This window comes from Ceratotherium simum, chromosome 31, assembly GCF_057802395.1.
Source record: "Ceratotherium simum simum isolate JZ-2026a chromosome 31, ASM5780239v1, whole genome shotgun sequence".
NCBI lineage: Eukaryota > Metazoa > Chordata > Mammalia > Perissodactyla > Rhinocerotidae > Ceratotherium > Ceratotherium simum.
The window spans coordinates 23,887,976-23,960,064 of record NC_141930.1 but is presented as its reverse complement, the minus strand read 5'-3'; positions in this window follow the sequence as shown (position 1 = coordinate 23,960,064).

Below are 72,089 nucleotides of genomic sequence, written 5' to 3'. Positions count from 1 at the left end.
TCCACAAGTAGAGAAAATGGCACAAAAAACACGACTGGTTGAATTGTAAGAAGCTCTATCTCAAAAAGAAAAGCCATGTGAATTGTGATTGGAGTGGACAATTACTAAGCCGTTACTTCAGTTTGCCATAAGGAAAGCAGAAAAGTGTGAATTAGGATTGGGCTAAGAAAGACAGAATTCTGTGCCTGTCTCTGTCTTTCATTTTGTTTGAATAACGTCTATTTGTCCTCACAGCCTCAGGGAGGAAAGGGCACCTGTTTCTTGGAAAAGGGAGCAGTCATGGCGAATGTCAATGTTTGTCCTGGAGATGGTGGTGATGCTGCTCAGGGTGGTGGTTGGGTAGTGGTAGAAAGGTTTGAAAACCCAAAGACCATCTCCCTGCCCTTGTAGAACAGACTCGAGACCAGCGGAGTGAGGGAGATAGAAGGGGGGCCCTGCAAACCAATTCAAACCACGCTCTGTGGTCCTGACAATAGTCTTGTGAGATTTCCCTGCTATCAGATGCAGTGGCTGAATTTGAAAATATCTCAAGTTCCTCCTAGGCTTATGTTTCTTGTTTAGTGAGGGTAAATTATTGTTCTGGAACACGCTTTTTTTCCCAAATGAAACAAAATGTTATTCCTTAAAAGAAACTGCCAAGTTTTTCTTTTGGTATTTGGACTCCACGCTTCCTTGCTGCGAACAGTAGGGGTCAGACAGGGAATAGATGTATTCTTCCAGTGAAGCTCAAACTTCAGTTGCTATTTCCTTACCTTGTGTAAAGATTCTAAAATAAGCCATAGTATATATACTGTGGATATTTAGATATGAGTTTTCTTAAACGAAGTCTTTTGAATTCCTATTTTTTACTGTTTTAACATGCATTCACAATTTATTAGAAATGAAAAGTCTTTCTCAAAAGGTTAAAAATTAAAGTGGCAAAAAATAGACTTTTAATACTTATGCCAAAGGTTTCCCTGATAACATCAGACAATACAAGTAATAATTTGAAGAAAATTTAAATATAAATGTTAGAATCAAATGAATAATAATTAACAATCCACATGTTCTTTACCTAAATATGCAATGTACCTTTTCTTAGGCTAACTGCCCAATTCCCTTCCCTTCTCCTTTTCATATGTTCTTTTTTTTGTTTAAAGATTTTATTTATTTATTTACTTTCCCCCCAAAGCTCCAGTAGATAGTTGTATGTCATAGCTCACATCCTTCTAGTTGCTGCATGCAGGACGCGGCCTCAGCATGGCTGGAGAAGCGGTGTGTTGGTGCGCGCCCAGGATCCGAACCCGGACCGCCAGCAGCGGAGTGCGCACACCTAACTCATATGTTCTTAATGACAAAAATCACAAGTATAGCAAGAATGGCAACTATAATTACCCACACTCTCAGAAAACTCTTGAAAACCAAATAAAAATAAATGAGGTAAAATTAAGAAAATTCTTACCAAACTTATTTCTTAACTGATTTTAAGATCTAGGTTGTGGTGCACTTATGTGAGTATTTTTAATTTACTGAACTTGAGTAATAAGTGAAGCTTGCTTATTTATTCTAGTGTAGTGTACACACAACCACACACACACACGTGTGTGTGAATGGAATAAATACACTGGAATAAATAAACACTGCATTAAGTTCTTAACTGTTCCATTACCAGGCAAGATGAATTAATCCATTGCTAGTTAAACTAGCTAATCCAAAGTAGCAGCAGGGGAAGCATATTGAAAGAGAGTAAAAACACATAGGAGAACAGTTTTTTAAAAACGAAACTAAGGTTGAGTTTATTCCAAAGAGCAAATGGAGAGGTTCCACATCCCACATGGGTCAAATTCAGGTGGAAAAAGTTTCTCTGCAGCTAAAATATACCTTTTGCCTTATATGAAAAGATCTTCTACATTGAACAAAAAAGTTTTAAAGCATCTTTTTCGCTTTAAAAAACACATATTTTTCTCCACTCAATTTAATTAGATTATAAATTTCTAGAGAGCAGTCACTAAGTCATTTTCTATTTTGCCAACATATTGCACACATAAGGATCCTTAAGAAGTCTGCACTCCTCTAAAAATGAGAATATTCTTCAGTTTTCATTTGTGTTGATTGACCAATATAATCAACCAACTCTAGATTAGAGGCTCTTTACCTGAAGAATCATTTGATAAAGAAGTGTCAAGTCACTGTGCAGAGGGAGGATCTTCCTAATGAGCTGCTTGGTGTCAAGACAGTCTGAGCCAAAGAGTGATCTTCCCTGTCTGTCATTTCGAGCTTGCACTGACCCAGCGCTCAGTACCTGCAGCCTGGCTCTCCTATCACTGAGAGCCCCGGGCTCTGGCTGCCAGACAGTTCAGATCAATTGACCTTTAATGGTTTTATTGTTTACACTGCCCTTTCAATTATCCATCGTGTTTTTTTTTTTAACTCTAGTTTAGGGATCTTGACAAACCTACACAGCTAGGATGCCTCTTCTTCTACGGAACATGATGACTCCTCTCAGAGCTGAGAGGTAGGGATGAAAGTCCTAAGGTGGAGGCTAAGAACAGGGCAGACATTCCCTCCCTCTGTCTGCTGCCACTGATAGAGAAGAAAAAACTTTTATATATTTTTGCTTTTGGGTAGATCTCTGTCTTTTTTTTTTTTTTTTTGTGAGGAAGATCAGCCCTAAGCTAACATCCATGCCAATCCTCCTCTTTTTGCTGAGGAAGACTGGCCCTGGGCTAACATCTGTGCCCATCTTCCTCCACTTTATGTGGGACGCCACCACAGCATAGCCTGACAAACAGTGCATCTGTGGGCGCCTGGGATCCGAACCTGGGCCACCAGCAGCGGAGCGCGCGCACTTAACCGCTACGCCACAGGCCGGCTCAGATCTCTGTCTTTTTTATCCTAATAGCAAGGTCATAAGTCTAAATTGAAAAAAAAAAAAAAAAAATATATATATATATATATATATATATATACACACCACAGGCAAGAACACATTCTTGAGCACATTCTCCACACTTGTTACCCCTCTCCCCTCAAATATGATAGCAGGGCGAGACACTTTTGTTTTACTCTTGTTCCTGAGCAATCCCTCCACCCAAATCTCTGAGCCTCAGGGGAATCATGTTCTTCTCTCTAAATCTCTTGATGGTGCCTGTGGTTATTGTGATACAGCAAAGAACAAAGATCATAGGGAAGCAGAAATCAGACCAAAGTGCTATTTAAAAATTTTCTTCATTATATCTTGCATAACAAATCTTTAGCAACTCTGAAAAGTATCAAGTTGGATTATTGACCTCGATGCGGTTTTTTTAAAAAAATATTTTAATGAGAATTATTATTTATTTTATTTTTTTCTTTTTGTTTTGTGAGGAAGATCAGCCCTGAGCTAACATCTATTGCCAATCCTCCTCCTTTTTTTTTCCCCCCTTTTTCTCCCCAAAGCCCCAGTAGATAGTTGTATGTCATAGTTGCACATCCTTCTAGTTGCTGTATGTGGGACGCCGCCTCAGCGTGGCCTAACAAGCGATGCATCGGTCCGCGCCCGGGATCCGAACACGGGCCCCCAGTAGCAGAGCGTGCGCTCTTAACCGCTAAGCCACGGGGCCGGCCCCCAATGCTGTTTTTAATATAAGCAAATATATAACAAGGGGGATAGTAAGTGTTGTAAATCTTGGTCTGGTCTCATTCCTTTTCTTAACCCTCAGCTTCCCACAAAGAAGGATGGACTCCTGTTGAGACAGAACCGATTTCTTTCTTCCTCCCTCTCTCCCTCCCTCCTTCCTTCCTCCTTTCTTTCCTTCCTTCCTTCTTTCCTTCCTTCCTTCCTTCCTTCCTCCCCCCCTCACTCCCTCTTTCTTTCTTTCTCTCTTTCTTTCTATCTCTCTTTCTTTCTCTCTCTCTTTATTTCTTCCTTTTCTTTTGGTTTGATGTTCCTGCAAAGTAAACTAAATAGCATTCAGGGCATAAGTCTTAGTGTCCCAGTATATGAATGTCTAAGACATTATATCTTCTATTCATTTCATGCCAAGGGCATCTCTCAAGGGAAATATTTTTCAATCTGTCAGTTTTCCCAAATTGTCCTTCCCACTAACTGAGCACATTTTCCATTCTGCCTCCCAGCTTAATTCCCCCACTCCAATTTCTCTTCTCCTGAGTTCTTGGAGACCCTTAGGTTACTTCAATGCTTGCTTTCACTACCCTCTCCCCCAAATGTGGGGGCTGCATATAATAAATTACTCCCCAGGCAGGGAGTAATTAACACCTACTCTAGAAGGCTCACGATGATTCTTTGACCCCAGCCAGTCCCACCATTGTAGCATCTCTTAAATAACAATCACATATCCATACCTTCCAGGGATTTCTAAAGCAAGTAATGACGCTGCTAAGATCCAGCAGGCTCCCAGAGTATCTCTCTCAGGCTAAATTGTAGCTGCAAAGATCCTGATATTCTTGGATCCAACACTTGTTTCCTCCAAAATGCCTAGATTTTAGAAAGTAAATCCCCCTTGTTCTAAAGCTTTAGGTTTCTTTCCTCTCTACTACAACGGAGAAATGTGGTAGAGATAAGGGGACTTGGCTATTGTAGTGGGTTGAACAGTGGTCTCCAAAGAGATATGCCTAAGCCCCAGTACCTATGAATGTGACCTAATTTGGAATTAGGAACTTTTCAGATGTAATTAAGTTAAGAATCTCATGATCAGATCATCCTGGATTTAGGGTGGGCGCTACCCTAAATCCAATGACAGATGTCCTTATAAGAAGAGAAGAAGACAGAGAGGCATACATGGGAGAAAGCCATGTGAAGACAGGGGCAGAGACTGGAGTGATGAGTTTATAAGCCAGGTTATGCCAAGGATTGCCAGCAACCACCAGAAGCTAGGAGAGAGGTATGGAATAGATTCTCCCTTAGAACCTCCAAAAGGAACTAACCCTGCCCACACTTGATTTTGGACTTCTGGCCTCCAGAACTATGAGGGAATAAGTTTTTGTTGTTTTAAGTCACTCAGTCTGTGGCCCTAGGAAACTATTATAGCCATCTTAGTGTCAATAAATGGGGAGGCTTTCTCTCTATTGTACCATCTACGTCCCTGACAACAGGTCTAATTGTTTCTGGAGACCAGAGTATCAAGATTGTCATGCCTTTACCAATGCCAATGCACGCCCAGTCTGCATGGGGAAGATTGTTTTTCTCAAGGATCACTCCTCTTGGGATAGTGCTCTGACTTAAGTGGCACACGCTTGACCAAATTCATCAATTAAGTTTAGACACGGCAGAGTTTACATACTGATCTGTACTGCACTGTTGTTTGTGCTCACATTTCATGGGCATAAATAGATTTTAGCTCTTTGAACAATCATGTCATATATTTTGTACTCCCCTGCCTCCTTCATCACACCTGGTATCATATCTTGCAGAAAGCAGGTGCAAGATGTCACGTGACCAGCCTCTTCAGTATTCAACAGTAGTACTGCTAGGAGGAGAATGCTTTCAATGGGTTCAAAGAAGCAGGAATGGGCAAGTAAGCGAGGGGGCCAAATTCACATCACATATTAAGTCTCCTAGTCATCCCGTTAGAAAGCTGGTGTGGAAGACAAAAGCGAAACCCAGTGATGAGCATTATCAGCCCCTGCTTTGCTTCCCTTGGCCCTGCCATCCCCGGTTCCTCAGAGCTGTCTTCAGTTATGGTCCAGGCCTGGCTCTATTTCTCAGTCTATATTGAGCCTATACTGAAACCCATCCCTTTTAGCCCTTGTTTGTCCTTGTGCCACCCTCCTTCCTTCTTCAAATTCTTCACCCCTAAATTAAGTTGAGATCTAAAACCTGGATGAGAAGTAGTCTTTTCCAGAACATGGGCTTTTCCTCTTCTGCACGAGCCACATAATGGTGAGAACTGGCTTTCACTCCCTTGGGCCCAGTCTCAGCACCCCTGCCTTCCCAATGATCCTTGTTTAAAGTTGTGGCTTCTGCCAAGGCTCCGGGCCCAGCTCTGGTTAAGAGGTTCATCTTGAGCTCCCACATATGCACTTACAGCTTTGCTCCTTGCCCATCTGATTTCAGTGGTCCTCACTTCCTCCTGCCCCTGCTCTCCAACCAGCCTTGTATAGCCAGAGTCCAGGAGCAACAACATCTGCTCACCCGGGTCTCTGTCTGCTGGTGGCTACTTGGTTGGAAACACTAATACTGACAGACTCCAAAAATGAAGCTGGGAATCTTGGGGCCCTTTGGACATCTAGGAACTTGATCTTGTCTGCTCTGGGGCCAGCTTCTAGGGCCAAATCGGATCTTCTCAGACTATCTCCAACCCTAGTAAAAGGATGTCTATGGAGACTATCCATTCTATTGTGGAAATGGCTCAATGCAGTTAGCCTGCTACCAGGTTAACTGAATGATTACTTCAAGAAATGGTCCCATATTGAGGACTCAGTGTTGGTCTTTGTTGTTGGCAGAGTGGACACGCAGCAGTGGGTGTAGTCAGGTCTGCCTTGATTTGTGGAAGTCTATGTTGCTGAGTCCCTACATAACCTCTCTCTGTCACCATAACCACTTTGTTCATGAGCCCATCAGGCAGTGACAGAGTGGCTGGGGAAAGGGACTGACTAGTATCCATAGAATGGGTCGCCCTATTCACTTGATTATTAAAATCGTCCTCTGCTGAGGTCACCCTTTGGTGAGCATTCACTAGGGATACAAATATCTTCACATTTGGTGTCCTCTACAGAGGTCCATCCACACACCTCTTCCCCAGACCCCTTTTCACCAATTTTTCAATCATGTTCCTTCCCATGTCCCTCATCTTCCAGACAGACTATTAGCTACAGCCCATGAATTGATATAGACTCATACCTCTGGCCATTTTTCCTTCTAAGCAAAATGAACAACCAGGTGCACTGCTCAAAGTTCTGTCCATTGGGAAGATTTCGCTTCTCCAATGTCCTTCAGGGGTGTCCCAGAAAGGAGCTTTAGTGCTGCAGCTGTCCACATTCACATGGTGCTTGAATATTGCACAGAACCATCTGTAAAACAGGCCCAAGTTTTATCTTCCTCAGTCAACTGCTTGTAGGTAACTCCCCATGAGGCCATAGAAGTAGGCTGTAAAGAGAAGGCAATGTAGCAGGAGTAGGGGTCATGGGCATTTGGTTCACTTCCTCATGCAACTTACTCGTGCCTTTATGGAGTGATTGAGCCCAATCTCATATATACCACTTCCTTTTTATAATGGAGTGCTACTGTGCATGCCCTACTTTATGGCTTGTGGAACAGACAACATCCAGTGTATGTTGGATGGAAAAGGAAAAGCTCTGGTCGTGTGGTAACTTGGTGGCTCATGGCTAAGTATTCAGTTTTTATTAAGGCCCAGGAGCAAGTCAAAAGCTATTTCTCAAAAGGAGAGTTAATCCACAGGGAATTATAGTGCTTTGCTCCAAAATATAAGGAGTCTGCTGAGATTCACCTACAGGTGCCTGCCAAAGGCTCCAAACAGTATCTCTATCTGCCACTGCCACTTGAAGCACCATTAGATCTCCTGGATCATATCGCCCACATGGCATCTTGCATGTCAGCCTGGACTTTTTGCAGAGCCTTCTCTTTTTCTAGACCTGATTCAAAACTAGCAGTTTTCCAGCCCAGTCAATCGGCAAATGGGCTGGAGTACCACACCCAAATAAGGAAGATCACACTTAAACAAGGAATATATTCCCTCCCAATCCAAAGAGGCCGGCTAGGCATTGTGTCCCTTTTTTGATTATAGGAGGGGCAAGATGCAACAACTTATCCTTTACCTTAAAAGGGTATCTTGACAAGCCTTATACCATTGGACTCCTAGAAATTTCACTGAGGTAGAAGGCCTTGGTGTTTTTGTAGGACTTATTTTTCCACTCTCTGACATGCAAATATCTTTCAAATATGTCTACAGTAGTTGTTACTCCCTGCTCCCCAGGTCCAATCACCATAATGTCATCAATGTAATGGACCAGTGTGATGTCTTGTGGAAGGGAGAGGTAATCAAGTTCCCTGTGGACTGAATTATAACTGGACCAATTTATGTGGACTAAACATATGGCTAGAGAGCTGATATACCCCTGGGATAGGACAGTGAAAGTGTATTAATGGCCTTGCCAGATATAATAAAACTGCTTCTGGTGGTCATTACTATTAGATATCAAGAAAAAAGCACTTGTTATATTAATAGCTGTATACCAGGTACCAGGTACCAGGATGTGTTAATTGCTCAACAATGAAACCACATCTGAAATAGCAACTGGGTTTGGAGTCACCACCTGGTTAAGCTTAGGGTAATCTATAACCATTCTCCAAGATCCATTTGTTTCCTAAACAGGCCAAATAGGTGAATTGAATGGGGATGTGTTAGGAATTATCACCCCGCATCTTTCTAATGTGTAATTTCTTCAAGAATGCAATATTGCTTTTGTTTTACTATTTTCCTAGGTAGAGGCAGTTCTGTTAGCTTTCTCTTGGCCTTTTCTTACCGTGATAGTCTTTACTCCACAGGTCAGAGAACTAACGTGGAGATTCTGCCAGTTGCTGAGTACGTCTATTCCAACACGCATTCCAGAACTGGAGAAATAACCACAACATGGGTTCAGAGACCCAGTGGACCACTGTGAGATGGACCTGAACTAAAACTCCACTGATGATCTGACCTCCGTAAGTTCTTACACTGACTGGTAGGCAAGGTGTTTTAGGTTTCCAGATATTAGTGTCAGTTCAGAGCTGGTGTCTAGTAATCCCCCCAAAGTTTCTTTTTTTTTTTTAAAGATTTTATTTATTTATTTTTCCCCCAAAGCCCCAGTACATAGTTGTCTGTCATAGCTGCACATCCTTCTAGTTGCTGCATGTGGGACACGGCCTCAGCATGGCTGGAGGAGTGGTGCCTCGGTGCGCACCCGGGATCCGAACCCGGGCCGCCGGCAGCGGAGAGCACGCACTTAACCGCTAAGCCACGGGGCCGGCCCTCCCCCCAAAGTTTCATCATTTCCTTTTCCTCATTGCATAGTCAGCCTGATAAAAGGTCCTAGGTCCCTTTGGGGAAGGCTGGGAGAAAGATTAACAATATAAAATTTTGACTGTGTAGCAGGTTTTTTCCTCAAAGAGACACAACCTCCTCTTCATTCAAAGAGTTCTGGGTTGATAAACTTGCTCAAGTTGGAAAACTGATGGCGGGGCTGAAACTCTGGGTTTTGGTTGATTCATTTTAGACCTCTATTCACTAGACCTAGATCTCTTCTGCTTATCTAGATCAAGTAATAATTTAGTACACTTCCCATCTATTTCTTTTCTAGGGACACCAGGATCAACTAGGCAACCTTATAGATCTCTTAGAATCAGACTACTTTGACTGCTACTTTGGTTCTGTTGTAATGACACCCACATTGTCTTAGGGGATTACTTGCCACCACTTGGCTCTTAACACTGTAGAATCCTGTTATCGTCATTGCACTTAGGGATCCCATTTTGTTGGTGTTAATTCCTACTGTACTTTCTGACCTACATAGAAGAAGGACCACAGAGTCCTTCGAGGATGCTGAGGCACCTCTCACAAATTTATTTCTCAAAGTTGTGATGAAAGGTCTTCTGGACCCTGCCAGGGTAGTTAAGCAGATCTTACATGATAAATCTACTCTAACGTTCCAGTTTCCTTAAGCTTTTGGATTCTTTACTGTACAATTTACTAAGGCAGTTCTGGCACTTCAAATTGATTCCGTGCAGGCCACCTTTGGATTCCTCTTTCAGCCAACCAACCAACAAAGCTGTTAGAGCCCGTTCTAATCACTCAAGCTAAAACACTGAATCCAGAATCTCTGCTTAGTGGTCCATATCAATAAATTTGACCTGATACAACTTTGTATCTCTTCTACCATGATCCTACACCCTTGCAATGCATTCCCACACATATTCCCCAGATTTCTGTCTATATAAATTGAAAAAAAGCCATGCAGTTATTTTCTTGTGTAGTGCACTTCCACACAGATTATACTTTGTACCTCACCCTTTGGGACTGTCTGAGACTTGAGGCTAGTTATAGATCTAGAAGCAAAGAGGGGGAGTAGGGGTGGGTCCTGAGGAGAATCAGCAGCGTCTTTCAAGGCAACTACCTCAGGGGAGGCTGTTGCAGTTTCCTCAGGTCAATCTCCTCAGGCAAGGGTGGAAAAGTGGCTTCTACTGGCAAAGAAGACTCAGAAAAATCTAAGAGTTTGATATTCCAGCTTCATTAGGATCTACTCATACGTCTCCATTCAAATGTTCAGATCTCCTTTCTTCCCAATCAAGGCCCTCTGTTTAACAAAAGATACCCTGCAAGGATGATAATTCAATTTGTGTTGTAATTTAGCCACTCACAGGATGAGACTCTGGGTTTGATATTCAGAAATCTTGGCAATATGGCAATAGGTGATAATGGTTTCATTCAGAGTAGATATAGAAGGTTTCAGGTTATTTATTTAAAGATTTATCTAGGAATTTGAAACCCTGACTCATCTTATTCTTTCTCCACTTCCTCTAGCACAGTTAGGAGTAACCAGCCAATCTTATTATATTCCTTAGTTTGACTAAAATATTCCAAAGTAAAAAATACATGGTAGCCCGAACATTGCCTTCTACAGGTATAAATAAGTGATTTACTGCAAATAATTGGCTAACATGATGGTTGGGGCTGGCTAGGCAAGTTTTAAATCTGTAGGGCAGGCCATCAGGAAGGGCAAGAAGGAACTCTTGGGCATGAGCTGAGGATGCTGTCCACAGGCAGAATTTCTTCTCTTTCTAGGAAGCCTTAGTTCTGTTCTTCAGGACTTGCAACTGATTGAATCATGCCCACCCAGGTTTTCTAAGACAATCTCCCTTACTCAAATTATGGACTTTCATCACATCTACAAAATATCTTCACAGAAACATCCAGATTAGTGTTTGATTGACTAACTAGGGCTTTAGCCTAGCCAAGTTGACATGCGAAACATACCACCACAGTTTCCATTAGGAATGGTGCCTCTTGGACTCATGCAAGGTGGCTGGCCACCCTTCTGTCATATCCTGGTAACACTGATGAGGAAACTGGAAATCTGAAGGATTGTAAAGGACAGTGGTTGGGTTGTGGCACGTCAACCCTAAGATGACCCTAAGTCATCCCTGCTTCTGGCATTCATATTCTTATAATCCCCTCCTCTTCAGTGTGGGCAGGATCTGTGACTTGCACCTAATAAACAGAATATGGTAAGGGTAATGGAATGTCATTCCAGGAATTAGGTTATGTTACATAAGACTCAATTTTGCTAGCCAATTTGCTCTAGAGTATTGTTCTCCTTGCTGGCTTTGAAATACAAGCTACTATGAGTCCTACAGCTGCAAGGAAATGAACTCTGCTAACAACCTGAGTGACCTTGGAAGCAGACTTCTCCCCAGTCGAGCATCCAGATGAGAACTCATCCCTGGTTGATGCCTGGATTACAGCTTGCAGAGGACCCAGCTCAAGCCATATCTGGACTTCTGATCTGTAGGAACTGTGAGATAACATATGTGTATCATTTTAAGCCATTAAGTTGTGGTAATTTGTTATACAGCAATAGAAAACTAATATGGTGGTGTTTGAATTCTGCCCTGTCTGGTCTCAAGCCTTGTTCTTTCTCTATTAAGCTACACTGCACCAAATAGCGTAGACACTGCTTTAGATGTAGGTGCTCAGGGTCACATGCAGGGGCCGAGGACACAGTGCCTGTAGCAGTGGGTGCTGAACTGGAAGTATTCTTCCACTGAAAATTTGAGCAAACTACCTGAGGGGTTTGTGTTAAACCTGAAAGCTGGAGTTAAAGTGATTCTACAGAAGCAGTTGGTGTTAATGGTGTTGGAGATGACCAGAAGGCAGAGAAAGATCAAGATAAATCATCTTGCTTTCACAGCATAGAGACCTTTGGAAAATGAGAAAAGGAGAGTTTCTATGGACTAGAGGGAGATAAGTTAGATTAAATCAGGGAGAGAATGATGAGGTGTTCAGTTTAATGTTTATCAGTGTACGAATGCAGACATTTGAAGTTGTTATCATTGTTTCAGTGGTGTGGTAAGAAGTGTTCTAAAATGCAGCATCTGGGAACAGGGTGTAGAAGCCACCACTCTCAAAGGCCAGGAAAACCAGTGTGAACCACTGACACAAACGCAAAGACCTTGAGAATTTTTTTTTTTTTTTTGGTGAGGAAGGGCAGCCATGAGCTAACATCCATGCTACTCCTCCTCTTTTTGCTGAGGAAGACCGGCTCTGCGCTAACATATATTGCCAATCCTCCTCCTTTTTTTCCCCCCAAAACCCCAGTAGATAGTTGTACGTCATAGTTGCACATCCTTCTAGTTGCTGTGTGTGGGATGTGACCTCAGCATGGCCGGAGAAGTGGTGCATCGGTGTGTACCTGGGATCTGAACCCGGGCCGCCAGCAGCGGAGCACGCGCACTTAACTGCTAAGCCACAGGGATGGCCCAGACCTTGAGAATTAAAAAAAAAAAAATTATTATCTTGATGTCAATGGCAAAATGACGAAGATCCACCTTTTAAACTCTTCTAATGGGTAAATTCCATGTTCTCCTTTTTTTATTTTTGTGAGTAAGAACGGCCCTGAGCTAACATCTGTTGCCAATCTTCCCCTTTTTCTGAGAAGATCAGCCCTGAGCTAACATCTGTGCCCATCTTCCTCTATTTTGTATATGGGACACCACCACAGCATGGCTTGATGAGCAATGCCTAGGTCCGTGCCTGGGATTCTAACCTGAGAACTCTGGTCTGCTGAAGCAGAGTGCTCAAACTTAACCACTACACCATCCGGCCGTTCCCGTGTTCTTCTTAACTACAGTAAAACTTAATGAGTATTTTATTAAAAATAAGATGCTGCTGGGGCCGGCTGGGTGGCACAGTGGTTAAAGTGCGTGTGCTCTGCTTCGCCAGCCTGGGGTTTGCAGGTTCAGATCCCAGGCGCGCACCTATGCACCGCTTGTCAAGCCATGCTGTGGCGGCACCCATATAAAGTAGAGGAAGATAGGCATGGATATTAGCTCAGGGTTGGTCTTCCTCACCAAAAAGAGGAGGATTAGCAGATGTTAGCTCAGGGCTGATCTTCCTCACATAAAAAAAAAGTAAAATGCTGCTTTATCTTAATGTTTTCAAAATGGGTAGAGTTGCATCATCAATAGAAATTCTTTAAAAGATTTAAAAGACAATGGGTAAATATAAGGAAAAGTCTTTTCTTCTGTCAGTGAGGCCAAGAGCAGGAAAGGAAGGGTAATTCAGGGGGGATTTGTGACTGTGTTTAGAAAGTGAACCAGCACCGAAGAACTCTGCTGGTTGAACTACATCAGACTCAGCTGGATCCCAAATTCCAACCAGGGGAGCACTTCGGGGCAGAAGATGGGAGCAGTGGGAACACTTTCTAAGGAGTCTCTGCTGAGATCTCAGAGCATCTTGGGAGGTTTGGCGCAGGAAAGGAATGTTCCAGGTGAACATTCCAGAAGTACACCTTTAGCACTTCACAGGTTTGCTCCCGTATTGCAATCAATGTGAAAATTTACTTTTTTTCCACAGAGGACATAACCTGTTATTGCAATTTCCATATAAAACACTGAGCTGTGGGGTTTGGACCAAGCCCTTTAGATCAGGGACCTACTTCTTACAATTCAGAGGTCAAAGCAGATAACTTAAGTTCACAATGGAAATCAAAGGAAATATGAGTGTTTTCTGTAGCAAAGGAGAACTTTGTCTCTTAATTATGAACTACAGCTTCATAAAGCCATGAAGCATTTGAACAAAAGCACAGTGCATGAAGGTCTCCAAGTGGAAAATGTGACAATTTTTTTTTTCAATTTTACGAAACACGCTTCTTTTCATTAAAAAGGTTTTTTTTATACAATGGAATATTATTCAGCAATAAAAAATGTGGAAATCCTACCATTTTCAACAACATGGATGGACCTTGAAAGCATTATGCTAAGTGAAATAAGCCAGACAGAGAAAGACAAATATGGTACGATCTCACTTATATGTGGAATCTAAAAAGAAACAACCAAACACCAAACTCATAGAAAAAGAGATCAGATTAGTAGTTACCATGGGCAGGGGGTGGGGAAAGGGAGGAATTGGAGGAAGGTGGTCAAAAGGTACAAACTTCCAGTTATAAGATAAATAGGTGCTAGGGATGTAATGTACAACATGATGACTATAGTTAATCCTGCTGTATGATACACAGGAAAGTTGTTAAGAGAATAAATATTAAGAGATCTCATCAAAGGAAAATTTTTCTTCTTTTCTTTTTATTGTATCTATATGAGATGATGGATGTGAACTAAACCTATTATGGTAATCACTTCACAATATATGTAAATCAAACAATCATGCTGTACACCTTAAACTTATACTGTGATGTATGTCAATTATTTCTCAATTGAACTAGAAAAAAAATTCAAACAAATACAAAAGCAGAGACAATAGTAAAATGGAGCACTGTGCACCTGTCACTCAGCTCCAACAGTTAATTCACGGCCAATCTTGTTTCATTTAATAACACCGCCTACTTTTTTCACCACCTGGATTGCCTTGCAATAATTCCCAGACCTTATATCATTTCATCAAAGAATGTGAAACATGCTTAAAAAATTGGTGTCCATATTTTAAATCACTCAAGTATATCACTAATATCACTAGATGGTAACAGCCAAGAATCTAAAAATGCAGGACCTGGCTCGTATTGTATGGTGTAACCTTCCTATTCCATAAACTTTTACGCAAATGAAATTGCATTAAATATATATCAAGAGAAGTCTAAAAGTGAAAAAGAAGCCAGAAAACCTAAATATAGACTGGAGAATATTTGCAAGGTATTTGTGGTTGATCGTGTGCGTCTGTGTGAGTGTGTGTGTGCATGTGTTTGTATATCTATCTATCTATCTATATCCAAAATTAGGATTTTATTTTTGTGGTAATAAAGAATACATCTTTTCCTACACTTGCCACATTCCTAGACACTATTTCCGGCTCATCAGGGCATGTGCACCCAAGCCAACCTCTGGATCAAGGTAGAAATATGAATGATGAGCGAGAAATGTGAGATTGACCTAAAGCCCAAGAGGAGCATATAATTAGTTCTGTTGCCTCAAATTTCCTAGAGCTATTGGATATTTGCTGGTGTTCATGGGCTTACTAATAATTCATGCAAAGTCATGTGGTTTCATGTCTCCATACCTTTGTACTCTCCATTCCTTCTACGAGGAAGCTCCACCCTTGGTTCTTCCCCCAGGCAACTTCCCTCAGCTCAGCACTTGGAATCCACTCCAGACACCTCCTGGTTTCTCATGAATATTCTATCAAATGGGTCCTCCCACTGTATTGAAATCATGTTGCTGTTTTACTAAGTAGACCCTAAATCCCTGTGGATGGACTGTAGAACCCATGGTTAAGAGCACAGCATTTGGATTCAGATGAGCCCAGGCTTGAACATCAATTTTGCTGTGTTATATCTGTGAAACCTTAGAAATGTCCCTAAACTTTGCTGAGCCTTAGTTTCCTCATCTGCAAAATGAGGATAATAATATATTTTAGGATTCATAGTTGGATTAAGTCAGATAACGTATAGAGTTTGTCTTCAAGTGCCAGGTATGTAATGTATTCCATTGACTCTAAGGGTACATCTTTTTACATCTAACATCTCTGAAATGGAGTCTTGAAATCACTGTTTGACAGGTGGCAGCTCTACAAAGTTGTTACTGCCTCTGCACACATCAGAAGGGCTGAGTCAAAACTTGCAGAATGGATACGAACCCAGGAAGCAACATTGAAGCAATCTGCAGCCTCTAGTAACCAGTGGCTATTAGTCTAATTTTATGAATTGTTTTAAGAGCTACATCACTGATACTGTTGATGCCACAGTATGTCGAAAAACATGGACATTGATAACTCTGTGTTGAAATGTGATTCAGAATAGTTGGATAGGAAATAAGAAAAAGTCTTTGAAAGACTTTTAACTCATAGTTTTTCTTTTAATCCATACATAAGAGTATTATATATTAAAAATCCATGTCTAATTAAATCTAAAAAAGATATTTCAATAAATATAATTAAAAATTCAAAATAAAAAGGAAACATCGTGTCATGTTTAATTCAGTTTTTTTCCTACTAAGTTGTTCAGAAAGTAGCCACTTTGTTACATCTTTGAATTGATTATACCTTAGATATGATGAAATAAATAATAACTCCATCAGTTAGGATTTTTCTCAGCACTAAGTAACAAAAAATTTGTCCACTGGCAGCTTTAACACTCAGGGTATCTATTATGTTTTTATAAGAAGTCCAGCAGTTAGAAGGAATTTCACAGTTGGCGTGGAAGCTCGAGGATGCCATCAATGATCCAGATCTTTTTTTCCTGTCTCTCTGTCATCCATGGTACGTTGGCTTTTTATTTTCATGCTTGCAAAATGGCTGCTCTAGCTTCAGGCATCATATCTATACTCAAGATAGAAAGAAGAGACAAGCATAAGCTTAAGAAATCTCTTCTTGCAGAAAACAGCTAACATTCCTTACTAAAGTTCTGATTTGCTTATGTCTCCTTGGAGAGGATAGTTTGATATGGGCAAGCACAGTTTTAAGAGAGGCTGGGAAAGTATCCAGCGGGACTTCTCGTCTTTTAGTAAACACATTTGTTTTCTAGGTTTGTATAAGATTGGACAACCTGAACAACCATACATGGCTGGATCTGGAAAAGGTAGAAAGGCAGGTGGATAGTCGTTTGGCTGAACTGACTCAGGACACGGTGCCTTTGTAGGACGAGAGGGATTAGAGGAAAACAAGAGGGCAGGAGTGAGGACAAATGAAGCACTGGCTCCATGGTTTAATCAGCAGACCTTATCCATTGTAAGGTCATGGACAAATTCTATCCAACTCACTGGCCAATGTCCTATTCTTCCAACAGACATTCTATGGAAACTCTGGGCAGTGACATCTTCGTGAGATTGCTGATGTCTCACCTGATGTTACTGGCTCTAATGTCAGCTAGCCCTCTGATTTTCCCATCCTGGTCATTTGGCACTCACTTGGAGTTCCTTCCAAGTGTAGACTCTAGGACCTCCGTGGCTCAGAATGCTTAGTATAATACCTACGGCTCAGACAGAATCAGTCTTCTGCCAATCCCATACAGATCTTGGTGTAACTTGGTTGTTTTTGCTTGCTACCGCATTTCTTGCTTCTTAAATCTCAGGGAGATCCCCTTCCTATATTCCTAAGACTAGAGGACAGCCTTTTCTATCTACCACATAGCCGTTGCAAATATTTTCTCCCAGTTTGCCTTCACTTATGTATTTTTGCAATGCAAAATTTATTTAAAAATATTATTTTTTGCATAATTATATTTAATATATAATACATATAAAATACATAAATATTTATATAACCAAATTTATTGACATTTTCTTTTATTGCATCTACATTTGATTCACGAATAGAGACTTTCCTTATCCCTGGGTTAAAGAAGAACAAGTTCTTCCCGTGTGTTCTTTTAGTACTTGTACGGTTTCATTTTTAACATTTATTTCTTAGATCAGTTGGAATTTATTATTATAATGGCATGAGTTAAGGATCCAATTTTATCTTCTTTCAAATTGCCTTTTAAAATTTTTTGGCCCGGTGCAGAGAATACGAACAGACATTTTTCCAAAGAAGATATACAGATGGCCAACAGGCAGATGAAAAGATGTTCAACATCACTACTTATTAGGGAAATGCAAGTCAAAACCACAATGAGATATCACGTTACACTCATCAGAATGGCTATGATTCACAAGACAAAAAATAACCAATGTTGGAGAGGATGTGGAGAAAAGGGAACCCTTATATACTGCTGGTGGGAATGCAAACTGGTGCAGCCGTTATAGAAAACAGTATGGAGATTTCTCAAAAAATTAAAAATAGAAATACCATACAATCCAGGTATCCCACCACTGGATATTTCTCCAAAGAACATGAAATCAATAATTCAAAGAGATGTATGCGTCCCTATGCTCATTGCAGCATTATTCACAATAGCTAAGACGTGGAAGCAACCCAAGTGCCCATCAACTGAGGAATGGATAAAGAAGATGTGGTATTGTGGTATATTGTGTATATATATATATATACATATATATATATATATATGTATATATATACACACACACAATGGAATACTACTCAGCCATACAAAAAGACAAAATTGTGCCATTTGCAAGAACACGGATGGACCTTGAGGGTATTATGGTAAGCGAAATAAGCCAGACAGAGAAAGATAAACACCATATGATTTCACTCATATGTGGAAGATAAACAAACACATGGATAAGGAAAACAGATTAGTAGTTACCAGAGGTGAAAGGGATGGGAGGGGAGAGTGAAAGGGGTAGAGGTGCACATATGTATGGTGACGGATAAAAACCAGACTATTGGGGGTGAGCATGATGCAGTCTACACAGAAACTGATATATAATATTGTACACCTGAAATTACACAATGTTATAAACCAATATGACCTCAAAAAAGTAATTAAATAAAAAAGTTTCTTTTTGGCCCAGTGATTTGAGATACCATCTTTATCATATATTAAATTTCCATTTGCTATTGGGTCAATTTTTGGATTCTGTTCTATTCCACTGGTGTGACAGTCTATTCATTTGCCAGTAACACACTGTTTTTTTTTTCTTTTTTGTGAGGAAGATCAGCCCTGAGCTAACATCCATGCCAATCCTTCTCTTTGTGCTGAGGAAGACCGGCCCTGAGCTAACATCTATTGCCAATCATCCTCCTTTTTTTTTTTTTCCCCTTTTTCTCCCCAAAGCCCCAGTAGATAGTTGTACGTCATAGTTGCACATCCTTCTAGTTGCTGTATGTGGGACGCTGCCTCAGCATGGCCAGACAAGTGGTGCATTGGTGTGCGCCTGGGATCTGAACCTGGGCCGCCAGTAGCGGAGTGCTAGCACTTAACCGCTAAGCTACGGGCCCGGCCCCAGTACCACACTGTTTTAATTATAGGGGCTTCAAAGTATGTTTTCACATATGATAGGGTTACACTCTCTCATAATTTTTCATTTTCAATGTTGTCATAACTCTTCTTGAATTTTATTTTTCTTTATGAACTTTATTATTGGCTTGTGTAACTCCAGAAAAAGTCAGTTATTTACTTATTTTTTGATCATCTTAAATTTATAAATCAACTGAGGGAGAAATAACATCTTAACCATGTATTAAGTCATCCTATCTCAAGAGCAAAGGATGTCTTTCCATTTGTTTAAGAGTTCTTTTGTCTTCTTTAGGGGTGTTTTAAAGATTTCCTTACATAGGTTCTGCAAATTTCCTGTTAAGTTTATTCCTAAATTATCATCCTGCTTCATCACTGAATTATGTTATTGAGTCTAATTTAATTTCGTTTAAAAAATAAAGAATTTCTTTCATTGTCAATGTACTATCTTTCTATAATATTATGAATTAAATAAACTTTTTAAGAATAGTCTTATCACAAAAACACCATTGTTCTTTAGGAAAAATGCATTTTTACTTCATAAGAGCCGAGTTACAAAGAAACTTTAGAACACAACTCATGTATAAATGGATAACAGCTTGAATATTTTAACTATGAATATAGAGAAATTAGAAAATGTTATATGTCATTTAAAAAACAATATGGCATGATATTTGCCAATCTATTTATACATTCATATTCTTTTATAGTATGAATTTTGTGTTGTCCCTTCGAATGATTTTTCAAACTGTAATTTTGCTGTTAAACAAGGAGCTGATTAGAGTTACACTTGGAATTTGATACTATTTCCTTTAAGGAAAGACTTTCCCCATCTTTGCCACATTCAACGTTATATTAAATGCTCTGTACACTTAAACTTTTTCCCAAGTGTGTTGCATTTCTGCAGTCTTTGCAATCAAAGAAACTGGGTAAATCTCTTTGCCAAGGCTGCAATACTTGTTTAGTGCACAATAAATGCTTATCCAGAATATTTTAGATTTATTTTCTTCACAGACTGGTAAAATGTAATTTTCCTCAACTCAGTGTATTGATTTTATGGCCCCTATCATAAAATCCCAGGCCTGGGAAGCACCTTGAGAAGCAGCTATTCAGTACTCCTAGCTCCACAGAGAACCGAAGAACCAGGCACGAATATATCCTGCAATTTTCTTCAGAAGCACATTTTAGTGTTTAACAACCCGTAAGATTCTCAGAAATTTTTTTTCCTATATCCATATTAAATTGCCAATGGTGCATGGGTTTTGAGTTTCAATCCTAAATAACTGGAATAAATTATCTTTACTAGGGGAACAGACATCCACATAGGATCTGAAGAGGTGCTGTCTGTGTGAAATAAACTGAAAATATTACCTTTCTGGGCTGGAGCAAGAGATTTTCAATCAAATGCCCTACTCCACAAAGTGTTCGTGCTGCAGTAAATTGGACGATTATCGTCAATGATCTTAGATGCAACCCTCTTGGACTCTCATGAGTAATATTAGCACCAGGACTGAAAATGACAGCACAAGATGAACTATGCCATGGAGTCAGACAAATGGTAGTTCTGCTGTCAGGATGATGGGTTATGCAGACACACAGTCACTCCAAGCTGATCTCAGCAGGTATGCTGCCTCTGAGCAGATGAGAATGGGCTGAGCCAAGCTTCCTGTTGGTGCTTGTGCCACCTGAGCAGAAACTCCCTTACCAGCAGTGCCTTCCCTGGTACTACTGGGAGTCATTTCCAGGGCAGGACTGCCCCTCTTTTTGCTTGTCCTGTAAGTGCTGGTTTGCATGATGTTTGATCTTGACATGTCTGATGATTTCTGATTGTGGATAGTCACATGCCTATAGGAAGAGGCAGAAATTCTAGGGACTGGCTAGCATGGTGTTGTAAGAGGTTCGGTGGATTCGATCAGAGATGTAAAAAGGAACTTTCCAACCCAAACGAATGGACTGAGTGCACACTTTATTATATAGGGAAGGGTAAAGGCGAACGTTAGCATATAGATATGGAGAATACAGGAAGTAGCTATATACAAAGAAATGTCAGACTGGGTACTTATAAGGTCCAAATAAGTCAATAAAAAGAGGAAACAACATCAGATCGATCGAAAAAGAGAAACATCGGATCGATTGAGAGAGAAACATCAGACCAGGTACTTACACCATCCACGCCCTTACACCGGGGAGAGTCCCTTTGACATGGCTAGGCGGGAGTGCCGATTGAAAGAGGTCCTGGGCAAGGCATACCCCCACAGGCGAGACTCTCATTAGGCCTCAGTTTCCAGCAGCTTATATAGTATGAGTAATCTCCAGAGTAAGCATTTGGTGTTGTCATGCACAAATGGTTATCAGTTGTGTACGTGCTTTGCATTGAGCTCCTTGGTTATCGTCCTAGCCCGACACAGATGGCCAGTCAGTCCCGGGCTATGACGCCCAAAGAGTCTTGTAATCTTACAAATTGCAACTATCTCTGTGGGAGAAGGGCCGGTTCCCACCATACAGAAAGCTGCTTTATATTTCTTTGTGTGCTGGTGGCTGTAGGTTCATGGACTGGCCAAACATGGCTGCACTCATGTTAAGACACATGGAGCTTCAGCGAGGAGAGTCATTCATCTCACACTCCAACAAAGTAGCAAGAATGATGGACAACTCCTGGGACAGCGGCTGGGAGACCCTCTCCAAGATGCAGTCGACTACTTGTGAGCAGTAAAGAAACTTTCATTGTCTTAAACTATTGAGATTTTTAGGTTGTTTCTTGCTGCTGTGTGACCTAGCCTCTCCTGACCAGCACAATTTTGAATCACAATTTGAATGCTATAGTTTGCTTTTCTAATTTAACATTATGTCATTAGCATTTCCACATTTTGCAATATTTTAAAATAATCATCCTTTAAAAAATGAGATGATAATCCCTCAAGTAGATGCATCATCATTTACTTAACTAATTCCTTATGGTCAATTATTTAGACCTCCCTTCTCCTTTTAAAATAAATAATGTTGAAAACAAATTAATTCATAGAACGTCTTCAGCTTAATTTCCAGGAGTGGGTTACTGATTTCTATATTAAATTATAAATTAACTCATGTCTTCAGAGTCTCAAACCATGTAAAGGTTTGAACATTTGTAGTGGACCACGCTGAGGGAGGCCAATACACCCAACAGATGAACTCGACATTGGTTGTAAATGTTTCACTCCAGGCAACACAGGAGATAGATCTATATCAAGCGCTGTTCGAGTCCGTAGGTGCTCCACCCGGGACTGAGGCACTAGCCTTGCTTTCTGGCTGGAGAGGCCCTGGCAGTGGCTAGCGCTGCGGTCACGGGCGTGGCCTCGTGGTCGCTGCAGCAGCCATCACCGCCACAGAGCAGGGTGATTCCGTGGCAGCTGCTCCTAATCGCGCTCGCGCTCAAGCCAAGTGCCCTGACGGTGCGCCCTGCAGGGCTCCTGCCTCGGGGGAAGCATCCTTGATGCTGCAGAGGCTGGAGACTCTGAAGGATCTGATTGGACAGGAGGTGCAGAGAAGTTACCGCCCCCCGGAGAGCTCGACCAATGGGAGTTGGAAGCAGTGGATCTATTCCTCTAACATCTTCCCCTCAGAATTTGAAAACACAGTCTTCTCCTACAGCCTTTCAGAGGACGTGGGGCAGGAGCAACATGTCCACTTGTCACCGAGCTCTGTCCTTCAGTAATGTGCTCTGTGTTCGCTCGCCCTCCTTCCGGCCTTGCTGCGTGTTCACTTCACTCTTGCCTTCCTGGGTGAGCTCTTATCGGAATGGGTGAGCATGTGAAGTTTTGCCTCAGGCTTTGTTTCCTAGGGAACCTAGGCCACGATTACTATTACTTGAAAAGACAATGGAAGGAATGAAGGAAAAAAAATTAAGCTACTCCTCTTGATGTTAGCACTTTGATACTCCTCTCACTATTTTAACATGGTTAAACTTGTTGCAAAGGAGACCAAAGTTCCTCATTCAAACTCAACGTTAATTTATACCACCAATTTTGCGGTTTGTACAGCTAGGCTAACCGAGGCTTTTTAATTTTCCATAAGCTCTGGGGATATTCTTTGTGCATGTAACCAGGATACCTGGAGCAGCAGCTACAAGGAGAGAAATGTAACCTTCCAGGAGATACAAAGAGGAAGGAAGGGAGGGAGGGAGGGAGGGAGGGAAGAAAGCAAATATGTTAGATGATGTTTAAGTGCTGGGGTAAACTCCCCTGGATCTAGAATTTTTTCTTTCTTATAACTCTAGATCTAACAAGATATGTAATTATAAGTAGAGTGGAAGTAGTATATTTTATGTTAAACGAATAAAATATGTTAAATATAAAAAGCACAAATGTAATACATTTTGTAATGGCTTTTTAGTTCCCTGAACAGGTAGTTTGTTTATTTAGGGTTTATGGTTGCAAAGCAAACCTGGGCAGAAAGGAAAATCTTTTATAGCGCTTGTCCTGCAAACTGAAACCTTTTAAGTCGTGTGTACAATTAAAGCAACAAGCAGAATGTTTATGTCATACCTTTGGATGATTCTTGCTCACTAACCGTTTAAATCGTGTGGCTTTAACCCCAATCCTTGTCATGACAGATTAGAAGGAGGACGTGAAACACACTCACCCGAGGGAGGCAGTGTAGAACATGCCTCACAGTGAGGCCGTGAGAAGCCGAGTATTTTTCCTCTACCTGTCCATCTGTCGTTGACTGAACGTTGTTTCCAGTCATTAACTGTCCTGCTTTGCATGTGGGCACAGAGAGTTCCCACACCCAGCAACGAGCTGTGTGACAGATGCCCATATTCCTTAAAGCCTATTATCCTGTTATTCTGATGTGCTGTCTTCTTGGGTCTGAGGGCTTTTTCAGGAGCCCCTGAGGGCTCGGCTGTCTGAATATAGACAACAGGCTGGAAGTGCCTGCGAAGTAACACCACCAAATCCCCCTTCTCTCTCTATAACCAGTAACTCTCAGGAGCTGCTGGTAAATACCCCAGCTCCCTCTCTCCTTTGGTGAGATAATTCTACAATTCTGAGGTGTTTGAGTGCTACTCAAAATATGTTCTGCTGTCTGGCGCAAAAACTTTGTAGTCTGCTTTGAAAAGCATCACTCCACTAGGCTAGATGGTGCATATTGCATACCCAGGACATGTCATTTCTGTTCTCTCTCTTAGTCTGCTCAGGCTGCTATAACAAATTACCATGATCTGGGTGGCTTAAACAACAAACATCTATTTCTCACAGGTCTGGAGCCTGAGAAGTCCAAGATCAAGGTGCTGGCAGTTTCTCTTAGTGAGGACTCTTCCTGGTTTGCAGATGGCTGTGTTCTTACTGTGTCCTCACTTGGCTGGGAGAAAAAGGACTCTGGTGCTTCTTTTCTGTCTTATAAGGATACTAATCCCATCACGGGGGCTCCACCCCCATGACCTAATTATCTCCCAAAGGCCCCACCTCCTTATGCCATCATGGTGGGGGTTAGGACTCCAACATATGAATTTTGGAGGGACACAGACATTCAGTCCATAGCACTATCCTCTCTTCTATCTTCACCAATTTACTCTCCTTCGTGCCTCTCTTCCCAGGTTCACGAATGTCTTCAGAAGCCTATATACTTTTAGGAGACAATGCCAGTTCAGATCCAACTTTTAACTCTTTACCTTTCAAGGGAATTATAGTCATCCACTGCTGGGTTCCACAAAGTGTCAGGGTCATTTATGAGGTAATATTTACTTTCCAGTGATAACATTTCATGCACAGTGCCAGGAACACATTAGGCACTTGGTAAATACTATATTCTTTCCCTTTATTCAAGTAACATAGATATGAAGACATCTGTGACAATAAGTTAAAGGCTATATGCATTACAGTTAAGAGCTGGAACTATGAAGCCACACTTCCTAGGTCACAATCCTGGCTCCATCACTTACTAGAGGGACAACCTTGGGAAAGTCAAGTAACCATGTTTTCCATAATTTCCTTATCTGTAAATGGAAGTAATAGAGCCTAATTTATAGGGTTATGAGGATTAAATAAACTAATATATGTATAGTGCTTAGAAAGAGTACCTAACTCAGAGTAAGTGCTACGTATATGCCATTTTCAATTATTACTATGGAATTTTCCCCCCTTGCTGCTTTCTCCTGAGGAAAACACAGTGCCTCTTTTCTGTTGTTTATTTTTTAATTCTTTGTTCCTCCATAGTTCCATCAGAATTTCAAGATTTGGTCTGGGATTTTGTTCTCTCTGGCTTCCTCTTTTCTATTTATGTTCAGAAGTTGATAAATCTTCACAGATGGTAGCACACTGGGTAGTAAGTCATTGCATTTTCTATTATCTTACCTACAGAGATCATCTACCACTCCATTCAACCAACTTCCAGACTTGCACTAGCATCCCTGAGGTGCTCTTCAGACCTATAGATTCCTGAGCTCCGTCTGCAACCAGCTAAAGCAGAATATCTGGGCAGGAGGGCTCAGAGGCTTGAATTTAATAAGATACCTGAGAAATTCTCATGATCCTGTTTCTTACCTGGATGCACACGGATATTAGCATTGGTTCTTCAGGAATGGATCTCAGAATCTACCTTCTTATGCATGTTTAATTTTCCTAAATGATCTCCGTCTTGCTATTGTAAATTATCTCTCATCATTAAGAGTTTTAGGCTGAACACAATAAAGGGAAGGGAAAGCAGAGGCTGCTATATTCTTTATTTGTTCCTGGAACAGAGAACTCAGCCCAAATCTTACTCCGATTGCCGTGGTCCTGTTGGTTCTCAGGTGAATTGCTAACGTGCATAGCAGGGCTTGTATAGACCTCTCTGGGGCCAGTGGCAACCCAGCTACTATGGCATCTAAAAGTAGTATGTTTTGGCAGCCTGAGCTGTGGACAAATCCTCCCATTCTCCTAGCTCCTAAAGCTGTGGAGACTCATTTTAGACTTTCAGGTCTGGAATTATCCACTTCCTTCACACAAGACTCACTTCTTTTGCATGTACATAATTTTAAATTCCCTAGAATGTATATGCACTTCATTGTCTCTAAGATCATTTTAATGCAAAAAAAAAAAAGGGTGCTTAAATAGTTGAAGTAATAATTAAATAGTTTGAAAATCTCATAAGTTAATGGCTAGTGTTCTTGTTTTTAACAGAGGCTTACCACCTGTTTGGCAAATTGAAAACAGTGCAACAGGCATACCTGGGTTACGGGATGAAAACTCCAGCAGTGGTACCTGTGAAGTACTGATCAGATCATACAGTCCACTCGCTCCTGCTAGCTCATAAAGAAAAGCAGTAGTTTACAGAAGCACAAATAGAATGCACGATTATCTTTTAAAATCCTATGTAAAAGTGTTAAAATTCTATTTTAAAACGTGGCTAAGTAGAAGATATTTTAAAGTTGTAGTTTTAAAATGTCTTTTAATGGTTCTTCTCATGTGTGTATAGAACTTGGAGCACTCTTGTGATGACAATAATTTCAACTGGAGACAACTAGAAATGCAGTGCATGGTACACTCTACAGATTACTTGCCCTTTATATCAACTGTCCTAAACATAAGCCATGGAGATTGGACTACTTGGCATCCAATGTCCCTTTCAGCTCACATGTTTTATTTATTTGGTGTTCAGATGAGTGCGTTAAGATGCAGTTCAACATCTTGTTGCCCCAGGAGCCACCATAGCTTCCCTCCCCCACCAGGCTCTCTGTTGAATGCAGATGGGAGTAAATTCTGTATACTCTTCTCCTTAAGAGTCCAAAGCAAACTTTATGTCAAGGTGAAATGCCGTTTCCAATTTTCTTTTATGTTTTACCTGAGGAAATAATTTCTTAGTATTAATCACATCACACATTAAAATAAAGCAACATTTGGTTTCTAACTGTACATTGATCAGACTGCCATTCATCTCTAAAGAACTGAGGATGGGGTCTCTTCACTCCAGTGATTTCTCATTCACTCTCAAAATGCCACTGCTTCATAAACAGGATCTTAAATGTTGGTTGAATGGGAGAATGTTCAGTATGACGACAGAATAATAAAAGTAGTTTTGTCATGTATGAAAATGTTATATCAAGTGACAGAGAATAATGTTTTGGCAGGAAAATCATCGTTACCCTACTAAAATAAGGTAATTTATGAGAAAATAATACTAGCCACTTACATAAAAGTAACTATGTGCCAGATACTCTTAAACGCTTTACAAAGGTTAACTCATTTAATCTTTAAGATAATTATATAAAGCAGAAACTATTATTTTACCCACTTCACAGATGAGGAAACTGAGGTGAAGTGAAGTTGAGTGATTTCTCCACAATGACAACACTTAGTACATCATCGAGCCAGGGTTTTCCCCCAGACAGACTCTAAAATATGATTTCTTAGGCAGCACAGTGTATAGCAGAGCAATTCTCTAAAAGATGATCAATTAGTGTGTATTTATTGCTACTTAGTAATTTCAACAGCAATAATAAATAGGAATGTTATTCGGAATAACTAGAAAACTAAAATAACATTTCATGCTGGCATTTTTTGTTCTTTGAGTTCTTCTCATCAGATATGTTTCCTACACATCCAATATTGTGAGTTTCTTCCCAAATATATGATATCAGAATTTTTAACAGTTATATAAAAGAATGCCCAGCTTCATATTTCTAACATGGACCAAAACTCCTTTTGTAGTATTTTCTTTTTTATTTTAATGGTTTTGTCTTAACGTGCTTTTTTAAACAGCTTTATGTGACATAATTCACATACCAAAAAATCCCTCATGTAAAATGTAATTCAGGAGTCTTTAGTATAGTCACAGAGTTGTTGTGGAATTATCACGACAATCTAATTTTAGAAAATTTTCCATGACCCCAAAAAGAAACTCCATATCCATTAGCAGTCACTCTCCGTTTCTCCCTACTCCCTTAGCCTACAGAATCACTAATCTACTTTCTGTCTCTATAGATTTGCTTATTCTGGACCTTTCATAAAAATGGAATCATACAATATATTGTCTTTTGTACCTGGCTTCTTTCACTTAACATAATGGTTTCAAGATTCATCCATGTTGTAGTATGTATATGTCATTGCTTTTTAATTGTCAAATAACATTTCATTGTATGGATATACCACATTTTGTTTATCCATTCATCCATTGATGGACATTTGGGTTGTTTCCATTCTTTGGCTATTATAAATAATGCTGCTATGAGCATTCATGTACAAGTGTTTGTGTTGATATGTTTTTATTACTTTTGGATCTATATCTAGGAGTGGAATTGCTAAGCCTTATGGTAACTCTATGTGCATCATTTTGAGGAACTGCCAAACTGTTTTTCAAAGTGACTGCACCATTTTACATTCTCACCAGCAATGTATACAGGTTCCAATTTCTCTCTATCTTGCCAAAACTTGTTATTGTCTGTCTTTTTTATTTTAGCCATCTTAGAGGATCTGAAGTGGTACCATTGTGGTTTCTATATAAATTTCCATGGTGGCTAATGATGCTGAACAGCTTTTCATGTACTTATTGGCTATTTGTATATTTTACTTGAAAAAATGTCTACTGAAATCCTTTCTCCATTTTTTAATTGGGTTGTTTTTCCTTTTTCTTATTGAGTTGTAAGAATCCTTCATATATTCTGAAACAAGTCTCTTATGAGATATATGATTTGAAGATATTTTCTCCCATTCTGTGGGTTATTTTTCATTCTCTGATAGCAGTGTTTGTGCCACAAAAGTTTTTAATTTTAGTGTAGTGAAACATCTATTTTCTTTGTTATTTGTGCTTTTCCTGTCATATCTAAGAAACTGTTGCTTAACAACATATCCTAAATATGTACTCCTGTGTTTTCTCCTAAGAGTTGTATAGTTTTAGCTCTTACATTTAAATCTATGATCCATTTAGATTTAACTTTAGGTATGATATAAGGAAGGGATTTGTGGTAGACAGAATAATGGCTCCCCTAAGGATGCCTATGTCCTAATCTCTGGAACCTGTGCATATGTTATTTTACATGGCAAAGGGGAATTAAATTTACAAATAAAATTAAGGTTGCTAATCAGATGATCTTAAAATAGTGAGATTATACTGGATTATCCAGGTAGGTCCAGTGTAATCACAGTGTCCTTAAAAGTGGAAGAGGGAGGCAGAGGAGGAGAGTGAATGGGAGATGTGAAATACAAAAATAGTCAGAGAGAAATGCAACATTAGTGGCTTTGAAGTTGGAGAAAGGGGTCCAAGGGCCAAGGGATGCAGGTGGCCTCTAGGAGCTGGAAAACTTATTTTTCCTGAGAACCTCCAGAAAGAAACACAGCTCTGCCAACACCTTGATTTTAGCACAATGAGAGCCACACTAGATTTCTAACCTAAAGAGCTGCAAGATAATAAATTTGTGTTGTTTAAGCCACTATGTTTGTGGTAATTTTTTATGATGACAATAAAATATCAGTGCAGGGCTCAACTCCATTCTTTTGCATGTGGAGATTCAGTTGTCACAGCACAATTTGTTAAAAGACTATTCTTCCTCCATAAATTGTCTTGGCACCCTTGCCAAAAGTCAACTGACCGTAAATGTGAGTGTTTATTTTTGGACTCTCAATCCTATCCCATTGATCTGTATGTCTATCCTTATGCCAATATTGCATTATCTTTATTACTTTGGCTTTTTAATAAATTTTGGAATTCGGAAGTGTTAAGTCCTCCAACTTTTTTTTCTTTATCAAGATTGTTTTGGCTATTCTTAATCCCTTACATTTCCATCTAAATTTTAGGACTAGTTTGTCCATTTCTGCATAAAGCAGCAGAGAGTTTGATAGGGATTGCTTTAAATCTGTAGATTAATTTGAGAAATATTGCAATCTTAACAATATTACGTCTTTTGATCCATGAACATGGGCTATCATTCCATTTATTTAGCTCTTTAATTTCTTTCAGTAATATTTTGTAATTTTTAGTGTACCAGTCTTGCACTTCTTTTGATAAATTTATTCCTAAGTATTTTTTTGATGCTTTTGTAAACGGAAATATTTTAATTTCTTTTTCAGATTGTTTGTTGTCAGTGTATAGAAATAGAATTAACTTTGTCTGTTGATCTCATATCTTCTAGCCTTGCTGACTTCCTTTATTAATTCTAATAGTTTTTCATGGATTCCTTTGGATTTTCTCTATACAAAATCAAGTCATCTGTAAATAGAGACAGTTTTACTTCTTCTTTTCCAGTCTGTATGCCTTTTATTTTTTTGTCTTGCCTAATTGCCCTGGCAAGAGTGAACATCCTTTCTTATTCTTGATGTTAGGGATAAAGCATTCATTCAATCTTTCACCATTAAGTATCATGTTAGCTGTGGAGTTTTCGTAAATGTCTTTTATCAGGTCGAGGAAGTTCCCTTCTATTTCTAGTTTTTTGAGTGCTTTTTATCATGAAAAGGTGTTGGATTTTTTCAAATGCTTTTTCTGCATCTCTTGAGATTATCATGTGTTTTTTTCCCCCTTTATTCTCTCAGTATGATGTATTACACTGATTAATTTTTGTCTGTTAAGCCAACCTATATTCCTGGGATAAATCCCACGTGGCTGTGGTCTTTAATCCTTTTTATATGTTTCTGAATTCAGTATGTAAGTAGTTTATTGAGAATGTTTGTCTATATTTATAAGGGACATTGGAGCCCTCATAATCCAGTCCCAGGGTTACTCCTCTGCTAAGTTTTATAGCTGGTATAAAATTGTTTTCCTCCCTTATCAGGCCCAGTCCTTCCCCAGTTGGGTTATGCTCTAGTTATTGTCCCAATAGACATGAGAGGAGGTGGGGTAGCTCTTGAGAGGTGTACCTGTTTCCTCTTAGCCTCAGAACAGGGAAAGTACTAACGTAGTAGATAAGAATGGCTAATACCTGCAAACTCTGAGGCCTCAGGGGAGCGTGCAGGGGTCATTCAGTTGACCCCATTCCATGTTTCAGGATCTCCTGGTTCCCCACAAGGTCCCTTACTTTACAAAATCAATCAGGCCTTGACTGAGCATTTAAATGTCGCTGGACCTCTGCAGTTCTGTTAGATCTGCTTGTTGCTTTAGCTGTGTCGGTCTTTCCACTGCAGGAGATAATGGCCTCTCTGTAACCTATCAGAGAGATCCTCTGTTGTCACACACCTTAGTCTTTAATTAACAGTCCCCAGTTTCTTATTATTTTTCTGCAAGACACAGAGTTGGCAAGAGGCAGAGCCTTTATGTGAACCATCTCAGTTTATTTAGGCCCAAAGTCAATATGCCTCCTGTCGTGCTACCTATCAAGGAATCAGATGTTGGCTCAATATAAGGACTAACTTTCTGAGTAGTCCACTAGTTCTAAAATTCACTCCCTCATGAGTAAGTGAATTTTCCATCACTGAAATTATGGACCCAGACTGACCATCAGGCCAGGACGAATTATAGAGAAGATGGCAAAGGAAGCTGCGTTAGCTTTGTTCTTTTCTCGTGGCATTGCTTTTGCTATTCAGGGTCTTTTGTTGTTCCATATAAATTTTAGGATTCTTTGTTCTATTTCTGTGAAAAATGTCATTGGAACTTTGATAGGGATTGCATTGAATCTATAGGTTACTTTAGGAAGTATGGACATTTTAACTGTGTTAATTCTTCCAATCCAAGAGCATGAAATATCTTGCCATTTCTTTGTGTCTTTGATTTCTTTCAACAATGTTTTCTAGCTTTCAGTGTAAAGATCTTTCACCTCTTTGGTTAAATTTATTCCTAGGTACTTTATTCTTCTTCTTGCAGTTGTAAATGGGATTGCATTCTTAATTTCTCTTTCTATTGCTTCGTTGTTAGTGTGTAGAATGCAACTGATTTTTGTATGTTGATTTTGTATCCTGCCACTTTATCGTATTCATTTATTATCTCTAAAAGTTTTTTGACGGATTCTTTAGGGTTTCCTGTATATAAAATCATGTCATCTGCAAACAGTGACAGTTTTTCTTCTTCATTTCCAATTTGAATCCCTGTTATTTCCTTTTCTTGCCTGATTTCTCCTGCTAGGACTTCTAATACTATGTTAAGTAAGAGTGGTGAAAGTGGGCATCCTTGTCTGTTCAACCACCCTTGCATCGCTAAGGTAAATCCCACTTGATCATGGTGTGTGATCTTTTTAATGTATTGTTGTATTTGATTTGCTAGTATGTATTTTTTTTCTTTGGTGAGGAAGATTAGCCCTGAGCTAACATCTGTTGCCAATCCTCCTCTTTTTGTTGAGGAAGATTGGCCCTGGGCTAACATCTGTGCCCATCTTCCTCTACTTCATGTGGGATGCCTGCTACAGCATGGCTTGCTAAGCAGTGCATAAGTCTGTGTCCGAGATCTGAATCTGCGAACCCCAGGCCATGGATGCGAAGCGTGCAAACTTAACCACCACGCCACAGGGCTGGCCCCTTGATTTGCTAGTATTTTGTTGAGGATTTTTGCATCAATGTTAATCCATGACATTTGCCTGTAATTTTCTTTTTTTGTGTTGTCCTTGTCTGGTCTTGGTATCAGGGTAGTTTTGGCCTTGTAGAATGAGCTAGAAAGTTTCCTCTCCTCTTCAGTTTTTTGGAAGAGTTTGAGAAGGATAGGTATTAAGTCTTCTTTGAATGTTTGGTAGAATTCACCAGGGAAGCCGTCTGGTCCTGGACTTTTATTTCTTGGGAGGTTTTTGATTACTGTGTCAATCTCCTTACTGGTGATTGGTCTATTCAGATTCTCTACTTCTTCTTGATTCAGATTTGGAAGGTTGTATGATTCTAAAAATTTGTCTATTTCTTCTAGAGTACCCAATTTGTTGGTGTATAGCTTTTTGTAGTATTGTCTTACAATCTTTTGTATTTCTGAGATGTCTGTTGTAATTTCTCCTCTTTTTTTTCTGATTTTATTTATTTGAACCTTCACTCTTTTTTCTTGGTAAGTCTAGCTAAAGGTTTGTCAATTTTGTTTATTTTTTCAAAGAACCAGCTCTTCATTTCATTGATCTGTTCCATTGTTTTTTCAGTCTCTATTTCATTTATTTCTGCTATGATTTTTATTATTTCCTTCCTCCTACTGATTTTGGGCTTTGTTTGTTCTTTTTCTAGTTACTTCAGGTGCACTATTAGATTGTTTATTTGAGATTTTTCTTGTTTCTTGAGGTAGGCCTGTATTGCTATAAACTTCCCTCTTAGTACTGCTTTTGCTGTATCCCATAAACTTTGGCAAGCCATATTTTCACTGTCATTTGTCTCCGGGTACTTTTTGATTTCTCCTTTCATTTCTTCATTGATCCAGTCATTGTTCAGAGTTATTTTGTATAATATCCACATATTTGTGGCTTTTCTAGTTTTCTTCTTGTAGTTGATTTCTAGTTTCATACCATTGTGGTCAGAAAAGATGTTTGGTATTATTTCAATCTTAAATTTATTGAGACTTGTTTTGTGGCCTAGTATGTGATCTATCCTGGAGAATGTTCCATGTGCACTTGAAGAGAATGTATTCTGTGGTTTTTGGATGGAATGTTCTGTATATGTCTACTAAGTCCATATGGTCTAATGTGTCATTTAAGGCCAATGTTTCCTTATTGATCTTCTGTTTCGATGATCTATCCATTGATGTAAATGGAGTTTTAAAGTCCCCTACTATTATTGTGTTACTATCTATTTCTCCTTTTATGTTTGTTAATAATTGCTTTATATATTTAGGGGCTCCTATGTTGAGTACATAGATATTTACTAGTGTTATATCCTCATGTTGGATTGTTCCCTTGATCATTATGTAGTGCCCTTCTTTGTCTCTTGTTACAGTTTTTGTTTTAAAGTCTAAAGTCTATTTTATCTGATATAAGTATTGCTACCCCAGCTTTCGTTTCATTTCTATTCCCATGGAGTATGTTTTTCCATCCCTTCACTTTTAGTTTGTGAATGTCTTTAGGTCTGAAGTGTGTCTCTTGTATGCAGCATACATATGGATTTTGTTTTTTATTCACTCATCCATCCTATGTCTTTTGATTGGAGCATTTAGTCCACTGACATTTAAAGTAGCTATTGATAAGTATGTACTTATTTCCATTTTGTTACTTTTTTTCTGGGTATTTCAGCAGTTCTTCTCTGTTCCTTTCTTCTTCTCTTGCTCTCTTCCCTTGTGGTTTGGTAGTATCTTTAGTATTATGTTTGGGTTCCTTTTTCTTAAATTTTTCTGTATTTATTATAGGTTTCTGGTTTGTGAATACCATCAGGTTCATAGATAATAACCTGTGTTAATAGCAATCTATATTAAGTTGATGTTCTCTTTAGTTTGACCTCTTGCTAAAATCCCTACACTTTTACTCCCCTCCCCCCACACTTTATGTTTTTGGTATCATATTTAGCTTCTTTGTGTATGTGTGTCTCTGTTAACCTCTTACCATGGAAATAGATAGTTTTAGTGCTTTTGTCTTTTGACTCTCTTATTAGCTTCATAGGTGGTTGACCTGCCACCTTTACTGTATATTTGCCTTTACCAGTGATTTTTTTTTATTGTTTTCTCATTCTTATTTGTGATCTTTTCTTTTCCACTAACTAAGTCACTTTAACATTTCTCGTAAGACCGGTTTATTGAGATGAACTCCTTTAGATTTTGCTTGTCTGGAAAACTCTTTATTTCTCCTTCCGTTCTGAGTGATGACCTTGCCGGGTAGAGTATTCTTGGCTGTAGGTTTCTTCCTTTCAGCACTTTAAATATATCATGCCACTCCCTTCTAGCCTGTAAGTTTTCCGCTGAGAAGTCAGTGAAAGCCTTATGAGATTTCCTTTGTTTGTAACTTCTTGTCTTTCTCTTGCAGCTTTTAGTATTCTTTCTTTATCTTTAATTCATAACATTTTAATTATGATGTGTCTTGGTGTGGGCCTCTTTGGGTTCATCTTGTTTAGTGCTCTCTGTGCTTCCTGTACCTGTTTCCTTCCTCAGGTTAGGAAAGTTTTCAGCTATTATTTTTTCAATTAGGTTCTCTGCTCCTTTGTCTTTTTCTTTTCCTTCTGGGATACCTTTAATACAGATATTAATATGCTTGATATTATCTCAGAGTTCCCTTAGACTATCCTTGTTTTTTATTTTTATTTATTTATTTATTTATTTTTAAGATTTTATTTATTTTATTTTTCCCCCCAAAGCCCCAGTGGATAGTTGTGTGTCGTAGCTGCACATCTTTCTAGTTGCTGTATGTGGGACTCGGCCTCAGGATGAGCGGAGAAGTGGTGCCTCGATGCGCACCCGGGATCCGAACCCGGGCCACCAGCATCGCAGCACGCGCACTTAACCACCAAGCCACAGGGCCGGCCCTATCCTTGTTTTTTAAAATTCTTTTTTCTGTTCAGGTTGGGTGATTTCCTATACTCTCTTGTCCAGCTCGCTGATCCATTCTTCTGTGTCATCTACTTTGCTGTTGATTCCTTCTAATGAATTTTTCATTTCCTTTATTGTATTCTTCAGTTTTGATTGTTTTTTTTTTTTTATATTTTCCAATTCCTTGTTAAGTTCTTACTGTTTTCATATGTTCTTCTCCCAAGATCAGTGAGCATTCTTATGACTATTAGTTTGTACTCTTTATCAGGTAGATTGTTTATCTCTGTTTCATTTAGTTCTTTTTCTGAGGAATGTCCTGTTCCCCTATTTGGAACGTATTCCTTTGTCTTCTCATTTTGCCTACTTCTCTGTGCTTATATCTAGGCATTAGGTAGATCAGCTATGTCTCCCCATCTTGGAGAAGTGGCCTTATGTAAGAGATATCTTTTGAGGCCCAGAAGTGTGCTTCCTTCTAGTCACCAGTTCCAAATGTCCCAGGAGTGTCCTCTGTATGGGCTACATGTGGCCTTCTGTTGCGGCAGGATACTTTTACTGCAGGTGCATGGGTAGGCTAGGCTGTCTTCCTGGCCAGCTAGTTGTAAGGCTCAGCTGAGTGTGGTTGCTACAGCCCCTTTATTCACTTTATTGGGCAGGGGGAGCCCAGCACAGCTGGCTGCAAGGTCTAATAGCACACGCCTGCTGCTGTTTTGCTGTTAAGTGAGTAGGTCCCAGGATGGCTGGTGGCTAGACTCAAAGGCTCACCATTGCCATAGGCCTCCAGCCTGCAAGGCTGCTGTCAGCTCTCTCAGGAGTGCAACTGGGTGGGGCCTGCCCCAGTCATGGCAGTACCTAATTGTTTCAGGTGTTGGAAAGTGGGGCAGATCCCTTGTGTGGCTGTTTGAGAAGCACAGGTCTTCTGCAGCTGACAAGGCACACACACTGTCTATGCAGTCCTCCTGTGTGTATGCCCCACCCTGCTGAAGGGGACCCACTCGCCCCACTGCAGAGGCCCCACATACTCTGCCAATGCAGGCCCGCCCCTCACGCATGCCCTGCCCTGCAGAGGTGGACCCTCTTGCCCTGATGCAGAGGTCCTACCCACCCTGCCTACATGGGCCCACAAGTTCCTTGCAGGCTTGATGGTGGGTGGGGCCAGTCTCTAGGGTGGGCTGCCTGCCTGGCTGAACTGGATTAAATTGGTGCTTTAGTGTCCAGGGAAAGCCACTAACAGGCCAGGGGAAGAAATCCAATGGAGTTTGCCAGCATCTGTGTCAGGACGCCTGTACTAGGTCCCCATAATTGCTGTCACCAGTGTCTCAGTCCCTGAGGAGATGGGCCCAGCTGCCTCCTGCCTCCCTGAGATGCACCCAGAGCCTGTCAAGTGAGTCTCTTTCACCAAAGGACTGTGCCACTTTGTTTCTGGTGATTTTGTGTTGGTTTCTAGAATGGGTGAATTTGTGCATGGGACCTTTAAGGGCAGGCTTTTCTTTCTCTTATGTTTGACAGCTTTTCTGGAGGTATCCCCCTTTGTCTTTAATAGCCAGCAAAGCCAGATATTATGACACTTGTCTCAGTTGTGCTGAGCTCAAAAGCTGCTTATTGTGTCAAATCTCTCCCGCTCAGATCCCCCACTTATCCAGGAAAAGCTTTGTACCTTAAGATTGCTCCCCATTGTGAAGCACCATGGCTAGAATGTGGTTTTTCCCTCTCCAGAAAAGTATTTCTTCCTCCTCCACCTCTGTCAGTGTTGTCCCTTGTTGTGGGGGTTCTTTTTATCCAGTTTCCTGTTCTCTCTCAGGGGTAATTGTCCCACAGGTAGTTGTAAATTTGTTGTGTCTGTGAGAGGAGGTGAGTTCAGAGTCCTCCTATGCCGGCATCTTCTCAGCAATCTCCTCTTTTTTTTTTTTTTTTTAATATACTTTATTTTTTAGAGCCATTTTAGGTTCACAGCAAAACTGAGCAGAAAGTACAGAGAGTTCCCATATACCCTTTACCCCTCTCACACACAACCTCCCCTCTATCAACATCCTGTACTAGAGTGGTACATTTGTTACAATCAATGAACCTACATTGAGACATCTTCACTCAAAGTCCATAGTTCATTCTTGTTATACATTCTATGACTTTGGACGATCGTATCCACCATTACATTATCATGTGTAAAAGTTTCACTGCCCTAAAAATCTTCTGTGCTCTGCCTATTCATCCCTCCCTCACCCTCAACCCCTGGAAATCACTGATCTTTTTACTATCTCCATAGTTTTGCCTTTTCCAGAATGTTTTATAGTTGGGATCATACAATATGTAGCCTTTTCAATTGGTTTCTTTCACTTAGTAATATGCATTTAAGGTTCCCACATGTCTTTTCATGGTTTGAAACACATTTCTTTTTAGAGCTGAATAATATTCCATTGTTGGGATGTACTACAGTTTATTTAGCCATTAATTTACTCAAGGACATTTTGGATGATTTCAAGTTTTGGCAATTATGAATAAAGCCTCTATAAACATTCATGTGCAGGTTTTTGTGTGGACATAAGTTTTCAGCTTCTTTGGGTAAATACCAAGGAGATGATTGCTGGATCATATGGAAAGAATATGTTTAGTTTTGTAAAAAACTGCCAAACTGTCCTCCAAAGTGTCTGTACATTTTGCATTCTCACCAGCAATGAATGAGAGTTCGTGTTGCTCCACATCCTCACCAGAGTTTGGTGTTGTTCAATGTTTTGGATTTTTGCCATTCTAATAGGTACATGGTAGTATCTCATTGTTGTTTTAGTTTGCATATGTGGAGGAATGTTGACATTAATTATGGAGCATTGTTTCATCTGCTTATTTGTCATCTGTATATCTTCTTTTTTGAGGTGTCTGTTTAGATATTTTGCTCATTTTTAAATCAGATTGTTCATTTTTTATTGTTGAGTTTTAAGCATTTTTTGTATATGTTGGATAAAAGTCCTTTATCAGATATGTTTTTGCAAATATTTTCTCCCAGTGTGTGGCTTGTCTTCTCATTTTCTTGACAGTGTCTTTCCCAAAGCAGAAGTTTTAAATTTTAATGAAATCCAGTTTATCAATTATTTCTTTCTTGGAACATGTCTTTATTGTTGTATCTAAAAATCATTGCCAAAACCAAGGTCGTCTAGATTTTTTCCTATGTTATCTTCTAGGAGCTTTATATTTTTGCATTGTACTGTTACATTTGCATTTTACATTTAGATCTATGATTCATTATGAGTTAATTTTGGTGAAAAGTGTGAAGTCTATGTCTAGATTCATTTTTTCATCTGGATATTCAGATGTGCCAACTCAATTTGTTGACTATCTTTTCTCCATTGTATTGCCTCTGCTGTTTTCTCAAAGATCAATTGACTATATTCATGTAAGTGTGTCTAGGCTCTTTATTCTATTCAATTAATCTATGTGTTTATTTTTTCATTAATACCAGACTATTTTGATTACTGTAGTTTTACAGAATGTCTTGAAGTCAAGCAGTGTCAATCCTCCAACTTTATTTTTCTACTCCAGTAGTGTGCTGGTCATTCTGGGTCTTTTTCATCTCCATAAAAACTTAGAATCAGTTTGTTGATATCTGTAAAATAACTTGCCAAGATTTTGATTGAGATTGTAGTGAACCCATAGATCAAGTTGAGAACTGACCTCCTAACAACATTGAGTCTTCCAATCTATGAACACAGAATGTCTCTCCATTTATTTATTTCCTTATCAAATTGAGGAGTTCCTGTCTATTCCTCATCTACTGAGAGTTTTTTTTTATCATGAATAGGTTTTGTATTTTGTCAAATAATTTTTATGCATGTATTGATATGATCATGTGATTTTTCTTCTTTAGCTTGTTGCTGTGATGGATTATATTAATTGATTTTTGAATGTTGAACCAGCCTTCCATACCAGGAATAAATCAGTTTTTAATGATGTGTAATTCTTTTTGTACATTGTTGGATAAGATTTGCAAATATTTTTTTCTGATATATTCATGAGAGATATTGGTCTGTAGTCTTATTTCCTTGTAATATCCTCTTCTGGTTTTGATATTAGGGCAACGCTGGCCTCATAGAATGAATTAGGAAGTATTCCCTCTGCTTCAATCTTCTAGAAAAAATTGTAGAATTGGCTTAATTTCTTCCTTAAATGTCTAGTAGAATTCATCAATGAAACAATTTGGGCCTGGTGCTTTCTGTTTCAGAAAGTTATTAATTACTGATTAAATTTTTAAATTCAATATAAGCCTATTCAGATTGTCTGTTTCTTCTTGTGTGAGTTTTGGCAGATTGTGTCTTTCAAGGAATTGGTCCTTTTTATTATTTATCAAATTTGTGGCCATAGAGATGGTCATAGTATTCCTTTATCGTCCTTTCAATGTCTATGGGATCTGTAATGGGTCTCCTCTCCCACCTGGTAGCAATGAAGTGCCCCTCCACTTTCCCTCTAGGGTGGTTTCGGAGGAAGCCTAGTTGGGTATGGATTTTCACCACTGTCCAACAGTAAGAAGGCCACATCTCCCCCATGGTGTCAGTGAAGATCAAGTATGGAGCATTGATGAAGTACTCTAACCCATGCCAGCCATGGTGGTATAAGTGGAGGCCTGGTAAGGAACCATAATTTCCACCCCATTAGGTGGAAACAAGCAGTAACAAGGAATAGTAACAAGGAGCTCCCCCATGAGGTGCTAATAGAGACTTATGGGAAACCTAGACTTCTACCCCCACTTGGCAGGAACAAGGCAGTGCCCCATCTTCCCATCCCAGACTAGCATCAGAGGAGCACTAAACCAGAAGGTTTAAATAAGATCTGTGATTTAATAAGAAAATGTCCAGGTTTTAATTTAAAAAAATACTCATCATATCAAGATCCAGGAAGGAAACTGAATGAAAAAAGACCATAAATAAATGCTAACACTGAGATGACAGAGATGTTAGAGTATCTGACAAAGAGTTTAAAGCAGCCACAATAAAAATCTTTCAATAAGAAATTACAAACCTATTTGAAAAAAAAATGAAACAAAATATAGAAACTCTCATCAAAGAAACAGAAGATTATAAAAAATAACCAAATGGTTATTCTAGAACTGAAAAATATAACAGAAATAAAAACTACATGGATACATGGATGGGCTAAATAGAAGAATGGAGAGGACAGAGGAAAGAATTAGTGAACTTGAAGATAGAACAATAGAGATTACCCAATCTGAACAACAGAAAAATTAGACTTAAAAAAAAAAAAAAAGAAACAGAGACATGTGGGACTGAAACAAAAGATCTAATCTATGTACCGTTGCAGTTATTGAAGGAGAGGAGAAAGAGGGAAGAGGGCAAGGCTAAAAAGTTACTTGAAATAATGGCTGAAAACTTCTGAAATGTAACAAAAGCAGAAACCTGCAGATGCAAGGGGCTGAGTGAATATCAAACAAGGTAAACTCAAAGGAAACCACACAAAAACACTTAAACTTCTGAAAACTAAAGACAAAGACAAAAATCTTGAAAAATCAGCAAGAGAGAAGGAACATCTTGTAGGGAAAAACAACTCAAAAGACAGTGGGCTTCTTATCAGAAACTACAGAGGCCAGAAGGAAGTGACACATTTTTAAACTGGTGACAAAAGAACTGTCAACACAGAATCCTACATCAAGTGGAAATATCCTTCTAGTATGAAGGGGAAATCAAGACATTCTCAGATGAAGGAAAGGTAGGAGCATTTTTTATGAGGAGATCTACCCTAAAAGAATGTCTAGGGCCGGCCTGGTGGCTTGGCGGTTAAGTGTGCGCCCTCCGCTACTGGCGGCCCGGGGTTCGGATCCCGGGCGTGCACTGAGGCACTACTTGTCAGGCCATGCTGGGGCCGCATCCCACATACAGCAGCTAGAAAGGTGTGCAACTATGATATAAAACTATCCACTGGGGCTTTGGGGAAGAAAAAAAAAAAGGAGGAGGATTGGCAATAGATGTTAGCTCAGAGCCGGTCTTCCTCAGCAAAAAGAGGAGGATTAGCACGGATGTTAGCTCAGGGCTGATCTCCCTCACACACACACACACAAAAAAAGAATGTCTAAAGGAAGTTCCCTAAACAGAAAAGAAATAAGAGAAAAAACATCAGAGAGGATTGCAACATCAGAGAGGAAGAAAGAACATGGTAGAAAAATATGGATGAATTTAATAGACTTTTTCCTTCTCTTGAGTTTTCTAAATTATGTTGATGGGTCAAGAAAAATTATAATATTGTCTAATGTGGTTCTCAATGATGTAGAGGAAACATTTAAGACGATTATAAATGGAGAAGGGTAAATAAGTTAAAGAACTAAAATTTCTATACGCCATTCATACTTCAGTAGATGTTGACACCGGTAGACTGATATGTTTTGTACGTATAATTTAATACATAGTGCAATCACTAAAAAAGATATACTTTAAAACACTGCATATAAATGTACAGGATCTTGATAGAGGGCGGTTGTGTGTGAGAGGGGTAAGGGGTATATAGGAACTCTCTGTACTTTCTGCTCAATTTTGCTGTGAACCTAAAAATGCGCTAGAAAATAAAATCTATTTTAAAAGATAGCTCAACTACATGCTGTCTACAAAAATCTCACTTCAAATATAATAATGAAGGAATATAAGCAGGTTGAAAGTAAAAGGAAGGAAAAAGATATATTATGAAAACTTAATAAAAGGTAACCAGGAGTAGCTATATTACTATCAGATAAAGTAGACTTCAGATAAAAGAAAATTATCAGAGAGAGAGGAGTATTTTACAATGATATATGGGTCAATTCAGCAAGAATTGTGTTCCAAATGTGTGTGCAACCAATAACAAAAGTGAAAAAGAAATAAATGAACAAAAGAGGTGATGTTTAGAAAAGATCAATAAAATTGATTAAACTTTAGCAAGACTGACAAAGAGAAAAAGAGAAGATGTAAGTTACCAATATCAGAAATGAAACACGATATCACTATAGACATCAAAAGGATAATAAGAGAATACTACAAACAACCCTACACACACAAATTTGACAACTTAGACAAAATGGATCAATCCCTTTAAAAATACACACTGTTTGCCCAATATGAAATAGATTATTTGAATAGCTCAATAACTATAAAAACGATTGAATATATAATTTTAAAACTCTCCCAAAAAAGACGTCTTCAGGCCCTGATGGTGTCACTGGAGAATTCCAAATTCTCCAAACGCTTAAAGAAGAATTAAGTGCATTTCTACACATTCTCTTCCAGTAAATAGAAGAGGAGGGAGCACTTCTCATTTCATTTTATGAAGCTAATAATAACCTGACACTAAAATCGGACTAAGATAATACAAACAAAAGAAAATTACAGACTAATATCACTGATGAGTATAGATGCAAAAATCCTTCAGAAAATATTAACAAAAAAAATTCAGCAATGTATAAAAAAATTATACACCATGAACAAGTGGGGATCATTCCAATAATGTAAAGCTTGTCTAATATTCAAAAATCATTTAATATAATCCTCCATATCAACAGGCTAAAGAAGAAAAATCACACAATCATATCAATCAATGCAGAAAAAGTATTTGACAAAATTCAACATCTATTCATGATAAAAACTCTCAGAAAGTAAGAATAAAGGAGAATATTTTCAACGTGATAAAGAACAGCTACAAAAGACCAACAGCTAACATAACACATAATGGTGAAAAACTAAATGCTTTCCTCCTAAGATCAAGGGTTTACACAAGATGGCTACTCTCACCACTCTTTTTTTTTTTTTTTTTTTTTAAAGATTTTATTTATTCAGTTTTTTCCCCCCAAAGCCCCAGTATATAGTTGTATGTCATAGGTTCACATCCTTCTAGTTGCTGTACGTGGGACTCGGCCTCGCGTTGGACGGAGAAGTGGTGCTTCGGGGCGCTCCCGGGATCCGAACCCGGGCCGCCAGCATCAGAGCGCGCGCACTTAACCGCTAAGCCACGGAGCCGGCCCTCACCACTCTTATTCAACACAGTCTTGGAAGTTCTAGTCACAGTAAGATAAGAAAAGATCAGAAACAGAGAAGTGAAGAAATAAAACTGTCCATATTTGCAGACGGTATGAAGATCTATGTAGAAAATCTCAAGACATCTACATAAAAACTCCTAGAAATAATAGGTGAGTTCAGCAAGGTCACTGGATACAAGATAAACATACAGAAATCAATTATATTTCTATATAGAAGTAATAAAGACTTAGACATTGAAATTAAATATGGATTCAATTTACAACCACTCCAAAAAATGAAAAATTTAGGTTAAATCTAACAGCGCATGTACAGGATTTTATGCTCTACGAAACATTGAGGAAGGAAATGAAAGATGATCTAAATAAGTGGAGAGACACACTGTGTTCATGGATTGAAAGATTCAACATAGTAAACTTGTCAGTTCTCCCCAAACTGATACACGTTTAGCGCAATTCCTACCCAAATCCAGCAAGAATGTTTTTAGATATAGACTAAATTATTCTAAAATTTATATGGAAATATATGGGGTCCTAGAACAACTAAAACAATCCTGACAAAGAATATAGTAGGAGGAATCACTCTACGCAATTTCAAGTCATATAGCTGCAATGAACATGACTGTGTGGTGTTGGCCGAGGGATAGACACATAGATCAATGTAGCAGAGTAGATCACATAGACACACAGATCAATGGAACCCGGTAAAGAACCCAGAAATAGACACACAAATATGCCCTACTGATTTTTGACAAAGATGCAAAAACAATTACGTGGAGGCTGGACGGCCTTTCAACAAATTGTCCTGGAGCAATTGGATATCCATAGGCAAAAAAACCCCCCCAAACTTTGAGCTATATTTCAGATCATATAGAAAAATTAACTTAAAATAAATCATGACTATCAATGTACAAATGTATAGTTTATTTATTTATTTATTTATTTATTTATTTATTTATTTATTTAGTGAGGAAGATCAGCCCTGAGCTAACATCTGTGTTAATCCTCCTCTTTTTGCTGAGGAAGACTGGCTCTGAGCTAACATCTATTGTCAACCCTCCTCCTTTTTTCTTTTTTTTCCTCAAAGCCCCAGTAGATAGTTGTATGTCATAGTTGCACATCCTTCTAGTTGCTGTATGTGGGACGCTGCCTCAGCATGGACAGAGAAGCAGTGCGTCGGTGTGCGCCCGGGATCTGAACCCAGGCCCGCCAGTAGCGGAGTGTACGCACTTAACCGCTAAGCCACGGGGCCAGCCCCAAATGTATAGTTTAAAATTATAAAACTTTTAGACAAAAACTTTGGAGAAAAGTTTCAGGATATAGGGATAGGTAAAGAGTTCTTAGACTTGACACCAGAAGCATGATCCATAAAATAAAAAATTGGTAAGGTGGAATTCACCAAAATTAAGAAGTTTTGCTCTTCCAAAGACCCTTTAAGAGCATGAAAAGACAAGCTACAGACTGGGAGAAAACACTTGCAAACCATATGTCTCACAAAGGACTAACATCTAGAATTATACAGAACTCTTAAAAACTCAAAAATAAAAACAAAATCCAATTAGAATATAGACTGAAAAACTGAAGAGATATTTCATAAAACAGCATATAAAAATCACAGATACACATAAAAAGATGTCCAATGTTATTAATCACTAAGGAAATGTAAATTAAAACCACAGTGAGATTCTACTACACATCTATCAGAATCATTAAAGTAAAGAGCGACACCACCAATGCTGTTGAGGATGCAGAGAAACTGGATTACTCATGTACTGCTGGTGGCAATGTAAAATAGTGCAGTAACTCTGGGAAAGATTTTGACTGTTTCTTTAAAAGCTAAACCTGGAGTTACCATATGACTCAGCAATTATACTCCTGAGCATTTACCCCAGAGAAGAGAAAGCTTATGATCACACAAAAGCTTGTAGGAGCTTTATTGGAATAGGCAAAACTGGAAACAACTCAGTTGTCCTTTAGCTGGTGAATGGTTAAACAAACTACTCTGTAATAAAAAAGAATGAACTATTGATACATGAAAAACCTAGATGACTCTCTAGAGAATTAGGCTGAGAGAAAAAGTCATTCCGAATGGTTATATACTGTGTGATTCCATTTATATAACATTCTCTTTCTTATTAGCATCTTTATTGAAATAAAATTCACAAACCATAAACATCACCCATTTAAAGTATAATATCCACTGGTTTTAGTATATTCATGGAGTTGTGCAGCCATCATAAAATCTAAGTTCAGAATATTTTTATCAGTCTAAAAAGAAACCCCATATCCATTAGCAGTCACTCCCACTGTTCCCTCCTCTCAGGCCCTGGAAACCAAGAATCAGCTTTCTGTCTCTACGGATTTACCTATTCTGGACATGTCATATAAATTGAATCGTATAATAAGTGGTCTTTTGTGACTGACTTCTTTTACTTAGAAAAATGCTTTCAATTTCATCCATGTTGTAACATGTATCAATATTTCATTTATTTTTATTGCCAGGAATTATTACATTGTATGAATATACCACATTTTGTTTATCCATTCATCAGTTGATGGACTTTTGGGTTGTTGCCACTTTTTGGCTACTATGAATAAGTGCTATGAACATTTGTGTGTAGGTTTTTGTGGGGATGTATGTTTTCATTTCCCTTGGGTATGTGACAAAGAGTGGAATTGCTTGTTCATATGGTAACTATGTATTTGACTTTTTGAGGAACTGGCCCTCTGTTTTCCAATGTGGCTGCACTATTTTATAATCCCACCAGCAATATGTTAGTGTTCCAATTTCTCCACATCCTCATCAATACTTTCTATTATCTTCTTTTTATTATAGCCACCTTAGTTGATGTCAAATGATATCTCATTGTGATTTTAATATGGATTTAACTAATGGCTAATGATGTTGAGCATTTGCTCATGGGCTTATTGGCCATTCGTAAATTTTATTTGGAGAAATGTCTATTAAAATTTTTTGCCCATTTTAATTGGGTTATTTGGCTTTTTATTATTGAGTTTATACATTCTGGATACCATAATCATATCAGATATATGATCTACGGGTTGTATTTTTACTTTCTATATAGCGTGGGTTGTATTTTCACTTTCTTTATGGTGTGATTTGGAGCACAAAAGTTTTTAATTTTGATGAAGTCCAACTTATCAATATTTTTCTTTGTTGCTTGTTCATTTGATTTCATAGCTAACCAACCAAGGTCTGCTTGGTGCAAGGAAAGTGTCCAATTTTATTTTTTAGCCATTGTATGTGGAATCTAGTTGTTCCAGTCTCTTTTGTTGAAAAGACTATTCTTTCGCCATTGAACTATCTTGGCACCCTGGTCAAAAATGATATAACATTTGTGAAATGATGGAATTACTGTGATTGAGAACAGATTAGTGGTTGCCAGGGGTTAAGGAGATGGTAGAGACAGGAGGGAAGTTAGTGTTGCTATGAAAGGGCAACATGAGGGATCTTAGTGGTGATGGAAATGTTCTGTATTGTGACTGTATCCATGCTGTATATCCTAGTTGTGATATTGTACTATTGTTTTGTAAGTGTTACCACTGAGGGCAACTGGGTAAAGCATACATAGTATCAATCTGTATTATTTCTTACAAGTGCATGTGAATATAAAATTATCTCAAAATATAAACTTTAATTAGCAGACATTAGTCAGAAGATGTGGCCCAAATCTCACAAGTGACCACCAATGACTGGGAGAGCAGCTAAAGAATGAGCCCCTCGTTAGTGGGACTGATAGAGCTATTGCTTATCTCCATCAACCTTCTGTTGTGACCATTCAAAGGGAGACCTGCAATCTCCCTGATGTAGTGCTCTTAGCCTTCTGCTTGTCCCGTTTCTCTTCCACACTCAACATAAGAGCGATAAATGGCAAGAGGTGGGGAGAGGTCTATGAGAACCAGAGCACAGCCCCCTTCTACTCCCTGAGCAAAGGCAGGGTGGACAAAAGATCCTTGAAATATTAGTGAGACTGAAATTTCAAAATGAACAAGACTGAGCTTTAAGAACCCAAAGCAATGGTTTTATATAGCTAAAATATGATGATACTAACTATGATCACGTTATGGGAGTTCACTAACCAGGTGGGCCAAGGACGTAGTTAATATAGCAAAAATTCGTGGTGGTAATTATTGAAAAATAATGACATGATTTCATTTTTATACTCTGATAATTTGGAATTCTGAAATAAATCAGTAATACATATAAAAATGATAGAAGAAATTACAGTCAGACTACAGGGACTGAGAGAATAGTTTCATAGTTTACCATTTATGTTTTTGCCGTATCCTTTAGGAGCTCAGTCTACTTCTTGGGAGGCCTTTATTGTCTCTTTTTATGGGCTAAACTCCCTCTTCTCTTCACCAACCTCCCACTATATACCCCAACTATGTCTTCTTTTGTGGATTTGTTCATCTTTCTGCTCATATCCTTTTCCTTCTCAGTCACCATTTTAGTAAAAATATGTAACATTCATTTGGAGCTTAGTATGTTTCAGGCACTATGAAACACTTTACAAACATTACATCATTTAATCTGCACAGCAACCTATGCAGCAGGTACAGATATTATCCCATTTTATAGACAAGACAAACTGGATCGTAGGGAGTTTACAAAACTTGCCCAAGGTCATATCATCATCAAAATTATACATGTCCCTTAGAAGGTGATTTTAAATTGTTCTCTATTTATTTAAAAGAATCTTTAATTTTCCCAGGGTAGCTTATGGAAGAAAATTTGTCTAATGATAAATATGAGAAAAGACCCAGTTTTACAACACTGTTTTTTTCAAAGGCCTTTTCCCCACTCCCACCCATTCTCACCCCCAATCCCACATTGTCGCCTTCAAAAAGAAACATGAAGACTGGCCCACATTTTTTTTCTTTTAATATTTATTCTAAAGAATTATGATGATATGCTTTCTAATGGATACGTGGAAGAAATTAAATTTGGGCTATTTTTATAAGATTATAACATATGTAGCTGAATATGAACCTTAATCTACGACACAGGCCCGCAAAGATAAAAAATAATGAACGCAGACTACTCAGAAGTTAATTTTTTTTATTTTTAGAAAGAGAGATGACAAGGGATAATTGTAACCTGAGTTAATCTTTATCCAATAATTACAATGTGCTTTCTAAAGAGAAAATAGTCAATAAGTTTTAGGAAGAAAAAAATTGTTGCATGAAATGTCTATGGAGATTGGCCTGGAATCAGTGTGGGGGCAGGGGAATATCCCCTGTGGGCCCTAGAATGACACAAAGTTGGCATAGTGAGTCAATGATGGTGAAGAGAGATTATGGTCAGAATAGAAAAGTCTCAGCTTGAGCAAATAGCAAAAGACCAGAAGGGAGAAAGGTGTGTTTGTGGCTGCCAGTCCATGGATGACACAAAGATCCCATCCTATTCCCTCCACTTCCCATCTGAAATCTTGGCATCACATAAATCCACAGAACACAGTCATCATGCTGGGGAAATTGATGAGGTAGGACCTTAATTTAAGATTACGCTTTAATCACTCAGCAGAATGAATTCTCTAAAATGCAAATTATGTTGCTGGAGAAATATGAGAAAAAAATACATTTATACCATATGTGGGTTTGTAGATTGAGACTTTTACCTGTATTAAAATCTTAATTTAACAGTAAGAATCAGAATTATAATTTAAGGGCACATGTTTCCTTCTTCTTTTTTTTTTTTTAAGGAAGACTGGCCCTGCTATAACATCTGTTGCCAATCTTCCTCTTTTTCTTTTTTTTCCCCTAAACCCCAGTACATAGTTGTATATCATAGTTGTAGAGTTGTAGCTCTTCTATGTGGGATGCCTCCTCAGCATGAGCGGTGAGTAGGTCCGCGCCCAGGATCTGAACTGGTGAACCCCAGGCCACTGAAGCTGAGCGAGTGAACTTAACCACTATGCCACCGGGCCGGCCCCCTGGACCTCAAGTTTTGATAAACACAGTTAACTGTCACATTTTATGTGCTTTAAAAAATATTTTTTAGATGAGGAAAAATTATTTAGAAGTCACATACATATATTTTTTCTCACTAAAATTTATTTCATCAAACTGATAATTACTTTCTTAGAAGCTTATAATATAAAAATATTATTGAGTTTTTATGCAGAGAAGCATTAAGAGATACACAATATAATCATCATATTTTAATTCAAATTATCCTTATATTTAAATGCATTGATTTTCAATATTGAGGAAATGGAAATTTCTACCATAAATGTTTACACTATGAGAGTGTATTCACTATGGGAAGTCACTTTTGCCTCTCTTTTGGTTTTGGATATAAGAAATTATTTAGAATCTTAAAACGTTTCTGGGGCCAGCCCTGTGGCATAGTAGTTAAGTTCAACATGCTCCACTTTGGTGGCCCAGGGTCTGGGGTTTGGATCCCGAGCATGGACCTACACCACTCATCAGCTATGCTGTGGCAGACCCGCATACACAGTAGAGGAAGATTGGCACAGATGTTACCTCAAGGCAAATCTTTCTCTGCAAAAAAAAAAAAAAGTTTCCAAGTGTTTTTTTCCTAAAAAGAGATAAGGAAGAAAAAAGACAGCAGCTAACTCTCTCAACAAGCCACTGAGATGTCTTAACAGTTCTAGCAAGTCATTTTTTGTCCATGGCAGGTGTTTCCTATTAAGGGTTGATCTTATCTCTACCCTTGGATCCGTTACCACTGCCAAATGCACCCTTTTACATTCACTGCCACCTGAAAAATGCTTCCTGCCAGGAATGGCCTCAGTTTCCAAAATCTCGTTCTTCCTGGCCCCTCAATTCTACTCTTCTGGCTGCTTCACAGGATCCCTTCAGCTGTGGCCAATGATCTATTTCGGACTGTCTGCCCGGACATTAGAGTATCTGATTATATTTCCTTGCCCAGTCCTAGTTGGTCGGCAAAGGCTACTGAACCTGTCGCCTCCTTCTTGGGATCTCCCAATATGTCTTTCAGGAAAGTCTCTCTCCCTGATGATGTCTCCCTGCTTCCTCAAGCTACGCCTTAGTTTCTGTGGTCCAGGCCCCAGTCTCCCATCCCTTACCATATTATTCATCAGAATTTTGATTCATTTACTAAATATAGTTGAAGCGAGTATTCATATATTATAATGATATGATAATACAAACTCTCAATTATTTTCCAAAAGTCCTATGTCTGAATTTTTCAGACATAATGGAAAGCAAACAAAAGTATATACCATTTGGGTCAAGATATTTTTTGAATAAATAGTTGAAATACCTTTCAGTTACACTAATAATTATTGTTAACATGTTGTAAATGACTGGGCTATAAAATGTTCAGTCTAGTGATTTAGATGATTTTAATAAACAAGCTGGATCAACAGTGTACTAATCTCATCAGCTATTTGATGATTGGTTATTATGAGTAAGTGGGTAGAGTTCAGAGGATACTACTAGAAACTTCTCAAAAAATGGTGTCAAGTATAATGTGACCTCATTCAATTACAAATATTCTTCCTGTATCCACTGTAGAAAATTCATTGCAGTATAAGATAGCAGAAATGGATTCTACTTCCACAATCTATTTATTTCAGAGCTTGGCAGGCCAGCTGCCTGTCTTTAAACTTTTATTGGAACACAGCTAAACCTGTTTATTTACATATTGTCTATGGCTGGTTTCATGCTATGATGACAGAGTTGAGCTGTTGTGACAGAGACTACATGACCTGCAAAGCCTAAAATTTTACAGATATATCCCATCCTTTAGAAAAAGTTTGCTGACCTCTGGCTTATTATAATGTCACAAGTATAATAGCAATAGCGCTGGTAAATCATTAAAGAAATTGATAAGACAAATAAGACACATTCCAGGCATTAAGAAAGATGCCTATTCTAGATTAAACACTTAATAAATGTTATTAAATATATTGAAGCTAGCATTTGATTTGAACATTGAAATATTTGAACTTAGGGGAGGGAATTTGTATCCGGCAATCCAGTCAAGTGGAACAATGCAAATAAAATTTCAAAATGTCTTCCTCTATGGCCCCTCCTCATCCCCACTAACCTCCGGTCACTCCCTGTAGTCCATCAAACAAGACTTCTTGCTCTTCTCCTCAACACTCCTACTCTGTGGCTTGGCTCACACTCATTGCTTTTGTTGAGTGTATCTTCTCATTCTCTTACCATTGTCTGCCCATGGCATCCTACTCATCCTTCAAGACTCATATAAAATATTGTTCCCGTATAGCCTCCACTCCTTGTCCTCATTTTTGGAAGCAATTCCTCTGACATTTGTTTTCTCTAACCTTTATCCACACTTTACTCATGTGACATTCCACATGCATACATAGTGCCCGTATGTGCACAGTAGACTGCTAGGCTATAAGCTTCTAGGGGGCAAAGTTAATGGTTTAATTGTTTTAGTTCCTCATGATAGTTACTGACAGACAGTCTGTAAGGATATAATAAATGATATGATGAATGACTGCTGTCACCTGGCCCCTCCCTGTCTGAACTCTCTGCAGAATATTTATTGCCATCTAGTATTTTCTTATTGATTGTTTTGTTGAAGGGCTGTGCCTCACCGCCAGAATGCAGACATCACTTGAGTAGAGACGTTGTCTGTCTTTTTCATCGCTGTGTCCCACTGCCTAGCACACTCTAAGTACTCAATCAAAATGTGTTAAGTGAATTAATGATTGAGTGAATGAATGAAATCCTAAACTTATAGTTTCAGGAGGTAATGGTAGTGCCTTCATAAACTAAAATAATTTTATTTGATGTTGAATAATAACTTTGATAAATAAGACTCCCAAATTATCTGGGACCTGACATTCTCACATTTACAGGTTCCTAAATAATTGTATAGGAAATAGTACGTAAATTCCAAGCCATTAATTCTTCAAATGTAAGTATCCATTTACTTGTAGGAAGGTATAGCATTCTTCAAGATTAATTATTATAAAATATGGGCATTTTTAAAGGTTTTGTACTGAAGCTGAAGTTCACGAGATTGGCGAACTTGACAATTATCTACTAATGGTTCCTACTGCCTGATAAATTCCAACAGGATAATTACTAATATGCTCCATTATTATTCTTAAGGATAAGACATAATGGACAAGAAATTTCTAGGCAATTATTCTTCTCTGGTCTAGTTAGAAGGTACTAGGCAGATAAAGGAACAATTTAACCATGCAAGAAAAGCACCCATTTACCAAAAAACGGCTGTGAGACTTTTATCATGACTCTGAAAATATAAAAAAGGTGAATGGAGAAATGCAGCCATTGCACACAATTGACATGGCTTTAGAAATGACAAAGGGAAGAGATTTCTGGTCAGTCATTTGTTACAAAAGCTCAGGAAAAACAGAATTTCTACTTAAAATTTTCTTTTTATTGCTTCCTCATTTTCTTCAACTTGCTAAATTCACATTTAAATCATATCCATATGTTCTCAGTTTAAACTACAACCATATTTCTAACCTCACCCATTTCCCAGCTAGAAAAATGACTCTACATCACTTTCAATGCCCCCTTTTATGTTCATGTTTGATAAAGAATACACACACTTAGAATCTGTGTTGAGCAGAAACGTCTTAAATGACAAGGTACACTTCACAGCTACTTCCACTGGCAGGTGGAAGTGATGGAGAGCTCAGACTCTAATCTCAGACAGACCGGGCTTGAATCCTGGCTCAGACAACTCTATGTGCCCTGGAACAACTTCTTTCAACTCTGGTCTATAATTGGGGGTAACAATAGTACCAATTTTAAAGGGCTGTGATGGGGATGAAATGAGATAATGCATAGAGGTACCAAAAACAACTTATGTGCCATGCAGTGTGCTAAGCATTTTCAATTTATTGTCCCACTTAATCCTCATAACAGCCCTAGACAATCAGTACCACTATTATCCACACTCTCAAGAGAAGAAACTGAGGCACAGATGACTGACTGAGACATGGTAAGATCTTAATATATATTCTTATTTTTATTGGTATACATGGAAGACATATGTATTACTTGACTAGAAATATACCAACACTAAGAGTCAACCAACATTACATTGACCCTGGAACTAGGCTGAACACTTTACATGATTTTCTAAATTAATCCTCACATAATCCCTCTGCAATACTACTGTTACACCCGTTTTGCAGATGAGTAAATTGAGGTTTAAAGAGGTAAGGTTATATGTCTGAGGCATGAGAGAGGTATGAAATCAACAGCCTGATTTCAAAGACAGCAAAAGTAACCTGTGTTACTCTGTACTAACTCTAGCTCTTTACCCAATATCCAGGTTATTAAACAAGTAAAAGGAAATAGATTCAACAAAGAGGTAGATTGTGGAATAAGAGGGAGAAGAGCATCCAGAGTGACTAATTCAATTTAGCATGTAGGTCTTAATCTTCTAATAATACTATGTCAAGCACTTGGGGAACACAAAGTAATATGATATTTAATTGACTCCAAGATGTCACCGTTTGTAATATGGATCATTATTCTCTTTTCAATTAAGGAAAAGAGTGCCCCAGGTGGGGGAGGCATAATAGGAGACCCGGCATTAAGTTGAGACAAGGGTTATACACTTGTATAAGAGCAAACAAGAAATAAACCTGACAAGCAGAAAAGGACAAGGGAAGTTGCATGTCTCAATCTCGCCTCTGGGCGAGGGAGGAAAAACAAATCTCACCTGAAAATGTAAAGCCGGTGTTCACTCATATTTGTGGTCTGCATATACACTACAAGTTTAAACTAAAGTGGTTTTAGATTGATAGTTTCTGACAGAAGCAAACTCAAACGCTCTCTACATGAACTCACTGCAATTCAAGCCTAAGATGGTTTGAATTGCCATTGATTGTAAAATGCATTCTGATTTCGGAGACGTTACAATGTGAAAAAACACATCTCAGAATAGATGAAAGAGGATATGAGAAATGCTTCCTGCCTTAAAAGAGCTTAGAAGCATCTGATCTCATTATGAAGAACAAGATAAAACACAAACAACCACATAAGTTATTACATCAAATTGCAAAGTGAGTGTCACAGACGTGTAGGGGAATGAGAATTCAAAATTGACAAACTACTGGGAAGGACAGTGAGGTGAGACGTCTTCACGGGGAGGTGAGAGCCAAAATGGCCCTTGAGACCTGGGATGAGTTTGGATGAGGAGAGTAGAAGAGAAGAGATATGCAATAAATTGTGGAGGGCAGATTAAATTACAGTATTTTTAGATTGGAGGAAATGAGGAGACCAGGCCAGCTGGAATAGAGAACTTGTACTGGGCAGGTAAGTTTAGAAAGTCCTATTGAGAAGGTATGATAGAAGACTTTTAAGAAAGGCCAAGGTAAGGAATTAGGAATGGAAATGATATCATTCATTCATTTATTCAGTAAGCCATCTGATCAATCTACTGCCCAACCAACAAGCATTAAGCTACATGCCAGGTACTGTGCTGAGAGCTAAGTATAAAATGACGAATAATACAGTATATTGTCCTGTAAATTATTTAGTGGAACAGCCAAGTAAACAACTGGAATTATACCACAGTATGTCCTATAATAATAGCTGCAATTTTTTGAGCAATAATTATTTCCCAGGTACTAGGTAAATAATCTATATGTTATATATTATATTTAAAAAGTAAAAATATATTTTAGGATGAGAACACTGAGGCTCAGAGAGATGAAGATTTTTCTGCCTCCTTCTCAATACCTGATTAAAAAAGGATTCTATTACTTATGATACATGCTTGATTTACAAATTTTGTAAATTCACAATCATAAAATAATGAAAAATCCTGGAGAATGATTTTGTGACTTCTTTAAAATAACCAAGAAACTTGTTGTATCTTGGTATTAATAAAAATACACTGAGCGATGAAGGTTTAAGTCAATTAATATACTTCAGCTCTACATATACTCTAGGATAGAGTTTGGTCAAAGTTATTTTGAAGACTTAGCTGAGGTATAGCAAACCAATAATGTAGCCTACTCTCTATAGTAAATCATTAACATGTATCACCAGTTGTATTAAATTACAGCCACACGTTAACAGATGGAAAGACCAATTTTATCCTCAGTTTAGTGAAAGCTGGGGTGTGGATCCCAAATCCTTTCCAGTACCATTCGAGGCAGAAATGTGTCCTTCACCAGCTGCTGGTGGCACAAGAACTGACAGCTCTCAGCTGCTCTCAGCCCTCTCTGGGGTGGTCCTTTCTATGACACGAGCTGCCTCACCCAAGATTACGTCCCCTTTCCAGGTGCAGGCCACATCCAACGACTAGTCCATGAGGGCTATGAAGACTTACCACCCTTGTTCCAATTTAGGACAACTCTGAAGGGTCATCTTCTGTGTAGGATAACTGAATTCATTTCAACCTCTCCCTGGTAGGCAGAAGTATGCCTCCCCACATTTCCAAAAGATATCTACGTCCTAATCCCCTGAACCTGTGAATATTCTAGGTTAAATAGAAAAGAGAAATTAAGATTGCACATGGAATTAAGGTTGCTAATCAGCTGATTTCAAGATAGGGAGATTATCCTGGATTATCTGAGTGAAGCTAATGTAATCATAAGGGTCCTTGAAAGTGGAAGAGGGAAAAGAACAGGAGATCAGAGTGACGCTATGTGAGAAAGACTCAACTTTTCATTGCTAGATTTGAAAATGGAGGAAGGAGCCAGCAAGCAAAGAACCTAGACGGTCTCTAGAAGTGGGAAAAGGCAAGGAAATGGATTCTCCCTAGAGCGTCCAGAGGGAAACTTATCCTGGAAGACATTTTGATTTCAGCCCAGTGAGACCTACGTCAGACTTCTGTGAAACTGTAAGATAATAAATTTGTGTTGTTTTCATCCACAAAGTTTGTGGCAATTTGTTATGGCAGCAATAAAAAACAAATACATTCTTGTCTGATCAATTCTGCTTCCTTCCCTTCCTCAAGGGTGTTGACTCCGAAAGCATTTCCCAATCAACTTCTACAGCAAATCTCTGTCTCAAAGTCTTGTTCCCATGGGTGTGCCCTATGACACTAACTTTCACATTTTTTCTACTTGAAATATAGATCTCATGTTCACCTAATCACTGGTGGCATTGCTGAGATTATCATCTCAGGTCAGAGGCATGAGAGAGTGCAGTTTATTTGCAAATTTGTAGCTTGGATAGACCAGGTCAGCCTATGAGGGACCATGGTCAAGAATGTGACTGGACGGGAGGAGGCAGGCATATACTGAGTCAGGTGGATCAGAGGCCTAGTTCAACTGTCAGGGAGGCACAGGCAAGGACTACAGGCCATGTCAGCTAGTGTCACACTGGGGAAAATACCTAAAGCAGATTTTAGGAACCCAGTCCAGAAGATTGGTAGTAAGAAGATTAAGAGCCAAAGAGTCCGGTCATTAAATTTCCTGTGTGAAGATACTGAGGCTGGCATGAAAGAGGCAATTAATCAATGTGAGCTCCCTACTTCCATCCCCATCTGAGAAACTCCTCTGTTGCTTGGGAATCTTCTTCAGAGTATAATTTCCACAGAGCAGCAGAGAAAATTACTTTTTGTTTGTCGGTACTTTAAAGCAGATAAAGCTATTATAGAGGGTAAAAGGAAAAAAATGTCAAAAAATTGTCTCCTTTCTAATTTAAAGACAAAAGCAAAATAACAAGGCCCAATGTATGTTTAAATGTAACTGAAGGGAACACAAAATGTGCTCAGCATTATCACTTGTCAACGCAATGGATGGTATACAGTGGAAGAGGAGATAAAAGCTACCATTAGTGTCACTGAGAGTGCACTGGGGACCTATGAGACATAGGAAATGCATTAGGCACGAAATGTGTTCATTTAAGCACTTTTCTTAAGATGTAAGGAGGCTTTTTCACATTAGTCAGTGTTGAGGCTCACAGCCTGCTGAGCCATCTTGAACAGAAACCCCCGATACCAAATGGACTACGGTGAAGACCTAACTAACTTCATTCACGTTGTGAATTCATCTCAAGGTTCAAATTATCCCAGCCTTGGAGAGAGGGATAGTGGCTATGCCATTTGCTCATAGAGGGCCAGAAAAAGAGCTATCTGATGCATGTCAGGCTTTCTCTCCCCATGGTCTCTCGTTACAGCATTTCTCATTTTCTGTTGTGAATCATACTTGTGGTGTGTATGGGCATTATCTAAGAACAGTCTGAAAACACCTTAACACAAGAATCTGAGTTCAATGATTTTATTTTTTTTTAATTTAATATTCTATGCCATCTTTCATGGCAGATGCCTATTGAGTGAAAAGTAACCACCTAAGAGGAACAGCAGTTTGGGTAGAAAACAGTCTAAATAATATGCTAAAAAGCATGGTTGGCCTGATTATGGTCTATATATGATGCCAAGTGGATTTGATGAGCCTGAGACAACATGCCTTCCCTTGGTTCCATGGGAACTTCCTACCAGGCCATCATCACCTCCTGCCCCAGCAGCATGCCTTTGCCTTGTGGTCCTGAGAGTGAACCTGGCAGCCTTTAATGAAGAAGGGAGGGGAAAATAGCTCGTGGCCCCAGTTCCCTTCTTTCTAGTCCAGTGAAGTTTCAGGATCTCTGACTTTGAACTTTAGCAACAGAGATTTTCAGGTATGTGTTCCATCACTGGGGAGAATGGTCTAAACCTGGCTGCTTACAACTTCATTTTTCCTGGTGCCTGCACAGATCAGGCTATAATGATTTTGGATGAATTTTGCAGGATTTTACCAAATATTATTAAAAAATGCACACATTCCCACTAGAATAGAAGAGTCTAGCAAAAAATGTTGGAATTATGGTGTACTATAAAATTTTCAATTTAGTTGCTAATATCTGTATCAGTCAGTTTGGGTTGCCATAACAAAACATCATAGACTGGGTGGCTTAAACAACAGAAAATTATATTTCATCCTCTAGAGGCTGGAAAGTCCAAGATCAAAGTTCCAGCAGGGTTTGTTTCTGGCAAGGCTGCTCTCCGTGGCATGTAGACAGGCGCCTTCTCTCTGTGTCCTCACATGGTGGAGGGAGGGTGTTGAGAGAGAGAGAGAGAAGGAGAAAGCAACTCTCTCGTGTCTCTTCATATAAGGACACTAATCCTGTTGAATCAGTGCCACACTCCTATGACTTCATTTAACCTTAATTACTTATTTAGAGACCCCATCTCCAAATATAGCCACACTGGGGTTTAGGGCTTCAACATACGAATCTTGGGGATTCACAAACATTCATTCCATGGCAATGTTTATCAGGTTGATTTGGAAATATTGATGGAAATATTGATTTATTGATAATTAGAAAGTGCAGGATTCTGAATATTTTATAATGCACAGAAATTTCAAAACAATTCATAGCTATGACTATTTGGCTATTGTTACAGAGAGCCAAAAAATATCATTTCACATTTTTATTGTCCTTATCGGTTTACAAAACTCCTCCTTATATATTAATGATCACAGCAATCCAATAAGTATTTTTAATTTCATTTCACGGATCAAATAGTTTAAGACACGGAAAGAATGACACAAAGAAACATTAGCCCCAGAAGATAGGTAACACATCATGTTATATAAACCGGCAGTAACAGTAAAAGTTACAGCAAAATGGTACAGTCTTATGTTTTAGTGAACAAATATCATCATGCTCATCTTCATTATTTCCTTCCTTCTGTTTATTTTAGGTGTAATTTACTTCTTTTTTCTCTAGCTTCTTAAAGTGGATTATTGATTTGAGGTATTTCTGGCCCCATGGTGTAATGGTTAGCACACTGGACTCTGATTTGAGATATTTCTTTCATTCCAATATAGGCATTTAATGCTATTGATTTCCTTCAAGCACTGCTTTACCCACTTTTCACAAATTTAGGTATATTGTATTTTCATTTTAATTTTTATTTATTTATTTATTTTTCCCCCAAAGCCCCAGTAGATAGTTCTATGTTATAGCTGCACGTCCTTCTAGTTGCTGTATGTGGGACGTGGCCTCAGCATGGCCAGAGAAGCAGTAAATCGGTATGCGCCTGGGGATCTGAACCCGGGCCGCCAGCAGCGGAGCGCGCGCACTTAACCGCTAAGCCATGGGGCCGGCCCCATTTTAATTAATTTAAAAATAGTTCCTTATTTGTCTTCTGATTTCTTTGACTAATGGATTATTTAGAAGGATATTGTTTAATTTCCAAATATTTGGAATTTTTCAGATATGTTTCTGTTACTAATTTCTAGTTTATTTCTATTTTGTTCAGAAAACATACTTTGTATGATTTTTGTCTTCTTAAATTTACTGAGACTTCTTCAAATGTCCAGAATAGAGTCTTTAAGTGATTATTCTATATGCATTTGAAAAGTATTTTGTTGGGTGGAATGTTCTATAAATGTCAATTAGCCTGGGTTTGATTTGTTAATCATATTGTTCAGTCTTCTTCATTATTTCTGATTTCCTCTTGACTTGTTCTATCAATTATGACGAGAGTGGTGTTGAAATTACCGAGTAAAATTGTGGATTTGTCTACTTTGATTTCTAACAGTTTTATTTCACATATTTTGAAGCTCTGTTATTGATGGCATGCATATATAGGATTGTGATGTGCTCTTGATGAATTTACCCCTTTGTTATTATGAAATATCTTATTTTTTTATCCAATAATATTCCTTGTTCTGAAATCAACTTTGTCTGATATTAATATACACTCTGCTGCTTTCTTATGGTGAGTATTTGCCTGGTATATATTTTCCCAACCTTTTTTTTAACTTATTTATGTCTTTGTATTTAAAGTGGGTTTCTTGAAAAAAAGTATATATTTGAGCATTACTTTTTATCCAATATGACAAATCTCTGTCATATCTCAATTCTCATATCTATGTCATATACCAATCTCTTCATTGGAGTGTTTAAACCATTTCTGTTAGTGTAATTATTGATATGACTGGTTTTAAATCTACCATCTTGCTATTTGTTTTCATGGTTTTTGTTGTTGTTGTTCTTTTTTTACTGTTTCTGCTATCTTATGATTTAATTGAATATTTTTATGATCTCGTTTACCTCCACTGTTGGCCTATTAGGTATGCCTCTTTATTTTGTTTTTAGTGATTGTTCTAAGGTTTAAAAAACACATTTTTAACTTATCAAAGTCTACTTTCAAAAAATATTATACTACTTTACTCTACTTCACAGTCTTCTTCCATTTACCCTTCTCAAGCTTTGTGCTACTGTTTTCAATTATTTTACTTCTACATTTCATTCACAAATTCTACAAAACATGGTTATTATTTATTGCTTTAACCAGTCTTATCTTTTAAAGAAATTTAAAAAGTAAGAAATATAGGATAAAATATATCTTCATATTTATCTAAATATTTTCCATTTCTGATGCTTCTCATTACTTTCTCTAGATGCGCAGTTCCATATACAGTAGTCCCCCTTTTCCATGGGGGATATGTTCCAATACCCCAGTGTACTGGATGCCTGAAACTACTGATAGTACTAATCTGTATATATACTACATTTTTTCCTATACATACATACCTATGATAAAGTTTAACTTATAAATTAGGCACAGTAAGGGATTAGTAATAACTAATAATAAAATAGAACAATTATAACCATATACTGTAATAAAAGTTACTGTAGATCTTAGCAATGTCAGCATATGATTTTTTTCTTTCCTTACTAAGTTGAGAACTTTCCCTTTTTCTTCAAGGAAGCACTTGACGGCTTCTCTTTGGCATATCCGAGTTGCCAACATCACTACTTTTGCACTTTGGGGCCATTATTGATGGTTACTTGAACACAAGCATTGCAATACTGGCAGTGGATCTGATAACCGAGGCTGCTACTAAGTGACTTTGGGGTGGGTAGCGCATAGAGCGTGGATAAGCAGGACAAAGGGCTGATTCACATCCCTAGGGAGAGGGAGCCGGATGGCACAAGATTTCATCACACTACTCAGAACGGCGTGCAATTTAAAAGTGAAACCATGAATAAATGGCAACTACCGTAGTATCATTTTCCTTCTCCCTGCCCATGTTCCTTCACATTTCTTGTGGTGACAGTCTGGTATGATGAATTTTCTAAGCTTTTGTTTGGCCCAACTTTCTTCTCTCCTTCTTGGACATTCCAATCACACATAATATTAGATTATTTGATACTGTAGCACAGGACATTCTTTTCAGTCTTTTTTCTCTATTTGCTTCATTTTAGATTTATATATATATACATATAGCTATGTCTTTATGTTCTTTGATCCTTTCTTTAGCTATGTCTATTTTGATGCTTATCTCCAGATTTTATATATTGTATTTTTCATCTGTAGAGGTTCATTTTTGGTCTTTTTTTGTTTTTTAAAAATTCCTCTTCTCTTGTTCATGCTTCTCTCTACTTTCTAAAACATGTGAAGCATACTTTTAATGGCTATTTCAATGTCCTTGTTTGTTAATTCCATCACCTGAGTCATTTCTGGGTCTATTTGTATTGATTGCTTACTAGTTATGATTTATGTTTCCCTACTTCTTTGTATGTCAGGCCATTTTTAATTGAATTCTGCACGTTGCAATCTTCACATTGTTGCATGCTAGATTTTCTTGTGTCTTTAAAGAGTGTCTGTCTGTCTGTCTCTCTCTGTATCTCTCTCTCTCATTCTCTCTGTAGCTCCCTTTTCTCGTACTTGGCCCTGAAAATTCTATTTTCTTTGGGCTCTCTCAATTCTAATCTCTGTCTCTTAATTCATTGAGAATGCTGGTCTGTGTTTGGGTTCCACTGCTCTGCTCTATAGCTTGGGAACTGCCTGTAAGATATGCTTTGGGGAAATCTTAGTGCGTATCATTTGTTTCACTTATCTCAGGATCACAGTCCTACACTACTAATCCATAGCCATAATTTAATATGCAGTCAGGTATCATATTTATCTGAGTTTTTTTTAATTGTCCTATTTTAAGATTTTCTTAAGAATTTATCTTGTTTTTTATTCTAAACTATGCAACATGGGAAATACATATGATAATTAATTAACAACTTTCAATAAAAACTGATACAATAAATTAAAAATTTTAATTTTCTCCAGCTATCAAGACTTTGACATCTTAATAATTTCAGAAATGATGGGAGAACACAAAGCCCATCTTAGTATGTCCTCCTGGCTAATACTTGTTGAAAGGGCATTGGTGTTGGAACCACAATAACATGGTGTTGAATCCTATCTCCGTCACTAGTTAGATTTTGACCTTGAGCAAGTTGCATGACCTCTTTGAGCTTAAATGTGTTTTACTCTAAAATGAGAATCATACTATTTATGCTTAAATAAGACCATATAGGTCAAACGCTGTGCCACCAATGGGCACTCAATCATTTAGTTACATGTCCCTTAATGAATTAAAAAGAAAGTGTTGGTAGTAAAGTCTGTTTACACGGTACGTAGGAGGAAAAATAAGATTCTGCCCAATTAGGTTGGTTTCAATACATAATAGGCTAACATATACAAACATATTTCACATTGACGAGTTTCTGGGCTAAAAAGTTTGATTGAAGATATTTGTCTAAAGAAAGAGAGAGGGGCCGGCCCCGTGGCTTAGCGGTTAAGTGCGCACGCTCCGCTACTGGCGGCCCTGGTTCAGATCCCAGGCGCGCACCGACGCACCGCTTCTCCGGCCATGCTGGGGCCAGGTCCCACATACAGCAACTAGAAGGATGTGCAACTATGACATACAACTATCTACTGGGGCTTTTGGTGGAAAAAGGAGGAGGATTGGCAACAGATGTTAGCTCAGAGCTGGTCTTCCACAGCAAAAAGAGGAGGATTAGCACAGATGTTAGCTCAGGGCTGATCTTCCTCACAAAAAAAAAAAAAAAGAAAGAGTGAGTCACTCAGAAAAGGATATCAGTCAGCCACAAAGCAGAGATGAAGGAGAGTCTCTGTGGTACCCTTGAGCAATGCCCACCGAGGCCTGTTCTAGATAGAAGGTGGCTGGGCCCAAGTCCACACTGAGGACATGCAGGCATCTGACTCCAATATCCTGATGCTACTAAGTATCTAAATTATAAAACTAATCACCCTGTTCTAGTTCCACATATACGAGGCGACGTTTGGGTAATAATTTGACTCTCCTTGTACCTTGCTGATGGGGGAGAATGTGTTGCTCTAAGGATGCAAGTGTTTGGCCCTTGTGATCAATAGTATTTCTATTTCTAGTTTAAATAAATCAGATCTCTGAGTAAAACATCAATGTTGTATGAGTTAGCATGGATCAGTGAATCAGTATCTCTTGTTCCAACTGCTCTGGGGCACACAAAATCAAAATTCTGAAACTCTAAGAGATTAGAACAAGCAAATTGAATGCTAGCTAATCTCTCCAGATAATGCCCAGTCTTGAGAATATAACTTGTTCTACTCAACATTTTATGTCTGGGAGTGGAGGAAAATAGGTATTTACCTATAAATCAAGCTCCATAAATTGAAGTAGACTTTAGAAATACTCTACAAGTGTTTAATACTGAGAGGAAGTGAGAAGCAGAGAGAGGAGAGAATTTGAGACAATAGATATAAAACTTTCAAATCCCATCTTGAAGTAACTTTATCAGTAAGTTATCCTTATCAGCTGGTAAAACACTAAGTCAATTTTTTCTTCAATTCAGACTGTGCAAATTAGAATATTCCCATTCCATGAAGGATGCACCTAAAAATGTTGTTTAGGAGGGAGGACAAAAGATAAGAGAAATGTTTCAGCTAAGTGGTTTATGGCTCTGAAAAAGATGGCATTGATATTGAATAAAATTTACTAAAATGTCCTGGAAATATTAAAAACAGTTAGATCATTATCACATTGAATCTCTATCAATCCACTCCACATGAAGCACACTTTCGTTGGTTCAGATCACAAGGCCTGTTTACAAAGTGATAGATGGTGAAGAGAAACTTTACATGAAACATCTCAATGTCATTCATGTTTCCTTACAATAGCAACATAATGGAAGACAACTGGGCACTTGTTGGTTACCTGTGAAGTTTCCTTTTCTTTTTCCCCCTTTTCAACAGCTTCCAGTTTTCTTTTGGGGATTCATGTGTATCTGGGGAAGCTGTGCCCAACCACCATTGCTGCAGGGGTGGAACAAATGATGTAGGGTTAGCCAAGCAGTATATCTCATTACTCTGGCTACAGTGGTTGATTCATGGGTGAACATGTGATTTAATTCAATTGAACTGGAGTGAATCTTCAAACTATTGCTTAGAACTGCGGGATGACACAGGCACATTACTCTCATCGAAATGATATAGGGTACAGATATGAGGCCTGGGACTGGAGCAGCCATTTTTAGCAACACCAACAGAAAGAAAGGAAGAACCAAGAGAATTAGAAACACATGGAGACAAAGCCCTAGTGACATCATAATCCTAAGGATCAAGCCACGTCTAATGATGGATCTCCATCTGCACATCTCAGTTGTAGCACAAGCTAATACATTCTTATTTCTTGTTTATGTCAAGTGAGTTGATTTTTGTGTGTGTGCAACATAACATCCGTGCTAATACAGAAACACACTGTATACTGTGTTTATTGGTACTTTATTATGAATAACTTATTTTATCTATTTTTTTTAATAAAAACACTCGGAGATAAATAGAAATTTCTAAGCCTATATCAATTTTTAGTGTTATAATTTCACTGTAAACAACGCTTCTAGGAAAGAGTCTAACACAGTCTTAGAACAGTCTTCTAATTTCACAAGTGATTACTTATCTGCGGCATTGAATCAATATAATCTTGGCACTAAAATTTCAGTTTTACACAGTTTACTGTTAAACCATTGGGAAGAGCACCTAAAGGAAATAACTGAATGTTCTTGGTCACAAATAGGTTTCTTAAAAGCACAAAGCTGCCAGATAGGCTCTCAAAAAAAAAAAGAAAAACCAAAACTCGATTCGTCAGAGAAAGTAGGATTAGAGGAAGCCTAATTGCATTTGGTCTTATGCAAATTTTGTTGAGCTTTTTTTGCATTTCCCATATAGATTTAACATTTTAAATCTTCGAGAATGAAGGCAGCACACTAAAACATTTCATATAAAGGTGAAAGTGTCAATGAAAACATAATTGTATCCTCAAGGGGTTCAGAACAGGCATCCCCAAAATATGCCACTTTGGCGTGTAGAATATTTTGAGCTAAAGGCAATCAAGACTTTGTGGGCTCAAGAGAAACTTCTACCTCTCCCTCAAAGAATTTAAATTGGGGGCCTTGTCCAAATAATAAGAATTATTACCAGAAATAACTTTTTATGGCCCATCTGTATGGCAGAGCAAACCTCTAATTAGTGAACATCTGCTTTTCTTGTCATCCCGTGAATTACCCTCCTCCCCTCTGAAACCTCAGGCCTCTACCACATTCCTTAGCTCAAGATGGTGTATATACCTCACTATATATTTTTGTCTCTGAATCTCTCTTGTATGTGGGGTTCCTGTACATACAAAATTATATTTGATTTTCTCCTGTTAATCTCTCTCAGGCCAATTTAATTCTTAGACCAGCCAGAAGAGCCTAGAAGGGTAGAGGAAAATTTCTTCCTCCCCTGCAATCTTAAGATACTACATGAACTTTTTTACTCTATGCCACTGTTCCTACTACACTTTCTTTATTCACAAACTTATTGGTGAATGTTCAGCTTTTGAAGACTGGGTCAAATCCATACCCCCTAGGATTTTGGTTCTCTCCTTTTCTATAGGATTTAGAATTGTGGCATCAGTATCATTTAGGGTTCTTTGTCATAAACAACAGAAATTAGTTCTAACTTGAGCAAAACGGATTTGTTTGTGAGAAAGGATATTAGGGTGTACGTGTGTGACCCCATGTGTGGATTGATATGAGACTAACATAACACGATTGGAAACAGGAAGTAGTGAAGGGAGAAACAAAGGCCACACACATGCGTGCAACAGGAAACAGGCAGCACAATAATCATCTCCAAACATTAACAGCCTGGGCAGGAATCCCCACCCCCCACAAGAGGGATTAAATACCTCCAGCCTTTCCTTTCCTCACCTCACTTGGTCAAGATGCAAATCCCCAGGAGATATGGATCATGTGGTCAAATGGAGGCAACATGCAGGGGAAGAAAGGATCTGTTCTCTTTGGCTTGTGCTTCTGCAATGAGAAGTGGACACCTGGAGTTATTCTCCCTAAAAGAAATTGGGGTACTGTTAGGAAGGGGCACGGACTCTACCCAGACAAAATGGCACAACTGGCAACTGCAGTATCTGTAGAGCTGGGATCCAGAGTAATTCTTCGCTCCTCAGGTAGCCAGGCTGTGAAAGGAGTAAACAGCAGGGTAACTGTCGTTTTGTTTTGTTATTTTAAACTGGTCAGAAAATTAAAATGTTTCTAGAAATACACATCTCACATGTAAAATGCCACTACTCTGCTAGGACAATTTTGGGGAACGAATTACTTAGGGATAATATTTGTGATCATGCTGTGTGACTCTTTGAAATGCTGTAGAAGGAAAAAGCTCAAGATTGCAAGCCTGCAAGCTATGTTCTGCCACTTAAAGCGATTGGGCCCCTTATGTCCCCTGCAGATAACAAAGAGCAGCCTTCCTAAGAGAAAAGGGCTGACTTCTTGATGATTTCACCTTTAAGGAGGGAATAGTAGATGGAGTCAGTTAATTCGTGGAAAATACTTTTATTGGCAATATCACACCGAGCAAGAAAATAAGGTAGTGTATTTATGTCAAGTCTTTGTCCTCTAAGTTTCTACTAAGCAGTGTGGTTTCTTCTCTTCTGTAGAATCTGGCACAAGGAACCTGATTTCCTAACGCCTGTCCTTTGCTATATTGGATTATGTGAAGCTGGCTGGAGAAGAGAGAGTTCATCCTTAGACTAAAAGCCTGTGGACAAAAGCCTTGGGGTTTGCTTCATTGTAGCTAAGCAACACAAAAGAGACGGTAGGATGAGGAAAAGGAAAATGCATCATTGTTCTTTAACTACCAGCCCATTTCCTTAACACTCAGAAGAATAGTCATAGAAGAGCAATCACACTTTCCTATAAGGCGGCCTTTTGTAAAAGTAATTCACTAGTGCAATATCTGAATACTCAGTGGCTTCTGACAGTTCCATCCATCACAATACAGCCCTGCTATGTCACTGCCTCAGAGGAATGGATGCAAAATGACAGTTATTCAACTAGCCAAATAAAAGCCAGGGGAAAATATAATGTGAAGTCACTTCGACCCTTTAATATAGTTTTGCAGTATATCTTTTCCCCCATCCTTTGTTATGTGTATGTGTACAAGCCAGTATGATTACACACTTTGCACAAATTTATACAACAAAGCTAATTTCCCTAAAATAGAAAAAATATAAATTTAGAAAAGGCTATAGCTACGTTAAAATTGATTCAGTTTCCTTATGACCTAAGCAGGATAAGTTAGAGAATAAGATTAAAAGAGAAGTGTCATCTCTTCACTTGGCTTTTTTTTATGTTGCTCTTGAGGAGCACAGTCTAAAATTTGTAGGCAAATAGAGTATAAAAATAACATTCAATTATAGCATTTATTCTAATTTTTTTATTTTATACAATAGTTCTGCAAAAATATTGACTACATTTATATGCACATTAAAGGAGAGTATTTATAGATTCACTGCAAAACAAGTATTAATAATATGGAAATACTATATATCTATAATTAAAAATTAAAAAATAAACTGAAAGTCTCCATTCTCTCCCTGTATTTTCCTATCTTTATTTTTAAATAAATTGCACTGTGTATATCAATATTTAGTATGATCAAGTGTTGACTTCATAATAAATCTAACTTTTGATCTAGATATCTTATTGCAGACTATTACACATATGTATGGAATCTCAAATAAACGCATTTTTATTTAACATATCATCAAGGAAGACAGCTTGAATGGTATAATAGAAATCACACCAGGTACAAAGTAGGAAGACAGTTCTGGTAGCAAATTCTTCCCTTATAGCTTGTGAGGCTAGTTAATATCTATGTTTCAAAATATAATTTCTGTATTCCACTGCAAATTTCAATATGGCTTTTTATTTTAATAATATTAAAATGTACACTATCAAAAATCTTTAAGGATATTGTTTCATTCATTCAACAAATATTTACTCAGGCCCAGCTCAGTCCTAGGCGCTGGAAATGCACCAATGAACAAGACGAAGACCATGACCTCTGGAACTTCAGTTCTAATGGGGAAGGCAAAAGTCGAGAAACAAGTGATATCGTTTGTGAGACAAAAGTAAAGCAAGGTAAGGGGAGAGAGAATGCCATTATGGGCACATAGTCTGGGAAGGCCTCTCTGAGGAGAGGGAGTTTGAAGGAGAAAGATAGTTAGATGGTGCGGGGGAAGAATATTTCAGGCAGAATGGGGAAATTTCTGGAAGTCACTTCCATCCTGGAACAACACAATAATTTAACAGGTCTCTGAAGTGTCTGCAGACTACATAAATAAATGCCACTGGACCCAAACTAAGTTGTATCCCCAACTCAACTTCCTCATAGACTAGCATTTTCTGTCACGTCACCTGACGTGGGGAGAAACGTGACAGAGGGGAAGTATGAACGCAGGGAGACAGAGTTCTGAACCTATTATGGTTTAAAACATCTGCCTTATACCAATTTTACAGAAACACGTGGCCCCTCCCAATACCTTGACAAAGGCCTATATGGCGCAGGGTCCTCTGCTTAAGCCTCGTTAACTTTATGGTAAATCCCCGTTTAGTCAAAGGTCACAGTTTGCTATTTTCATCTTTTTCTTAGGTGAGGAATAAATCGATACTCAAATATATGGGGAGTACATAGGGTCTTTAGTCCTAATGAAGGGAATTCTGACCAAAGATCTCCTGGAACATAAGGAGGAGCCAGTGTGAAAATGACAAATTCTGTTTTGGACGTCTTAAGTTCCAGGTGTCTTATTAGACAACCAAGTGGAGATGCCACAACTCTAGAGCTTGTTAGAGATGTGTGTTTGAGAGTCATCAACCTATGGACAGTCTTCAAAACCAAGTGACTGGATGAAATCACTTTAGGGTTTAAGGGTAGCAGGAGAAGAGAAAGGGGCCCATGACTGAACTTTATTTGCCTGTGATAGGAGCAACTGTATTGTTTTTGTATACTAATACAAATGCAATAAAGAGAAAAAAATGAGGACACAGGGAGATGGGTCATGACTGCAGGAGAAATGGGCCTGAACTAGGTGGCGGGGAATGAGATCCATTAGAAAAGTGCGGGAGCTGGGCTTGGACCAGGACAAGGGCAGTTTACCCATTATAACAGGTGGGAAAGAGGGGTGTGTAAGGCAGATGTAGGATTATAGTGAAGTGAAGGGAAGTATTGAAACATCAGAAAACCTCCGCTTCTTCTACCTGCTGCAGTGCCCTCTAGGCCACAGGCCGGTGCTCCATAAAACTATTGAGATTCCCATATCTCTATCTCTAGCTATTGCTCTATCTGCCTCTGTTTTCCATAAGTGAATACAGAAGTTCTTTGAAGGCAAGAGTTACCCATTAATGAACATTCCTCCAAACATACATACACACAATATCTGTCATAGGTACCACAGTAGGTACCTAATGAATTTTGCATAAATGCAGGAACCAGTTAGTTCATTATTTAATTAACAAAAACAAAATAAACAATGTTCGGTTACAATTGAAGGTATGCTCTCTGAGGGCAGAGGCTTTGACTGTTTTGTGGACTGCTCTATTCTCAACATGAAGAAAAGTGCCCAGCCCCTTAAATACTAGTTGTGTGCCAATATTATGATTGAGTTTAAAGACTGGATGTGTAGACTTTGAGGAGTATTGTGTACCAGGTCATCATGGAGGGTAGGACGAGGAGATGACACCTGTGAGCGAGGTGATAAAGCAAAAGGATTTTAAAGGGAAAGAAAATAAAAACATTAGAAACATGGACTCAGTTATAACTACTTTAGGAATGGTTGATATGTCTAAAAGAAATACTTATTTCAAAGAAATCAGTGAGTCCTAGCTAGGGTCGGGAGGTGTGGGTCTGGGCTTGATAAGAACCTTGTGGGAACGTCTGAGAGCCAGGGTGCATATGCCCACCTCCCACTATATTTTGTAGTGAGGGCCAGGGCTACGATTTGTAGAAACCACAGAGAGTAAACATGGTAGCCCAGTGTGTCTGGGCAGGAAGTGAGTGGGTTAGAGCTCCTCAACCACTCTGGACTCTTGTGTAGCACAGAAGTAACCAGAAATTACTGTTCCTGTGGGGTAAGGGATGGTTATGAGAACTGGGGAGCCTCAGAGGGGATCATTTTGGCATGGGCTAAGTGACCCTGAATCCAAGGGCTCGTGGACGAGCCTCTCAGGACACAGGAATGACCTTGGAGGGTGAATGGTACTGTCAGAGCTGAACAGGGGCCTGCTGAGCAGCAGGGGTGCTGGCTCTCAGGTGTGTGCGAACACACCAGCAGTTACACCAGCCAGAGCTTGAGCAGAAATACAGGCGGGACTCCACAGTTAAGACTAGATCCACCCTGTCTCAGCAGAAACCAGCCAGAGGACAGTGAGGACCAGAGTCAGTGCAGGGGGACCAACGACAGACCCCACATGAGGCCAGGGCCCCCTCCCCCATCCTGACATGAGGAGGATGGGAAGCTTCCCTTCCAGCCAGCAACCATCTGGGGCAGGAGCAGGGGAGAGTGGGGAGGAACAGGTCTGTTAGGAGTGAAACCACATCTATGGACTATTTACCCTATGGAGACGGTGTAGGCTGAAATAAACTGTGGGACTGCCAAGTTTACATCTCCCGCATCCTTGGCCCAAGCCCAGGGAAGTGGTGGCTGATGAGGAAGAGTAGACCAGCTAGAGAAAGTAAAAACGTGCGATTTTATTTGTTTTTATGACTCCAGTGTATTAAATTGCAACCTGTCAACTTGGAGGTCCAGGGGCTGTGAGAAGAGCAGCTTTAGTCGGAAACTAAGTGGTGGCCGGTGGTTCAGACAGAAAAGGGCATCTGTGTCCTCAACGGTCCTAATGGCTCAAGGAGAGCTGAGCGTGCCCGGGAAGGGGTGGAGAGAGAGAAACAGCGGAAGGTCCAGATCACAGTGTGAGCTTGCTGACCTGGGGGCGGGGGGGGAGCTAACCCACCTGGAAGAATGTATCTGTCCTTCAAATCTGCTTTCAACTAACTGAATCATGTACGTGTGGTTCTTCAACTACTCTGACCTGTGGGTGTTTATCTTACCTAAATTGCCTCTACTGAGTATTTCAAAATCCCTAAAAAGGTGGTAGGATTAAACTGTGCACTTGACACCATGCTCTACTGTACTGTTCGCCATGGGTGTTCAGTTGGAGGAATGGAAGAGGGTAAGGCCAACAAGAAGAAAATCTCTTGATGTCCAGAAGGTTACAATGTAAAACTTTCCCAAGAAGGCAATGACCAAATAGGCCCCTGGCTGCTGTTGGGAAGCCCTCGTTACTCCTGCAGCATCTCCTTTCCTGGATTGAGGAACGTGGACCTGAAGGATGTGAGGGAAGGTTTAAGGAAAGGAGTTCTCCAGCGTTTTTTGAAGGCTCTACCGTTTATTATTCCCTCATAAAATTCCCATATCCAGGATTGTGTTAAGAGCCTAACTCTTTAATCTGTAAATGCCCTGGATGGCTTTTCTTTATGAGTTCATGTTTAACCATCTTTTGCCTTTAGTTTGGAACATCTGATATGCATGTGATCCTCCACCAGCAGCTTTGTCATCTCACGGGAAAGTCCAAGTTTAAGGCTGCATTAAGGCCATGATCTTTGTTCCATTTCATCATCTTGATGGAATAAATGAAAAGCAATAAGAAAAGTTAATATATA